At 45.9% G+C, this 72,089-nt stretch overlaps 3 protein-coding genes across 3 annotated transcripts; 1 reads left to right on the top strand and 2 right to left on the bottom strand.

The window, feature by feature from the left end:
- Positions 1-40,570: 40,570 nt before the first annotated feature.
- LOC123086835 (zinc finger protein 1-like) lies at positions 40,571-41,827 on the bottom strand. Its single transcript, XM_044508655.1, has one exon. It carries the CDS (start codon positions 41,816-41,818, stop codon positions 40,928-40,930), a length of 891 nt encoding a protein of 296 aa, XP_044364590.1. The 5' UTR covers positions 41,819-41,827; the 3' UTR covers positions 40,571-40,927.
- A 6,008-nt stretch (positions 41,828-47,835) lies between these two features.
- LOC123086834 (serpin-ZXA) lies at positions 47,836-49,762 on the top strand. The gene is made up of 2 exons (XM_044508654.1): positions 47,836-48,541; positions 48,772-49,762. The coding sequence occupies exons 1-2, from the start codon at positions 48,125-48,127 to the stop codon at positions 49,561-49,563; spliced, it is 1,209 nt and encodes a 402-aa protein (XP_044364589.1). The 5' UTR covers positions 47,836-48,124; the 3' UTR covers positions 49,564-49,762.
- A 6,429-nt stretch (positions 49,763-56,191) lies between these two features.
- Positions 56,192-57,624, bottom strand: LOC123082259 (peroxidase 2). The gene is made up of 2 exons (XM_044504629.1): positions 57,231-57,624; positions 56,192-57,044 (listed from the first exon to the last, which is right to left on the bottom strand). The coding sequence occupies exons 1-2, from the start codon at positions 57,555-57,557 to the stop codon at positions 56,301-56,303; spliced, it is 1,071 nt and encodes a 356-aa protein (XP_044360564.1). The 5' UTR covers positions 57,558-57,624; the 3' UTR covers positions 56,192-56,300.
- Positions 57,625-72,089: the final 14,465 nt, after the last annotated feature.

Below are 72,089 nucleotides of genomic sequence, written 5' to 3'. Positions count from 1 at the left end.
ACTCACATCTGTCATGGATATCACTCACCCAATCCACGTCTACTAGCATAGCATGGCATAATGGCAAACGTAGAAGTAACTCCCAAAGGTTTGATAATAAACAGGTAATAGGTACTACCTCAACTACTTCCCATCCCACAATTTAATTAGATCCTAATCATGCAATGTGTGAGGATTGATCTAATGCAATAAAACTGGGTAGTAGGAAAGGTATGATCAAAGTGTTACTTGCCTTGCTGATGATCCACGAAACCTAGAGATTCGAAGTAACAGGCAGTGCACTCCGGGTATTCTATCGCAGACAAACAAACAAGCATACAATAAGTACTCATCTAATACACGGGTAAAACTCAAATAAGAGAAACTAACCAGAAGGTTCAACTTAAGAACTCCGGTTGGCAAAAAAAATCAAATCGAACAAAGCAATGAAAGTCAAACGGCGAAAGAAAACAACTTCGTTCTACTAATCTGGGTCTAAGGCAATTTTTACAGTAACAAAAACTTGTTTAAGTTGGTTAAACGGATAGAGGGTTTCGAGATGAAAGTCCATGCGCTTGAATTGCCTAATTCCGATAAACGAGTGAAAACTTATACTAAAACGAAAATCGGATCCGGAATCGCGATCAGAAAAATCGCGGATTTAATCCGAGAAAAAGAAAAACGACGAACATTCGCTAGATCGAACGAACGGACGAACGCTCGCTAAATAATAAATCGGAAAACCGATCTATTAAAAAACCGACGGAAAAATCGAATGGTTTTTCAAAAAAATAAATAAATAAATGGCGCGGACTTCAAGGCAACCTCGGGCGGTGGCTCGGCGAGGCGGCGGGCGGCGGCTCCGGCGACGGCGCGACGGGCGGCGGTGGCGTGCGGCGGCGGCGGCGGCGTGAGCGGGCGGCGGCGGCACGGCTCGGGCGAGGCTGGGGCTGGGGCTAGGGTTCGGCCCGGGGTGGGCTGGCTTATAAAGGCTAGTCGGGCCGGAGTCCTAGTCGGGCACGGCCCGTAGGTCGGTTCGTTTTTTTTTAATAATTACGCGCAGAAGAAAAATAAAAAGAAATACTAAACGGACTCCAAAAATCCTGAAATAAATTTTCCCGGGCTTCTAAAATCAAGCCACACAAGGTGAACATTTATTTCGGGCCTAAATGCAATTTTGGAAAACGGACATTTTTCCTAAATTCAAATAAAATACCAAAAAAACTCCGAAATAAAATCTTATTTTATTTTATTATTGAATCCTCAATACTTAATTATTTTGGGAAAGTCATTTTATTCCCTCTCTCATATTTTTGTAATAGAAATAATTGATGATAAAATAATTAAAATCAAATGATCCTATTCTCAAAATTTGAGAAAACTCAAATATGAAAATAATGAATTCCCCAACTCTCTCCGTGGGTCCTTGAGTTGCGTAGAAATTCTAGGATCAAAACCAAAAGCAAATATAATATAATATGCAATGATGATCTAATGTATAGCATTCCAAATTAAAATTTTGGGATGTTACACTCCCCGGGCTGTTGAGTTATATGACTCAAATCATCCGCGTCTGGAGGTCGGACATAAGTCCCTTGAAAATTTGCCCGAAAAGCGTCTTCGAGCTCTTCCCAGCTTCCAATGGAGCTTTCGGGGAGGCTTTTAAGCTAGTGCCGAGCTAGCCCTTTGAGTTTGAGGGGTAAATACTTAATGGCGTGGAGATCATCTCCTCGAACCATATGGATATGGAGGATATAGTCCTTAATCCAGACCCCTGGGTCTATTGTTCCGTCGTATGCCTCTATGTTTACGGGTTTGAATCCCTCTGGAAATGCATGGTCCAGCACCTCGTCGGTGAAACATAGGGGGTGTGCGGCACCCCTGTATCTAGGTGTACCGCGTTGTTCGAATGTTTGTTGTGTTGCATCGTATGCTGGAGCGTGCTTGCGTGGTCCATAGATGGATCTGGTTGCGCCGTCCTTTTGATGCGAGCCCTCGCGTGGATCGCGTATTGGCTTACGTGCGACATTGTTTGCCTCTCTATGTTGGCCGTGAGGTCGTCTATCCGGCCAGTTGGCCGTTTTAATTTTTGGTTGCGGGGGATCTAAGGCCTCCTCATCGAATTAAGGTAGCAACTTCCGCTTCGGGTAGCTCTTGGTGGGGTGATTACCGCCCTACTTCACTGCCGTGTTCAGCACTTTACTCCATCTAATTCTTAGTGTGTCTTGCGCAGCCTTGAGCCTTTGCTTCTGCTTTTTTAGACTCCTCGTGGTTGCAACGAGCCTTTGATGGGCATTCTGTTGCTCCGGGTGTCTGTCCGGTGTGATGTCATCTGGACTATTATCTTTGATAGAGTCGGGTTGTTCGGTTTGATTCTCCGTGTTGCCGTGGTCCGGCGATGGTTCACCCTGCTCTAACGTTGGGTCTATATGATCGTTGTTTCTGCTGAGGCAGGATTTGGAGCGGCGCTTACGTCGCCGCTTTGACTGCTTCTCGAGGGGACAACCCTTCATTGCGTCCTTCCGTTCCTCGTCGTCATCTTCTTTTGGTGTGTCCACCATGTATACGTCATGTGATGAAGTGGACGTCCAGTGCCCTGTGGGTAGTGGTTCCAGTTCGTCTCCTGCATCGTCGTCCATACCGTGGATGTCTTCGGAGTCAAAGTCGAGCATGTCGGTTAAGTCATCGACAGTGGCTACTAAGTGGGTGGTGGGTGGGCAGCGAATTTCTTCGTCATCCGCATCCCAATCCTGCCGGACATATTTCGGCCAGGACTCTCTTGATAAGGAGAGTGACTTTAATGAATTGAGTATGTCGCCGAAGGGCGAGTGCTGAAAGATATCCGCGGAGGTAAACTCCATGATCGGCGCCCAACCGGATTCGATAGGAACGGGCGCAGGCGGTTCGGAGTCCGTGGCCGGAGAAGTATCCGGCAGTTTAACAACACGACTCTCGTGAAGGGTAAGATCGATTTTCGGCTCGATCGCCGTTGGGGATGCGGCCTCTATGGTGATGTCTATCCACCCGTCCATGGGAGGCGCAACTGGCTCCGAATTAAGGGTCGGAGCGGCTGCCGGTGTGATTTCTTGAACACTGTCCGATGGCAGAGCTAAATCGTACTCATCATGACCGCGTGACGCACAAGGCAGGGGCTCGAATCCGTCGAAGATCAAGTCTCTGCGGATATCGGCCGTGTAGTTTAAGCTTCCAAACCTGACCTGGTGGCTAGGGGCGTAACTTTCAATCTGCGCCAGATGGCCAAGCGAGTTGGCCCGCAGTGTGAAGCCGCCGAATACAAAGATCTATCAGGGGAGAAAAGTCTCACCCTGGACTGCATCGCTATCGAAGATAGTAGGAGCCATCAAGCCTAACGATGACGACACAAAGGAACTCTCAATGAAAGCACCAATGTCGGTGTCAAAACCGGCGGATCTCAGGTAGGGGGTCCCGAACTGTCTGTCTAAGGCGGATGGTAATAGGAGGCAGGGAACACGATGTTTTACCCAGGTTCGGGCCCTCTTGATGGAGGTAAAACCCTACGTCATGCTTGATTAATATTGATGATATGGGTAATACAAGAGTAGATCTACCACGAGATCAGAGAGGCTAAACCCTAGAAGCTAGCCTATGGTATGATTGTATGTTGTCCTACGGACTAAAACCCTCCGGTTTATATAGACACCGGAGGGGGCTAGGGTTACACAAGGTCGGTTACAAAGGAGGAGATGTACATATCTGTATTTCCTAGCTTGCCTTCCACGCCAAGTAGAGTCCCATCTGGACACGAGACGAAGTCTTCAATCTTGTATCTTCATAGTCTAATAGTCCGGCCAAAGGATATAGTCCGGCTATCCGGAGACCCCCTAATCTAGGACTCCCTCACCAACCATGGGTTGAATTTTGGCGCGTCTGGCTCTATGGCGTAAACGTCCCTGAGTGCACGCTTGCGCTCCTGGTTGGGGATATGGGTGACATAGATCATGTTCACTGTTTTTACCTCGGGGGGAATTTCTTTTGCCCCCCTGTGTTTGATGGACGAGGCTCGTCATCATCCTCGCTAGGCGGCTCTTTCCCCTTATGTTCGATGTTTATCTTACCGGCTTGTATGAAGACCCAACAATTTCTTTTGGTATGATTGGCAGGATTGTCCGAGGCGCCATGGATCTGGTAAGGCCGATCTAGTATTCAGTCCAGACTAGATGGACCATCTTTGTTTCCTTTGAATGGCTTCTTCCGCTGATCGGGTTTAGAGCCGCTGGATCCGGCGTTGACCGTCGTATCTTCAGTATTGTCATTATTGCTTCGACGCTTATATTTGTTGCGCCGTGGCTTGCCGTTGTCGTCTCTGACTTCAGAGGTGCCAGGGTCGCTAGTGTCGTTGCTTCTACGAGCTAGCCAGCTATCTTCTCCCGCGCAAAAGCGGGTCATGAGTGTGGTGAGGGCTACCATAGACTTCGGCTTTTCTTGGCCGAGGTGTCGGGCGAGCCACTCGTCATGGACGCTGTGTTTAAAGGCCGCGACGAGTGGCTCGCCTGACACCTCGCCCGACGCTGTGATTAAATGCCACTTGTCGATTGGCCGAGGTATCTTTGTCGCCGAGGCTCACATCGTCTTTGGAGAGTGGTAGATAATTACTGTCTTCCGAGTCCCCGTTCCCGACCGGATCGTCGAGGTTGACTTGCCCCTCTCCCACATCATCTTGTTCGGATGTGGGCTCGGCGGGGGATTCGAGCTCTTCGGCACCCTCTGGAGTGTTATTGTCTCTGGTGCCGGTATTACTGTCTTTGCCAAGACGCAATTTTGAGCGGTGTCGCTGGCGTTGACGCTTCGGTGGTGCCTCATCAGGTTTTTCCTCTACCGGATCTTTCCTGTCTGCATCGTCATCCTCTTCGGGTGTGTCCACCATGTATACGTCGTATGTGGAGGTGGTCATCCAACGTCCGATAATCGGTGGGTCTTGGCCTTGTTCGTCTCCGGCATCGTTGTCCATGCCGTCAATATCTTCGGAGGCGTAGTCCAGCATGTCGGTTAAATCTTCGACAATGGCTATAAAGTGGGTGGGGGGGACGTAAAATTCCCCGCTCTCAGCCTCTAGTCCGAGTTGGGCATAGTTTAGAAGTGATTCCTCTGTAATGGTGAGGGATCGCATTAAGTCCGGAGCCTCGTTTAATAGCGATGTTTGTACAGGGAAACGAGAGTCCGCGGGGCTGGATGGGGCAAAGGCCTCCTGGCCATGCTTGCTTGGCGCGGACTTTGAGAGCTTAGATTCAGAATCCGGGGGCGAGTCTGGCCTTTCAATGATAGAGGGAATCCAGTCTAATCCCGAATTCGCCGTGGACACAATCGCCTCCAGATCCTTAGTAGTGTGGTTCACGGCAGAGAGTCCAGTGGGCTCCCAACTCCCGTCTTCGGACCTAGTGGTTTGCTCTAGATATAAGGCTAGCGCTATCATCGAGGCCGCGAACCCTTCGAAGATCAAGTCTCCTCAGATATCAGCGACATAGTTTAGGTTCCCAAAACTGATCTGATGACCAAGGGCGTAGCTGTCGATCTGTTTGAGGTGGCCAATCGGGTTGGCACGCAAAACAAAGCCACCGAATACAAAAATCTGTCCAAGGAGGTAAGCTTCCCCGGAGACGGCATCATTGTAGATGATCGAACGAGCCATTGATCCTTCTCTTGACGGCACAATGGAACTCTCAATGAAAGCACCAATGTCGGTGTCAAAACCGGCCGATCTTGGGTAGGGGGCCCTGAACTGTCCGTCTGAGGATCAAAGGTAACAGGAGGCAGGGGACACGATGTTTACCAAGGTTCGGGCCCTCTTGATGGAGGTAATACCCTACATCTTGCTTGATTGACTTTGATGAGTATAGGGGTTACAAGAGTTGATCTACCTCGAGATCGTAATGGCTAAACCCTAGATGTCTACCCTATATGATTTGTCTTAGCCTCTACGGACTAAACCCTCCGGTTTATATAGACATCGGAGGGGCCTAGGGTTGTACAGAGTCGGTTTATAGAGAAAGGAAACTATACATCCGAATGCCAAGCTTGCCATCCACGCAAAGGAGATCCCCACCCGGACACGGGGGGAGGTCTTCTATATTGTATCTTCACAGCCCACTAGCCCGACCCATGTCACATAGCCTAGACGCCCAGGGACCCCCTAATCAAGGACTACCACAGTAGCCCCTGAACCAGGCTTCAATGACGATGTGTCTGTTGTGCAGATTGTCTTTGGCATTTCAAGGCGGGTTCGTCCTCCGAATACTCCAAATCAGTTGAACAAAAGAACTATATCCGGCTCTGTATAACAGTTACAACCCTGAACCACAAGGGCGAAAATATTTAAACAAAATAAGCCATGTCCACTGATAGCTTTTTCGGCGAGACGTTATGTCTGGCCTTATTATTATTTTTAACCGTCTTGTAGCCTCCCACTTCGCGTTCCGAGGTGCGGACATTAACACGTCTTGTCAAAGCAGAGACCGTATCCCCTTACCGTGGGATTCTCATCAATGTGGGTTTGAGTATTCCAACCGTGCCGTTCACACGACCCCTTGGGAATAGGAGAGTTTTAAGGCTTACAAGGGGGTGCTTGATATTCACTGCCTTTATAAGGGGATAAGAACCCACCTTTTTACCCCACACCTTCTTCTTCCTCAGCCCTTCCGTCCTTGAGCTCCAGCCCCAAGCTTCAATCTTTTCCGCCACCACCAAACACTCTAACCATGTCCGGATCCGGCTCTCAAGGCAAGTGGGTGGCTTCCTCCGTGATGGAAAAGGACATAAAGGAGCTCCGAGAGGCGAGGTACTTGACAGTGGAAATCAAACACAGGCTTCCTGCCAAAGAACAAGTCATCCCTACTCCAGAGCCCGGTGAGAGGGTTGTGTTCATCCCTCACTTCCTCCGCGGACTAGGGTTTCCCCTCCACCCTTTTGTCCGTGGTCTCATGTTCTATTACGGGCTATATTTTCATGATCTAGACCCAAACTCCTTCCTTCACATCTCGGCTTTTATCGTCATGTGTGAGGCATTCCTCCGCATCCCCCACACTTCGGCCTGTGGCTCAAGGCTTTCAACGTGAAGCCGAAGGTGGTCGACGAACAGCACGCCGTGGGTTCTTTTCCTATATCCCAAATGGCAACTCTGCGGCCCTGTTTGCAACGGAGGAAAAACAAAGGAAACCCAGAGGAAACTTGTTCCTAAGGAAATGCTTCATGTTGAGTTGTTGAGAACGAAGGAATCTATCTAATCCAATCCTCTGGAAAGGTTCTTCTCCTTGTATTTTCACAGGAAATTGAACATCCATCGCTGGCTCTTTTTTCACGCAGGACCGAGGCACCTTGGGACCCATGTGGGGTTCGATCTGTATATGGCATGGACAAAAGTTGATCTGTTAACATTTTAAAATCAGTAAAGGGGCCCATATGAATTGGTTTCCTGTGGGTTCTTTTCCTGTATCCTAAATGGCAACTCTGCATGTCTGTTGAACATTTTTTCCTATGTGATGTATGGCGGTTCCTTTCCAATTCCTTTGTTTTAGTCTAATCCTACGTTTTTATTTCCTCTACCCTGAACAAGGCCTTACATAGTGGATGAATGACCATACATTTCAGCTCTAGCATGACAGTGTGTATCATAAATTGGGAAAACCATATTCATCGCTTGTTGCGATGAATAGTATGTACAATGCCCACACTCCCTCAACATGAGCCAAACCATTTCAGTACGTTTAGTGCTAGCTAGGTTTCACTGGTTTTTCGTATCATTCTTTACAAGTGTGAAAATGCCTAAGCGGAATATCACATATGCATTATCATTCATAAAAGCATTCCATAGACTATGTAATCCTTCATTTTTCTCAGTAGTGGCTCAGTTGAATGTACTGTATTAGCTTGGCCACTCCTGTTGCATAGGTTTTGTATCATCTTTTCTCTCAAGATTGAAACTTTATCTATATGAACTTCATCTTTTCTCTCAAGATTGAACCTTGCATATATTGTTGTTGTATCAGCATTCATCTAGGCCTCTTGTGGTTTGGCTATATGAGCTGGTCTGTGCTTGAAATTGAAATCTCAGGAGCTATCCTAGCACAAGTGATTTATGATAAATCTTAGACTCAACTAATTGCTAGCATTTATGCCTATGACAATAGTTACATCTTGCTAATTGCTACTAGCATTTATTATGGAAACTATATGTGAAGCTATTTTAGCGTCTAGAATATGGACCAAGTGTCAAGATGGATGACATGACTATACATTACGAAGAACCTCCACACCTCCTAGTTATGCACACGTTCAGCTCGATGAGGTCCCTCGAACTCTTGATCCAGAAAAGTGTTGAGGGAGAGTTTTGTCATCACGATGGCATGGTGATGGTGATGGTGAAGTGATCCACTCAAGGCTTCACCTAAGCACTACGACAATATGACCAGAGGTGTAAACTGTGGAGGGGGGCACCGCACACGGCTAGGAATCAATATTGTGTGTTCTAGCGGTGCCCCCCCGCCCACATATATATAGGTGGAGAGGGAGAGGGGCTACAAGGGGTGCCCCAAGTAGGAGTAATCCTACTTGGGCGCCTCCTCCAAGTCGTTCTCCCCCTCTTCCATATCCATCGGAGGGGGAAGGAAAGAGAGGGGGAGGGGAAGGAAAGGAGGAGGCCGAATCCTCCCCTTTCCTTCTCCTTTCCCTTCATTTCCTTCTCCTCCTATTCGGCCTATAGGGAGCGCACCAGCCCCTTTTGGGGCTGGTTTCTCCCTCTCTTGGCCCATTAGGCCCATATAGCTTGTCGGGGTTTGTCCAGAACCCCTTCAGGTGACCCGATACGTATCCGGTACCCCCGGAACACTTCCAGTGTACAAATACTATCGTCCTATATATGAATCTTTACCTCTCGACCATTTAGAGACTCCTCGTCATGTCCGTGATCTCATCCGTGACTCCGAACAACATTCGGTCACCAAATCACATAACTCATATAATACAAAATCATCATCGAACGTTAAGCGTGTGGACCCTACGGGTTCGAGAACTATGTAGACATGACCGAGACAACTCTCTAGTCAATAACCAATAGCGACACCTAGATGCTCATATTGGGTCCCACATATTCTATGTAGATCTTTGTCGGTCGTACCGTAATGACAATATACGTTATTCCCTTTGTCATCGGTATGTTACTTGCCCAAGATTCGATCGTTGGTATCTTCATACCTAGTTCAATCTCGTTACCGGCAAGTCTCTTTACTCGTTCCGTAATGCATCATCCCGCAAATAACTCATTAGTCACATTGCTTGCAAGGCTTATAGTGATGTGCATTACCGAGAGGGCCCAGAGATACCTCTCCGACACTCAGAGTGACAAATCCTAATCTCGATCTATGCCAACCCAACAAACACCTTCAGAGATACCTGTAGAGCATCTTTATAATCACCCAGTTACGTTGTGATGTTTGATAGCACACAAGGTTTTCCTCCGGTACTCGGGAGTTGCATAATGTCATAGTCGAAGGAATATGTATTTGACATGAAGAAAGCAATAGCAATAAGACTTAATGATCATTATGCTAAGCTAAAGGATGGGTCTTGTCCATCACATCATTCTCCTAATGATGTGATCACGTTCATCAAATGACAACACATGTCTATGGCTAGGAAACTTAACCATCTTTGATTAACGAGCTAGTCTAGTAGAGGCTTAATAGGGACACTGTGTTTTGTCTATGTATCCACACATGTATCAAGTTTCCGCTTAATACAATTCTAGCATGAATAATAAACATTTATCATGATGTAAGGAAATATAAATAAGAACTTTATAATTGCCTCTAGGGCATATTTCCTTCAATGAATACATCCATCAATGCTTCCAGAGCAAAAATGAACTAGTCTTACTAAAACTGGACTTTGAGAAAGCATTTGACATGTTGAATCATGAAGACTATGAGATATAAATACGTATACGGTGTGGGACTTGGAGTCATCCAGATCAGTGTCAAAGCTAGCATCGACGTAACCATTTGCGAAGAGCTCTTTGTCACCTCCATAAACGAGAAACATATCCTTAGTCTTTTTCAGGTACTTCAAGATGTTCTTGACCCCTGTCCAGTGATCCACTCCTGAATTACTTTGGTACCTCCTTGCTAGACTTATAGCAAGGCACACATCAGGTCTAGTACATAGCATAGCATACATGATACATCCTATGGCTGAGGCATAGGGAATGACTTTCATTTTCTCTCTATCTTCTGAAGTGGTTGGGCATTGAGTCTGACTCAACCTCACACCTTGTAACATAGGCAAGAACCCTTTATTTGACTGATCCATTTTGAACTTCTTCAAAACTTTATCAAGGTATGTGCTTTGTGAAAGTCCAATTAAGCGCCTTGATCTATCTCTATAGATCTTGATGCACAATATATAAGCAGCTTCATCGAGGTCTTTCTTTGAAAAAGTCTTGTTCAAGTATCCTTTTATGCTATCCAGAAATTCTATATCATTTCCAATCAACAATATGTCATCCACATATAATATTAGAAATACTACAGAGCTCCCACTCACTTTCTTGTAAATAAAGGCTTCTCCAAAAGTCTGTATAAAACCATATGCTTTGATCACACTATCAAAGCGTATACTCTACCTCCGAGATGCTTGCACCAGTCCATAAATGGATCGCTGGAGCTTGCACACATTGTTAGCACCTTTAGGATCGACAAAACTTTTTGGTTGCATCATATACAACTCTTCTTTGAGAAATCCATTAAGGAATGCAGTTTTGATGTCCACTTGCCAGATTTTTAATCATAAAATACGGCACTTTCTAACATGATTCGGACACACTTAAGCATCGCTACGGGTGAGAAAGTCTCATCATAGTCAACTCCTTGAACTTGTCGAAAACCTTTCGCAACAAGTCGATCTTTGTAGACAGTAGCATTACCATCAACGTCAGTCTTCTTCTTGAAGATCCATTTCTTCTCCATGGCTTGCTGATCATCGGGCAAGTCAACCAAAGTCCACACTTTGTTCTCATACATGGATCTTATCTCAGGTTTCATGGCCTCAAGCCATTTATCGGAATCTGGGCTCATCATCGCTTCCTCATAGTTCGTAGGTTTGTGATGATCTAGTAACATGACTTTTAGAACAGGATTACCGGACCACTCAGGTGCGTAACACGCTCTGGTTGACCTACGAGGTTCAGTAGTAACTTGATCTGAAGTTTCATGATCATTATCATTAGCTTCCTCTCTAGTTGGTGGGTATCATTGGAACTGATTTATGTGATCAGCTACTTTCCAATTCGGGAGAAGGTACAATTACCTCATCAAGTTCTACTTTACTCCCACTCACTTCTTTCGAGATAAACTCCTTCTCTAGAAAGTATACATTCTTAGCAACAAAGATCTTGCCTTCGGGTCTGTGATAGAAGGTGTACCCAACAGTTTCTTTTGGGTATCCTATGAAGACGCACTTCTCCAATTTGGGTTCGAGCTTATCAGCCTGAAGCTTTTTCACATAAGCATCGCAACCCCAAACTTTAAGAAACGACAGCTTAGGTTTCTTGCCAAACCACAGTTCATACGGTGTCGTCTCAACGGATTTAAATGGTGCCCTATTTAAAGTAATGCAGCTGTCTCTAATGCCTAACCCCAAAATGATAGCAGTAAATCGGTAAGAGACATCATAGATCGCACCATATCTAATAAAGTACGGTTACGACATTCGGACACACCATTACGCTATGGTGTTCCAGGTGGCGTGAGTTGTGAAACTATTCCACATTGTTTTAAATGAAGGCCAAACTCGTAACTCAAATATTCGCCTCAGCGATCAGATCGTAGAAACTTTATTTTCTTGTTACAATGATTCTCCACTTCACTCTGAAATTCTTTGAACTTTTCAAATGTTTTAGACATGTGTTTCATTAAGTAGATATACCCATATCTACTCAAATCATCTATGAGGGTTAGAAAATAACGATACCCGCCACGAGCTTCAACACTCATCGGACCGCATACATCGGTATGTATTATTTCCAATAAGTCAGTGGCTCGCTCCATTGTTCCGGAGAATGGAGGTTTAGTCGTCATTCCCATGAGGCATGGTTCACAAGCATCAAATGATTCATAATCAAGTGATTCCAAAAGTCCATCCGCATGGAGATCTTCATGCGCTTTACACCAATATGACCTAAACGGCAGTGCCACAAATATGTTGCACTATCATTATCACCTTTGCATCTTTTGGCATCAATATTATGAATATGTGTATCACCATGATCGTGATTCAATAAAAATAGACCACTCTTCAAGGGGGCATGACCATAAAAGATATTACTCATATAAATAGAACAACCATTATTCTCTGATTTAAATGAATAGCCGTCTCACATCAAACAAGATCTAGATAGTATGCTCATGCTCAACACTGGTACCAAATAACAATTATTCAGGTCTAAAACTAATCCTGAAGGTAGATGTAGAGGTAGCGTGCCGACGGCCATCACATCGGCCTTGGAACCATTCCCGACGCGCATCGTCACCTCGTCCTTAGCCAATCTTTGTTTAATCCGTAGCCCCTGTTTCGAGTTGCAAATATGAGCAACAGAACTAGTATCAAAAACACATGCACTACTACGAGCATTAGTAAGGCATACATCAATAACATGTATATCAAATATACCTTTGTTTACTTTGCCATCCTTCTTATCCGCCAAATACTTGGGGCAGTTCTGCTTCTAGTGGCCAGTCCCTTTGCAGTAGAAGCACTAAGTTTCAGGCTTGGGTCCGGACTTGGGCTTCTTCTCGGGAGTGACAACTTGCTTGCCATTCTTCTTGAAGTTCCCTTTCCTTCCCTTGCCCTTTTTTCTTGAAACTAGTGGTCTTGTTAACCATCAACACTTGACGCTCTTTCTTGATTTCTACCTCCGCAGCTTTGAGCATAGCGAAGAGCTCGGGAATTGTCTTATCCATCCCTTGCATATTATAGTTCATCACGAAGCCTTCTTAGCTTGGTGGCAGAGATTGAAGAACTCTGTCAATAACACTATCATCGAGAAGATTAACTCTTAGCTAAATCAAGTGGTTATGATACCCAGACATTCTGAGTATGTGTTCACTGACAGAACTATTCTCCTCCATCTTGCAGCTATAGAACTTGTTGGAGACTTCATATCTCTCAACTTGGGCATTTGCTTGAAATATTAACTTCAATTGCTGGAACATCTCATATGGTCCATGATGTTCAAAATGTTTTTGAAGTCCTGATTCAAAGTCGTAGAGCATGGCACAATGAACTATAGAGTAGTCATTAGACCGCGTCTGCCAGACGTTCAAAGCGTCTACATTAGCAGGAGGGGGCTTGTCACCTAGGGGTGCATCAAGGACATAATTCTTCTGTGCAGCAATGAGGATAATCCTGAAGTTACGGACCCAGTCCGTGTAGTTGCTACCATCATCTGTCAACTTAGCTTTCTCTAGGAACGCATTAAAATTCAAAGGAACGGTAGCACGGGCCATTGATCTACAACATAGATATGCAAAAACTATCAGGAATAAGTTCAGGATAAATTAAGTTCAATTAATCATATTACTAAAGAACTCCCACTTAGATATACATCCCTCGAGTCATCTAAATGATCATGTGATCCATATCAACTAAACCATGTCTGATCATCACATGAGATGGAGTAGTTTTCAATGATGAACATCTCTACTATATGATTCACGTTCGAACTTTCGGTCTCCAGTGTTCCGAGGCCATGTCTGTACATGCTAGGCTCGTAAAGTTTAACACGAGTATTCCGCATGTGTGAAATTATCTTGCACCCGTTGTATGTGAATGTAGAGCTTATCACACCCGATCATCACGTGGTGTCTCAGCATGATGAACTGTCGCAACGGTGCATACTCAGGGAGAACTGATGACCCACAAGTATAGGGTATCTATTGTAGTCCTTTCGATAAGTAAGAGTGTCGAACCCAACGAGGAGCAGAAGGAAATGATAAACGGTTTTTAGCAAGGTATTCTCTGCAAATACTGAAATAAGTGGTAACAGATAGTTTTGTGATAAGATAATTTGTAACGAGCAACAAGTAACAAAAGTAAATAAAGTGCAGCAAGGTGGCCCAATCCTTTTTGTAGCAAAGTACAAGCCTGGACGAACTCTTATATAAGGAAAAGCGCTCCCGAGGACACATGGGAATATCATCAAGCTAGTTTTCATCATGTTCATATGATTCGCATTCGGTACTTTGATAATTTGACATGTGGGTGGACCGGTGCTTGGGTGATGTTCTTACTTGAACAAGCATCCCACTTATGATTAACCTCTATTGCAAGCATCCGCAACTACAAGAAAAGTATTAAGGTAAACCTAACCATAGCATGAAACATATGGATCCAAATCAGCCCCTTACGAAGCAACGCATAAACTAGGGTTTAAGCTTCTGTCACTCTAGCAACCCATCATCTACTTATTACTTCCCAATGCCTTCCTCTAGGCCCAAATAATGGTGAAGTGTTATGTAGTCGACGTTCACATAACACCACTAGAGGCTAGACAACATACATCTCATCAAAATATCGAACGAATACCAAATTCACATGACTACTAATAGCAAGACTTCTCCCTTGTCCTCAGGAACAAACATAACTACTCACAAATCATATTCATGTTCATAATCAAAGGGGTAATAATATGCATAAAGGATCTGAACATATGATCTTCCACCAATTAAACCAACTAGCATCAACTACAAGGAGTAATTAACACTACTAGCAACCTACTAGCACCAATCCCGGACTTGGAGACAAGAATTGGATACAAGAGATGAACTAGGGTTTTGAGATGAGATGGTGCTGATGAAGATGTTGATGGAGATTGCCCTCTCCTGATGAGAGGGGCGTTGGTGATGATGATGGCGATGATTTCCCCTTCCGGGAGGGAAGTTTCCCCAGCAGAACGGCTCTGCCGAAGCTCTAGATTGGATCCGCCAAGGTTCCGCCTCATGGCGGCGGAGTTTCATCCCGAAAGGTTGCTTCCTGTTTTTTTCTCGACGAAAGATTTCATATAGGAGAAGATGGTCATCGGAGAGCCACCAGGGAGCCCACGAGGTAGGGGCGCGCCCTAGGGGGGCGCCCCCCACCCTCGTGAGCAGGGTGTGGGCCCCCTGGTCTTCATCTTTGGCGAGGATTTTTCATTATTTATTATAAGGTATTCCGTGGAGTTTCAGGACTTTTGGAGTTGTGAAGAATAGGTCTCTAATATTTGCTCCTTTTCTAGCCCAGAATTCCAGCTGCCGGCATTCTCCCTCCTTATGTAAACCTTGTAAAATAAGAGAGAATAGCCATAAGAATTGTGACATAATGTGAAATAATAGCCCATAATGCAATAAATATCGATATAAAAGCATGATGCAAAATGGACGTATCAACTCCCCCAAGCTTAGACCTCGCTTGTCCTCAAGCGAAAGCCGATAACAATAAATATGTCCCCATGTTTAGAGGTAGAGGCGTCGATAAAATAAAATACGGACATGAAGGCATCATGATTATTCTCATAATAGCAACATATATAGATATTGTCATATGATTACTTATGTTCAACTGATGATCTATTCACAATGCAAAAGTATGAATCAGAAACCTTATTGAGAACCAACAAACTATAACCTCGGTCATTGAAGCAATTGCAATTTATCATAACATCAGAAAGAGTCTATGTCAGAGCTAAAAAGCAAGTCCACATACTCAACTATCATCTAGTCCTTCATAATTGCTAACACTCATGCAATACTTTTGGTTACGGAGTTTTAATCAGACACAGAGAAAGATAGGGGCTTATAGTTTCGCCCCACAACCTTTTACCTCGAGGGTAATGTCAACAATAATAACTCATGCCCCCTACATCCAATTATATATATATATCAGGTTCTTTCCAACATGCTGGGCTTGCCAAAGGATAAAATGAAAAAGGAAGGGTGAATATCACCATGACACTTGCATAAGGTAGAGGATAATAATAAAAGATAGGCCCTTCACAGAGGGAAGCAGAGGTTGCCATGCGCTTTTATGGTTGGATGCACAAAATCTTAATGCGAGAGAACGTCACTTTATATTGCCCCTTGTGATATGAACCTTTATTATGCAGTCCGTCGCTTTTATTACTTCCACATCACAAGATCGTATAAAGCTTATTCCTCCCACACTAATCATACATATTTAGAGCAATTTTTATTGCTTTGCACCGATGACAACTTACTTGAAGGATCTTATTCAATCCTGGACTCTCATGGCAAAACTGGTTTAAGGGTATTTGGAAGCACAAGTAGTATCTCTACTTGGTGCTGAGAATTTGGCTAGCATAAGGGGGAAAGGCAAGCTCAACATGTTGGATGATCCATGACAACATACTTTATCTCAGATATAAGAAAACATAACCCATTACGTTGTCTTCCTTGTCCAACATCAACTCTTTAGCATGTCATATTTTCATGAGTGCTCCCAATCATAAAAGATGTCAATAATAGTATATTTATATGTGAAACCTCTCTTTCCTTATTACTTCCTATTAATTGCAACGATGACCAAAGCTATGTCTGCCAACTCCCAACAACTTTTAATCATCATACTCTTTCTATGTGAAGTCATTACTATCAATAAGATCAATATGAACTTTTGTTTCTTCTAATTCTTTTTCTCTTTTCTTTTATTCACTCAAGATCATGGCAAAATAATCAAACCCTTGACTCAACACTAATCTTTATTATATAGCTCATGGACTCGATTACATAGAGAGATCATAAGGCAAAACTTAAAACTAGATCATGCCATAAACTTTATTCTACTAGATCAAAATACTACTAATAGGATCGAACTAAGGAAAACGGTAAAGATAGGAGTTGTGATTGTGATACGATACCGGGGCACCTCCCCAAGCTTGGAAGTTGCCAAGGGGAGTGCCCATACCCATGTGATTATATCTCCTTGGTTGGTGAAGAAGGAGGTGATGGATAGTCGCACATCGAGCGTAAGAGGTCCTCTAGCTTGCGAATAATGCCCTTGAGTTCTAAGATATGCTCCTTCAACAAAATATTTTCACTTGTGAGATACTTGTTTTGAATACGAGTTAACTCAATCATCTGGAAAGCTTCGATCTCAGTTGGGGTAAGAAGGTTGTGATCAAGTTGAAGGATGTCTTCTGTTGCCGGAGCTTGGTTCTCCGTGGCCTTCTTGATCCCTTCATCCTTGTTGATCTCCATGGGTTCTTCCCTCTTCAGCTCTATCTTCATTAGCCAGGCATCTTTGTCACCGTTGTTGGAGGGGGACGACATGATGCCTGGCCTTGACAACCCTGACAGAGAACAGCCCAAAACAAGAATAGAGGATATTTGCGTGATACGGGAGTCAAAACCTTCGGAAGAATATATATTATCGACCAAAATACGTATCGTGCAAGAAAATGGAGTCCGGAAGGCACACGAGGTGCTCACGAGGTAGGGGGCACGCCCAGGGGGTAGGGCGTGCCCTCCACCCTCGTGGGGCCCCCGTGTCCTTCCCAGACTGCTACTTAATTTTCTATTTTTCTAAATATTCCAAAACGAAGAAATATTTCCTTTAAAATTGTTTTGGAGTCGGTTTACTTACCGTACCACATACCTGTTCCTTTTTGGAGTCTGAAACGTTCTGGAAAGTGTCCCTTATGTATTCCTCCGGTGTTATGGTTTTAATAATATTGGTTTCAATATTTATGGGATTACCTGAGATATAATGTTTAATTCTTTGACCGTTTACCACCTTCGGATTTGTGCCTTCGAAGTTGTTGATTTTTATGACACCAGAACGATAGACCTCCTCGATAACATAGAGGCCTTCCCATTTAGAGAGAAGTCTCCCTGCAAAAAATCTTAAACGAGAGTTGTATAGCAATACATAATCACCTACATTAAACTCACGCTTTTGTATCCTTTTGTCATGCCATCTTTTAACCTTTTCTTTAAACAACTTGGCATTTTCATAAGCTTGGGTTCTCCATTCATCAAGTGAGCTAATATCAAATAACCTCTTTTCACTGGCAAGTTTGAAATCATAATTGAGCTCTTTAATATCCCAATATGCCTTATGTTCTAGTTCGAGAGGTAAGTCACATGCTTTTCCATATACCATTTTATACGGAGACATACCCATAGGATTTTTATATGCAGTTCTATAGGCCCATAATGCATCATCAAGTTTCTTGGACCAATTCTTTCTAGACCTATTGACAGTCTTTTGCAAAATTAATTTGAGTTCTCTATTACTCAATTCTACTTGACCACTAGACTGTGGGTGATACGGAGATGCAGTTCTATGATTGACGTCATATTTAGCAAGCATTTTACGAAAAGCACCATGAATAAAATGTGAACCACCATCAGTCATTAAATATCTACAGACTCCAAACCTTGGAAAAATAACTTCTTTAAGCATTTTAATAGAAGTGTTATGATCAGCACTACTAGTTGGAATAGCTTCTACCCACTTAGTAATGTAATCAATAGCAACTAAAATATGTGTATATCCATTAGAGGCAGGAAAAGGTCCCCATATAATCAAAGCCCCAAACATCAAATGGTTCAATAACAAGTGAATAATTCATACGCATTTCTTGACGTCTACTAATATTACCAATTCTTTGACATTCATCACAAGATAGGACAAACTTACGGGAATCCTTGAAGAGAGCAAGCTAATAAAAACCGGATTGCAATACCTTATGTGCAGTTCTATCTCCCGTGTGGTGTCCTCCGTAAGTTTCGGAGTGGCACTTGCGTAGGATCTGTTCCTGTTCATGCTCAGGTACACAACGTCTAATAACACCATCTACTCCTTCTTTATAAAGATGTGGGTCATCCCAAAAGTAATGTCTCAAATCATAGAAGAACTTTTTCTTTTGTTGGTATGTGAAGCTAGGTGGTATAAATTTAGCAACTATGTAATTAGCATAATCAGCATACCAAGGGGTACTACGAGAAGTACTTATGACATTTAATTGTTCATCAGGAAAGCTATCATCAATAGGTAGTGGGTTATCAAGAACATTCTCTAACCTAGATAAGTTGTCTGCAACGGGGTTCTCAGCTCCTTTTCTATCAACAATATGCAAATCAAATTCTTCTAGCAAGAGAACCCATCTAATAAGTCTAGGTTTAGCATCTTTCTTCTCCATAAGATATTTAATAGCAGCATGATCAGTGTGGATAGTTACTTTAGAATCAACAATATAAGGTCTGAACTTATCACAAGCAAATACAACTGCTAAAAGTTCTTTTTCAGTAGTAGCATAATTTCTTTGAGCATTGTCTAGAGTCTTACTAGCATAATGGATAACATTTAATTTCTTATCAACTCTTTGCCCTAGAACAACACCTACAGCATAATCGCTAGCATCACACATAATTTCAAAGGGTAAATTCCAATCAGGTGGCTGAACAATAGGTGCAGAGACTAATGCTTTCTTAATTATTTCAAATGCTTCTACACAATCATCATCAAAGACAAATGGTATATCTTTTTGTAACAAATTAGTCAGAGGCCGAGAAATTTTTGAGAAGTCCTTAATGAACCTCCTATAAAATCCGGCATGACCAAGGAAACTTCTTATACCTTTGATGTCCTTGGGACATGGCATCTTTTCAATAGCATCAACCTTGGCTTTATCAACTTCAATACCTCTTTCAGAAACTTTATGCCCCAAGACAATACCCTCATTAACCATAAAGTGGCACTTTTCCCAATTCAAGACAAGATTAGTTTCTTCACATCTCTACAAAACTCGATCAAGATTGCTCAAGCAATCATCAAAAGAAGATCCATAGACGGAAAAGTCGTCCATTAAAACCTCACAAATCGTCTCGCAAAAGTCAGAGAATATAGCCATCATGCATCTTTAAAAGGTAGCGGGTGCATTACATAAACCAAAAGGCATACGTCTATAAGCAAAAGTACCAAAAGGGCATGTAGAAGTAGTCTTTGATTGATCTTTAGCCGACACAGGTATTTGAGAGAAACCAGAATAACCATCTAGAAAGAAGTAATGTGTATGTTTGCATAATCTTTCTAGCATTTGATCAATAAAAGGTAAGGGGTAATGATCTTTCTTAGTAGCCTTATTTAATTTGCGGAAATCAATTACCATCCTATAACCTGTAATAATTCTTTGTGGAATCAATTCATCTTTATCATTAGGAACAACAGTAATACCTCCCTTCTTAGGGACACAATGAACATGACTTACCCACTGACTATCAGCAATGGGATAAATTATACCTGCCTCCAGAAGCTTTAGTATTTGTTTTCTTACCACTTCTTTCATTTTAGGATTTAGACGTCGTTGAGGATGACGAACTGGTTTGGCATCTGCATCCAAATTTATTTTATGTTGACATAGAGTGGGACTAATGCCCTTAAGATCATCAAGAGTATATCCAATAGCAGCACGGTGCTTCTTCAGAGTTTTCAATAATCTTTCTTCTTCATGCTCTGAAAGGTTAGCACTAATAATAATAGGATATATCTTCTTTTCATCAAGATAAGCATATTTAAGATTATCAGGCAACGGTTTAAGCTCAAACACGGGATCACCCTTAGGTGGAGGGGGATCCCCTAGGATTTCAACAGGCAAATTGTGTTTCAGAATAGGTTCCTATTTAAAGAATACTTCATCTATTTCCCTTCTTTCATTCATAAACATATCATTCTCATGGTCTAGCAAATATTGTTCTAAAGGATCACTAGGAGGTACGGCAATAGAAGCAAGACCAATAATTTCATCCTTACTAGGCAATTCTTCTTCATGGTGTTGTTTACTAAATTTAGAAAAATTAAACTCATCAGTCATATCATCCAAGCCAATAGTAACAACATTCTTTTCGCAGTCTATCTTAGCATTAACAGTGTTCAAGAAGGGTCTACCAAATATAATGGGACAAAAGCTATCTTGTGGGGAACTAAGAACAAGAAAATCAGCAGGATATTTAGTTTTCCCGCACAAGACTTCAACATCTCTAACAATTCCCATTGCTGAAATAGTATCTCTATTAGCAAGTTTAATTGTGACATCAATATCTTCTAACTCAGTAGGTGCAATTTCATGCTTGATTTCTTTATACAAGTCATAAGGTATAACACTAGCACTAGCACCGATATCACATAAGCCATGATAACAATGTTCTCCTATTTTAACAGAAATAACAGGCACGCCTACCACAGGTCTATGTTTATCTTTAGCACAAGGTTTAGCAATTCTAGCAGTTTCACCGCAGAACTGAATAACACGCCCATCAATATTATCAGACAAGAGCTCTTTAACAATGGCAATATTAGGTTCTACTTTAACTTGCTCAAGAGGTGTATATGTTTTAATATTGCTTTTATGAACCACAGTTGAAGCTTTAGCATGATCCTTTATCCTAACAGGGAAAGGTGGTTTCTCAACATAACAAGTAGGAACAATAGGATCATTATAAGTGACAGTCTTTTCTTCAACTTTAATAGGTGCAGCTACTTTTACTTCTATGGGAGGATGATATTTACACCACTTCTCCTTAGGGAGATCAACATAAGTAGCAAAAGATTCACAGAAAGAAGCTACTATCTCAGAATCAAGTCCATATTTAGTGCTAAACTTACAGAAAATATCGGTATCCATAAAAGATTTAACACAATCAAACTTAGGTGTCATACCTGACTCCTTACCATTGTCGAGGTCCCAATCTTCGGAGTTGTGTTTAATTCTTTCCAATAAATCCCATTTGAATTCAATAGTCTTCATCATAAAAGAGCCAGCACAAGAAGTATCGAGCATGGTGCGATTATTTTCAGAAAGTCGAGCATAAAAATTTTGAAGAATTATTTCTCTTGGGAGCTCATGATTGGATCATGAATATAACATTGATTTAAGCCTCCCCCAAGCTTGAGTGATGCTTTCTCCTTTGCGAGGCCAAAAATTATATATATAATTGCGATCACGATGAACAAGATGCATAGGGTAATACTTTTGATGAAACTCCAATTTCAATCTTCTATAATTCCATGATCTCGTATCATCACATAGCCTATACCATATCAATGCATCTCCCTTCAAAGATAAAGGGAAGACCTTCTTATTAGCAACATCATCAGGTATACCTGCAAGCTTAACTAATCCACAAACTTCATCCACATATATTAGGTGTTCATCAGGATGCTTTGTTCCATCTCCTGTAAAAGGATTAGCTAGCAGTTTTTCTATCATACCCGAAGGATACTCATAGGGAATTTCATTTTCATATTCATTTTCAATAGGTTCAGTAGGTTGAGGAGCAACTCTTTGCTCTACTGGTCGGGGTGAAGATACCCCGAACAAGCCCCTCAGAGGATTACGTTCCATAGTAACAAGTGAAAGTAAATTTCAGCACACTATATAGATTTTTCCTTACCAAATTCCACCTACCAAAGGTGCTTCACTCCCCGGCAACGGCGCCAGAAAAAAGTCTTGATGACCCACAAGTATAGGGGATCTATCGTAGTCCTTTCGATAAGTAAGGGTCCCGAACCCAACGAGGAGCAGAAGGAAATGATAAACGGTTTTCAGCAAGGTATTCTCTACAAATACTGAAATAAGTGGTAACAGATAGTTTTGTGATAAGATAATTTGTAACGAGCAACAAGTAACAAAAGTAAATAAAGTGCAGCAAGGTGGCCCAATCCTTTTTGTAGCAAAGGACAAGCCTGGACGAACTCTTATATAAGGAAAAGCGCTCCCGAGGACACATGGGAATATCATCAAGCTAGTTTTCATCACGTTCATATGATTCGCATTCGGTACTTTGATAATTTGACATGTGGGTGGACTGGTGCTTGGGTGTTGTTCTTACTTGAACAAGCATCCCACTTATGATTAACCTCTATTGAAAGCATCCGCAACTACAACAAAAGTATTAAGGTAAACCTAACCATAGCATGAAACATATGATCCAAATCAGCCCCTTACGAAGCAACGCATAAACTAGGGTTTAAGCTTCTGTCACTCTAGCAACCCATAATCTACTTATTACTTCCCAATGCCTTCCTCTAGGCCCAAATAATGGTGAAGTGTTATGTAGTCGACGTTCACATAACACCACTAGAGGCTAGACAACATACATCTCATCAAAATATCGAACGAATACCAAATTCACATGACTACTAATAGCAAGACTTCTCCCTTGTCCTTAGGAACAAACATAACTACTCACAAAGCATATTCATGTTCATAATCAGAGGGGTAATAATATGCATAAAGTATCTGAACATATGATCTTCCACCAATTAAACCAACTAGCATCAACTACAAGGAGTAATTAACACTACTAGCAACCTACTAGCACCAATCTCAGGCTTGGAGACAAGAATTGGATACAAGAGATGAACTAGGGTTTTGAGATGAGATGGTGCTGATGAAGATGTTGATGGAGATTGCCCTCTCCCGATGAGAGGAGCGTTGGTGATGACGATGGCGATGATTTCCCCCTTCGAGAGGGAAGTTTCCCCGACAAAACGGCTCTACCGGAGCTCTAGATTGGATCCGCCAAGGTTCCGCCTCGTGGAGGTGGAGTTTCGTCCCGAAAGGTTGCTTCCTATTTTTTTTCTCAACGAAAGACTTCATATAGGAGAAGATGGTCATCGGAGAGCCACCAGGGAGCCCACGAGGTAGGGGAGCGCGCCCTAGGGGGGCGCGCCCCCCACCCTCGTGAGCAGGGTGTGGGCCCCCTGGTCTTCATCTTTGGCGAGGATTTTTCATTATTTATTATAAGGTATTCCATGGATTTTCAGTACTTTTGGAGTTGTGCAATATAGGTCTCTAATATTTGCTCCTTTTCCAGCCCAGAATTCCAGCTGCCGTCATTCTCCCTCCTTATGTAAACCATGTAAAATAAGAGAGAATAGCCATAAGTATTGTGACATAATGTGAAATAACAGACCATAATGCAATACATATCGATATAAAAGCATGATGCAAAATGGACGTATCAAGAACACTTATACCTTGAAATTTTAGTGCGGAATCATCTTATAATGCTACCACCGTACTAAGCAAAATAAGATGCATAAAAGATAAACATCACATGCAACCAAAATATGTGACATGATATGGCCATCATCATCTTGTGCCTTTGATCTCCATCTCCAAAGCATCGTCATGATCTCCATCGTCACCGGCTTGACACCTTGATCTCCATCATAGCATCATGGTCGTCTCGCCAACTATTGCTTCTACAACTATCGCTAATGCGTAGTGATAAAGTAAAGTAATTACATGGCGTTTGCATTTCATACAATAAAGCGACAACCATAAGGCTCCTGCCAGTTGCCGATAACTTCTACAAAACATGATCATCTCATACAATAACGTATATCACATCATGTCTTGACCATATCACATCACAACATGCCCTGCAAAAACAAGTTAGACGCCCTCTACTTTGTTGTTTCAAGTTTTACGTGGCTGCTACAGGCTTCTAGTAAGAACCGTTCTTACCTACGCATCAAAACCACAATGGTGATTTATCAAGTTTGTTGTTTTAACCTTCAACAAGGACTGACCGCAGTCAAATCCGATTCAACTAAAGTTGGAGAAACAGACACCCGCTACCCACCTTTATGCAAAACTAGTTGCATGTCTGTCAGTGGAACCGGTCTCATGAACGTGGTCATGTAAGGTTGGTCTGGGCCGCTTCATCCAACAATACTGCCGAATCAAAATAATACATTGGTGGTAAGCAGTATGACGATCACCGCCCACAACTCTTTGTGTTCTACTCATGCATATCATCTACGCATAGACCTGGCTCGGATGCCACTGTTGGGGAACGTAGCATGAAATTTCAAATTATTTCCTACGCTCACGCAAGATCTATCTAGGAGATGCATAGCAACGAGAGGGGGAGAGTGTTTCCACGTACCCTCACAGATCAAAAGTGGAAGCTTTGACAATGCAGTTGATGTAGTCGAACTTCTTCTCACTCCGATCGATCAAGCACCAAACATACAGCACCTCCGAGTTCTACACACGTTCAGCTCGATGACGTCCCTCGAACTCTTGATCCGACAAAGTGTCGAGGGAGAGTTTCGTCAGCACGACTGGATGGTGACGGTGATGGTGAAGTGATCCACGCAGGGCTTCCCCTAAGCATTATGACAAAATGATCAGAGGCGTAAACTGTGGAGGGGGTGCCGCACACGGCTAGGAATTAATGTTGTGTGTTCTAGCGATGCCCCCCACATATATATAGGTGGGAGAGGGAGAGGGGTTGCAAAGGGCGCCCCAAGTAGGAGTAATCCTACTTGGGCGCCTCCTCCAAGTCGGCCTCCTCCCTTCCATATCCATCGGAGGGGGAAGGAAAGAGAGAGGGGAGGGGAAGGAAAGGGGAGGCCGAATCCTCCCCTTTCCTTATCCTTTCCTTCTCCTCCTATTCGGCCTATAGGGGGCGCACCAGCCCCTTTTGGGGCTGGTATGTCCCTTTCTTGGCCCATTAGGCCTATATAGCTTGTCGGGGTTTGTCCAAAACCCCTTCCGGTGACCCGATACATATCAGGTACCCCCGGAACACTTTTGGTGTCCAAATACTATCATCCTATATATGAATGTTTACCTCTCTACCATTTTGAGACTCGTTGTCATGTCCGTTATCTCATCCGTGACTCTGAACAACATTTGGTCACCAAATCACATAACTCATATAATACAAAATCGTCATCGAACGTTAAGCGTGCGGACCTAACGGGTTCGAGAACTATGTAAACATGATCAAGACAACTCTCCGGTCGATAACCAATAGCGGAACCTAGATGCTCATATTGATTCCCACATATTCTAGGAAGATATTTATCGGTCGTATCGTAATGACAACATAAGTTATTCCCTTTGTCAATGGTATGTTACTTGCCCTATATTTGATCGTCGGTATCTTCATACCTAGTTCAATCTCGTTACCGGCAAGTCTTTTACTCATTCCATAATGCATCATCCGGCAACTAACTCATTAGTCGCATTGCTTGCAAGGCTTATCATGATGTGCATTACTGTGAGGGCCCAGAGATACCTCTCGGACACTCAGAGTGACAAATCCTAATCTTGATCTATGCCAACCCAAAAAACACCTTCGGAGATACCTGTAGAGCATATTTATAATCACCCAGTTACGTTGTGACGTTTGATAGCACACAAGGTTTTCCTCTGGTACTCGGGAGTTGCATAGTCTCATAGTCTAAGGAATATGTATTTGATATGAAGAAAGCAATAGCAATAAAACTTCATGATCATTATGCTAAGCTAACGGATGGGTCTTGTCCATCACATCATTCTCCTAATGATGTGATCCCGTTCATCAAATGACAACACATGTCTATGGCTAGGAAACTTAACCATCTTTGATTAAAGAGCTAGTCTAGTAGAGGCTTAATAGGGACACTTTGTTTTGTCTATGTATCCACACATGTATCAAGTTTCCGCTTAATACAATTCTAGCATGAATAATAAGCATTTATCATGATGTAAGGAAATATAAATAAGAACTTTATTATTGCCTCTAGGGCATATTTCCTTCAGTGAATACATCCATCAATGCTTCCAGAGCAAAAATGAACTAGTCTTATTGAAACTGGACTTTGAGAAAGCATTTGACATGGTTGAATCATGAGACCATCATCCAAATTATGCAAGCCAAAGGGTTTGTACCTAGATGGATCCACTGGATTAAAATGATATATGGGACTAGTTTTTCTTCTGTTCTGCTGAATGGTGTATCGGGAAAGCGGTTTTTGTGCAAGAAGGATGCCAGACAAGGTGATCCACTTTCACCACTGATATTTGTGATTGTTGTAGATGTATTACAAACCATGATGAATGAGGCTATGTAACATGATCCAATCACCACTGATACATCAATCATGTACTGATTACCCTATCATTCAGTATGTGGATGACACCATCTTGGTAGCTAAGGCTGATAGAAGATAACTTGAGTATATCAAGAACATGCTACTTCGCTATTCTACCTACACAGGGCTGCAAAATTGGCACACTTCCCCACAAATATTTGGGTTTACCACTCTACCACACCAAACCAAGAGTTGAAGATTATATGCCCATGCTGAAGGGAATAGAAAATATACTACTGGGATGCTCCACCCTCCTATCCACAGGAGACAAGCTCACCCTCGTCAAGTCAGTTTTCTCAAGTATGCCTATTTTCTTCATGTGCACTTTATGGATACCCAAGACAGTAGTCAAGCAAATCAACACTTATCTCATGAATTGTTTCTGGAAAAAGTTTGGCACACAAGAGAGAGGATTAGTATTGATTTCATGGGACAAAGTGTGTAAACCTAAAGCACAAGGTGGTTTGGGGGTCTTAGATGTTCATTTGCACAATCAATCCCTACTCATGAAGTTCCTCCACAAGTTCTTCAACAAGGAAAACACTCCACGGGTAAAAATCATATGGGAAGCATATTACCAAGACTCCCTACCTGGGGACAGGCTGGTAGGCTCCTTTTGGTGGAAAGGTATCATGAAAACTCTGCCCATTCAAGCAACATGCTATATGCAAACCAGGCAAGGGGGACACTACTCTTTTTTGGTATGACAAGTGGATGGGTGAATCTGTGCAGTTTAAAATGCCTGAACTTTTCTCTTTTGTCATCAACAAACGGATCACACTGAAACAAGTCCAAGAGCAATAGGAATTCAGTCAGCTTTTCCATAGACCCCTTTATCTTCAAGCCTTCAACCAGTTCAACTCTCTCCATACTCACGTACAAAACATCCCACAATCTGATGAGAAGGATAAATGGAGTTACTCTTGGACTAGCCCCAATACTCATCTATGAAAATGTACAAGAACATATGTGGGCAAGCTGACACACACAACATTTTTAAGAAGCTTTGGAAAACTTCCTGCAGACTCAGACACAAGATCTTCTTCTGGTTATTACTGCATGATAGAGTTAGCACAAGGATCCTACTACAATGCAGAAGTATGTTTCTGCCTGATTATAATTGTGCTATGTGTGCGGATGCAACAGATTAAACTCTCATTCACCTTTTTTGGAATTGACCTTTCTCACTAAGCTGCTGGACATGTTTGATACCCACCAAGCAAAGAGGGATTTCTGTATTTGATGAAATAGTTCTGACCACGATCAAGTTACCCAAAGAGGTTGCAATGGAGATCATAATTATGGGATGCTGGAGTACTTGGTTGGTTAGAAATGATAAAATTTTCAGATCTGCTCCACCACATGTTAACTCTTGGAAATTCTATCTCAAAGAAGGATTACATACAATCAGACTCGGAGCAAAGAATCACAAAGCAGCACAAATTGATAGTTGGATAGAACTGAACTTATAAATAGTTTTCATGTTTCCTAGAGAGGGCATTGGTTGAATCCACTTTCTATACTAGTTTGTAAATATTTTTTATTAATATAATGAAATATCATAGAACAATTGTTCTACGGTCTAGGTTTCAAAAAAATCTTATACTCCTAACTCCCTCTTGTCAAAAATAGGTGTCGTGGTTTTAGTTGGATCAGAGAGAGTAGGAAATTTTCCTATGATGTCATTTGGACTGTAGGATTGGCTTTTAAAATTCATACATGGATCCTTCCTTTCTTCTACAGTTTTGAGGATTCTAAACATTTGCTGAAACATCATGTTTTAATTTCACGTGAGAAGTCGAATGCAACATGTCTCTTTACCTCTCTTCCTCTCTTAAACAAATGATTTCTCAGGGCATCCAAATGGCTATGTACTACAGTTCATGCGTTTACAGGAATCTACTCCCTCCATTTTTATTTAGTTCGTGTATCAGTTGTAAACCATAGGATTTGGGAAACTGTTCGACACCCTAAACGGGGTGTGGCTATCTCATTATATAGAAGTACCAAGGGGTACAATGCAATATGTATACAGAGGCTATTTATATACAGTCTAATACCCTCCCTCAATCTTAACTATGGCCCGAAGTACAAAGCAAGTTAAGATTGCGCCTACAGCCTACAAACTGTGGTTGTGGAAGGGGCTTCATGAAGATGTCAGCAAGTTGATCTTTTGATGAGCTGAACTTGATACAAAGTAGCTTCTGTGCAATGCGTTCCCGAGCAAAATGATAGTCAGCCTCAATGTGTTTCGTCCGAGCATGGAACACCGGATTAGATAAAAGATATGTAGCACCGATGTTGTCACACCAAAGGACTGGAGGATGACCTGGAGAGACTCTCAACTCTCTCAATAGAGACTGTACCCATATGATCTCATCAGTCGCATCAGCAGCCGACTTGTACTCAGCTTCAGTACTACTGCGAGACAATGTAGCTTGCTTGCGAGCATTCCAAGCAATCAAGTTAGAACCCAGGAACACTGCATAACCCCCCATGGATCGCCTATCATTGGGACTACCAGCCCAATCTGCATCTAAAAAAGTCGAGATCTCACAAGACGGCGCGGGCTAAAGAAGCAAACCATAGGAGGCAGTAAGACAGATATAACATAGAATATGTTTCACAGCTGACCAATGAGATGTCCTGGGTGCATGAAGGTACTGACACACACGGTTGACTGCATAAGAGATATCTGGCTAGTAATAGTAAGGTATTGCAGGCCACCAACCAGACTGCGATACTCAGTAGCATCATCAGGTGAAAGAGGGTCTCCATCAAAAGCAGACAACCGATTAGTGGCAGACATCAAAGTGATAGCATGTTTGCATTTTAGCATTCCAGCACGATGCAACAAGTCCAAAGAGTACTTCTGAGTAAGAGTCAACCCAGCAGAAGACCATGAAACCTCCAGACCAAGGAAAAAATGCAGAGCACCTAAATCCTTGACAGCAAAATCACCACTCAATGCACTCACAAGACGATCAACAGCAGCATCGGAGGAACTGATGAGGATGATATCATCAATATAAACCGGTAGATACATCGTAACCTCATGACATTGAAGAAGAAACAGGGACGTGTCAACCGTGGAGGGAGTAAACCCAAGAGCCCGGAGAATAGAGCCGAGACATGCATGCCACACACGAGGAGCCTGTTTGAGTCCATACAGTGCCTTAACCAGATGACAGAGATGATGAGGGCGTGCAGGATCAACAAAACCAAGTGGCTGGCGCATATAAAGCTCCTCCTCCAAGATTCCATGTAGGAAAGTGTTCTGCACATCGAGCTGACGAAGGAACCATCCTCGAGTAACAGCAAGAGACAGCAGCAAACGGGTGGTAGTAGGCTTGATAACTGGATTGGACATGTCTTCATAATCAAGACCATACCTCTGTTTGAAGCCCTTGGCAACTAGCTGCGCCTTGTAGCGTTCTATAGAACCGTCAGCATGTCTCTTGACTTTAAAACCCCACTTGGAATCATTGAAGTTGACACCAGACACTGGAGGAACAAGTTGCCAACTACCAAGTATAATTTTGTAGTAAAGCCTAAAACTCCTGTTCCATTGCAGCACGCCAGTGAGGAATGCCCAGTGCAGCCTGAAAATGATGAGGCTCTGCAGTGGGATCGGTAGCAGTATGAGCCATGCAAGCAGCGAGCCATGCGACAATCCCATCTTTGCGTTCCTTCGGACGAAAAATGTCGGATTGACTGCGTGTTCGAGGACGAAGGGTAACTGCAGCAGGCTGTACTGGTAACGCTCGGCATAGGCGACGGCGGCGAGGCCAAGTCACCCGACGAGCGTGTGCCAGAATTCCCTGGCGTCGGGGAGGCATGCGGCGTCGAGCGGGGTGAGGCCAGCCCACTGGAGGTCGAGGCGAGGCCTGTCAGTGCAGGCGACTGGACCTCTGGGTCGGGCAAAGCACTAGTCGGCCCAGGCAAAGGGACCACCAGGTCGGGGGAGGCCGTCGTCGGGCCGGGCGAGGCGGCAGCTGGCCCAGGTGAGGCGACCACCAGGTCGAGCGAGGCCAGCGTCGGGCCAGGTGAGGCCGACGCCCGCAGGACAGCTGCGGGTGCAGCCTCCACGGGCGGAGGAGCAGCGGGTTGACGGGCGCCACCCATCATGCATGGCCCATGCACGGGATCGGCGTCCCGATCACGAGCTTCATCCGTCGCTTGTTCATCGAGGAGCTCGAGGCGAGCACCGCGTCCAATACTTGCAGCATGATTAGGAAGCAACGCAGGAGCATATGCAACATCCACAAATTGATCAGGCGAAGGTATGGATGAGTGAACAAGTGGCGTAGAGTTGGTCGGAAGTGCATGAAAGGGGAACACATTTTCATCAAACACAACGTCACGAGATGTGTAGATGTGATTTGTGGGAACATGTAGGCACTTGTACCCTTTGTGAAGTGAACTATACCCAAGAAAAACACACTCCTTAGACCGAAACTCTAGCTTACGCTTGTTGTACGGACGGAGGTGAGGCCAACATGCACACCCGAACACTTTGAGGAATGTGTAGTCTGGAATTTCATTGAGCAATAGTTCAAGCGGGGTCTGTATTTTCAGAAGTTGTGAGGGAAGCCTATTTATCAAAAAACAGGCTGTGGAAAAAGCATCACTCCAGAACCGAAATGGAACGGAGGCATGAGCTAGCAATGTAAGCTCAGTTTCTACAAGATGACGGTCCTTACGTTCAGCGGTTCCATTCTGCTGATGTGTATGAGGACAAGACACATGGTGCGAAATCCCAAGTTTGTTAAAAAACGAATTGAGGTTATCATATTCACCCCCCCCCCCAAGTCGGTTTGAACATGAATAATTTTCTGCTTAAGGAGACGCTTAACATGTGCTTGAAACTGGATGAAAACATCGAACACATCAGACTTTCTCTTAATAAGATATAGCCAAGTAAATCGACTATAAGCATCAATGAAGCTGACATAATAATTGTGGCCACTGACAGACGTTTGGGCATGACCCCATACATCATAAAACACAAGCTCAAGAGGATGTTTCACAACACGACGGAAGTTGATGACTCTTGCCCTGCTGACAGGCATCACAGATAGTTTCAGCAGTTTTATTGGACACAACTGGTAGTTCATGGCGATGCAACACATGAAGAACTATATGAGCGGCAGGGTGACCAAGGCGCGCATGCCACTGGGTAGGAGACACACGAACACCGCTGAACGCCTGAGGAGAAAACTACATAGGAGATGTGGGCGGCGTGTCAATTGTATACAGGCCATGGCGAATACGACCACTAAGCAGAACGGCCCTCGTGTCCCGATCCTTGATAAAGAAACAAAAAGGATGAAAGTCAGCAAGGACATTATTATCACAAGTAAGTTGAGGAATAGACAACAAACTACATGTAGCAGAGGGAACTCGAAGAACATTGGAAAGATGTAGTTTCCGAAAGTTGTGTGCAAGAAGTGAGGCCTAACCAACATGGGAGATGCGCATACCTGCTCCATTGGTGGTGTGTACCTGATCATGACCACGGTATGGTTCCTGAGTGGAGAGCTTGCCCATCTCGCCGGTGAGGTGGTTTGTAGCTCCCGTGTCCATATACCACGTAGGATCAATGGAGTAGGACGGAGTGCGCCCGTGCTCATGACTCGTCACAGCAACGGTAGCCTGCTTATCATTCCCTTTGCCATTGTTGCCCAGACCAAGAAAGTTTTGCTTGAAGCATCAATGGCAGCGAGATGCAATGTGACGCTCAATGCCACATAGCTGACAGGCCTGCTGAGCGCCGCGGCAGGGGCAGCAAGCGAGCGGGCAGCTCCCGCCAGTGATGGTCGGCGCATTGCCCCGCGAGGCCTACTGAGGTGAGGGCGCCGGTTTGCCACCTGGTGGTGACGACTTCTGAGATTTGCCGCGAGCCACGGCGTTGGCGGAGACGAAGCTCGGGGAGACACGACGTGCCTTGATGCGCTGTTCATGGCCGATAAGGCGTGCATAGAGCTCGCGAGGCGGGAGCGGATCATCACGACCATGGACATTCTCAATGATATTGTCATAGTCATCATCAAGCCCGTTAAGCACAAAGCTGGTGAAGTTCTCATCCTGAAGCGGCTGACCAACGGAGGCCAACGTGTCGGCGAGGCCGGTCATCTTGTTGAAGTAGTCCGTGATGCTGAGGTCGCCAAGCTTGGTCTCACCCAGCTCGGTGCGTATAGAATGAGCACACGCCTGAGACTGGGAGGCAAAGCTAGTGTGAAGCGCCGCCCACGCCTCCCGGGACGTAGCGGCGAAGATGACCAGCGATGAAACACTTGGAGTGAGCGAAGACTGGATAGCGGAGAGGATGGCCTGATCCTGAGCCATCCATGTGTGGTACGCCGGATGATGAGGAGGCGGGCACGGGATGGATCCGTCAACATAGCCCTCCAAGTAGCGGCTCCGTAGAAGAGGCAACACCTGAGCACGCCACGACAAGTAGTTGTCCGGCGCAAGCTTCACGGGCAGCAGATGCGAGAAGTAAAACGGCGACAGCACCGTCGCCTGATCAGCATGAGCGTGCGTCGGTGCATAAAGGCTCATCGACGGAGCCATCTCAGGATGAGCAGCAGGCACCGAATATGGTGGGTAGAGGCCAGGGGAACCAGCGATTAGGGTGTCGTAGTACGCCGCGAACAGGGCCCCATACAGCGAGACGGCCGCGGCCCGATGGGGCGGCTGCGATGGCGCCGGGTAGGGTTGAGGTGGCGGCGCCGTGTAGGAGTGCGGTGGCAACGCCGAGTAGGGTCACGGCAACGCACCGTAGGTTTGCGGCAGCGGCGCACCGTAGGTTGGTGGCGGCGGTGCACTGTAGGGTTGCTGAGGAGGCGGCGCGCCGTAGGTCAGCACTGGCCAGGACGACAGCAGCGGCGGTCCACCATGGGCCGACGCAGGGACGCCGTACGAAGGAGGGCCGGCGCCGTAGGTCGACACAGGAGGAGCACCATAGGGCGCCGCGATCTCCGTCGAGGCAGCGGGATCGCCGTGGACACCCGATCCAATCGGGGACCATGGCGGCGGCAAGGCACCATAGGCCACCGCAAGGGGCCGCGTGGCGAGGAACGGCGACGTAGGAGCAAGGCCGGCACAACGGCGGCGGCAGAGGCAGTGGAAAACATCGTAACCTAAGCTGATACCATGTAAAACATAGGATTTGGGAAAGTCAAGCTTTACAAACTTTGACAAAGTTTATAAATAAAAATATTAACCTATACAATAAAAAATCAACACCATTAGATTTATTATTGAATGTACTTTCACATCATATAGATTTGTTATGATATAAATGTTTATATTGTTTGCTATAAACTTGATCAAACTTTACGAAGTTTGACTTTAGTCAACTCTAACATGCAGAGTGAATAAAAACGAAGAGAGTAAACTATTTGACACATTCAATTCTTGCAATTTACTATCCCGCGTTTAAAACATGACTGAATCCGTAGTCACCACACCTGCGCTGCACATCGAGCCAATCAATGATGCATCTTGCAAAAAAACAGCCTCGAACCTAGGAAATTCTTTGTCAACGCGCCTTCCCCTGACATACCGGCCCCACGCACCATCAGCGACGGACCAGGTCAGGGCCGGCCTTGCCGACAGCCCAGCCAACGCAAGAGTGGCTGGGCCAGAGTGGGTCCAATAGGCCCAGCCAGGCTACTACTTATCGTCAACCGCATCACCAAGGAGAGGTATCCAGAGGATCAAGGCGAACCCGGTGGCTACCTACTTTTCCTGCTTTTGAACCCTAGTTCTTCCTTCGCCATTCGTGTACTGGATCAAGCTTGTATCCCAGATAATCGCCACTGCTTAATAGATCCACAAGTAGTCCCTATCATCTGGTATCAGAGACCACTCACCTCCCTTCCGCCTCCATACTGGCCCAATTCATCGAAACACGCCGCATCCGTCAGGCCCGATCCGACCTAGCAGCCATGGATCCATCGATCCAAGCCTTCCTCGACCGGCTGGACGCTACACTGGTAGCCCACTCTGCATCCATCACTACGATCCAAGCCCAGACGGCCAAGATCGACGATCTGGTCGCCTGGCGGCCGGATCTGGAGAAACGCGTCGCGGAGCTCGGCGCGGCTGTCACGGCTCCAGCAGGAGCGCCCCTCGTTGTCCTCAGCTCCTACGGTGGCGCTCCCCACGGAGAAACATCAATCTCCTCACCCGGCGACTCTCGGCGCTCCCATCGGGCCCGAGCCAGGCGCGGGTAGAGCGATCCACGGGTCCCATGACCACGGCGTCTTCGACATCATGCGGGGGTTGTCGGCGGCGTCGTTCCGCACGCCGCCGCCACTCCCGGCCAACGGTCAATCTGATCCCACCCTTCCAACGGCACCGCTTTCCCCATTTGCACACGCAAGCCAGCTCCTGTCAGGGTTGGGGCAAGCTCATCCTTCCATCACGTTTCCACAATTCGCTGGGGAGAACCCGAACTTGTGGAAAACGTTATGTGAGCAATACTTTCAGATGTTCGGGATACACCGCACGTTTTGGGTGCCTATGGCAGCCCTCAACTTCTCCGGATCTGCATCGATTTGGCTCCAATCGATTCAGAAAAAACTTTCTGATTATGATTGGGATTCGTTTGCCACACTACTTTGCATGCGTTTCAGCCGTGATAGGCATCAAATGTTGATTAGGCAATTTTACACTGTACGGCAGGATTCTACAGTAGCAGATTACATAGAGAAATTTGAATTGATTATCAATCATCTGAGTTCATATTCTGACACCATTCATCCGTTTTACTTTTTGACACGCTTCGTCGAGGGCCTCCGACCAGACATCCGAGCGGTGGTGCTGGTTCAGCGTCCACCTGATTTGGACACGGCCTGTGCGCTGGCTCTCCTCCAAGAAGAGGTGGCGGATGGTAGTCGTGCTGAACCACTCCGTCAGCATCTGCCACGACCTCCCGAGGCACAGATCCGCGTCAATGGACCATTGCCACTCCCGCCACCCCCAGCGCGTCCCAACGTGACGGCAGCAGGGGCGACCGATTGTCGAGGCACCGAAGCAACAAGAGCGGACTCAACCAAGCTCAAGACGCTGCGAGATTACAGGCGTGCTCGTGGCCTCTGTTTCAAATGTGGCGAGCGGTGGGGGCACGATCATGTGTGCCCCACCTCTGTTCAACTACACGTTGTTGAAGAATTACTTGAACTCTTCGGCATAGATAGTGTGACAGAGGTGACAGAACAGCCTGAAGAAACAGTTATGGCTATTTCACGTTCAGTGGTATCTGTAGGAGTTTCAGCTAAAGCATTCCAGCTACAGGCATGGATTCAGGGGTGCGAAGCGCTGATGTTGGTGGACTCAGGGAGCTCGACATCTTTTGTCAACACTGATTTGGCCAAGTTTCTGGAAGGAGTTGCACCTTTGAGCAAAACTTACAGAGTAAGGGTCGCTGATGGAGGTGAACTGAAATGTTCAGCCATTGTCCCACAATGCAATTGGTATACACAAGGACATGAGTTCACCACAGATTTAAAGGTACTATCCCTGGGCATGCATGACGCAATCTTGGGGATGGACTGGCTAGAGAAGCACAATCCCATGACAGTTGACTGGAAAGCCAAATCCATTGCAATGCCGTCAGCACAAGGGGTGATCTCACTCCAGGGTCACGAGGCGGAATCAACTGAATGTTTGCTCATCAATAGTCTGCAATTACAAGGATTGTGGAATAACAATGCAGTGGCTTACATGGTGCAATTACACACAGTGGAACTGGACGGTGAGCAAAGCACAGACACTCCAGAAGCTCTCCAACAGATCCTTGCTGAATTTCCTGATCTCTTTGAGGAACCAACGGAATTGCCCCCACGGCGCGAGTGTGATCACCACATTCCTCTTATTCCAGGCGTGCAGCCGTTCAACATACGTCCGTATCGTCACAAGCCGAAACACAAGGACGAAATCGAGTGTCAAGTGGCAGAGTTGTTGCGTACCGGAGTGATATAGAAAAGCAACAGTCCTTTCGCTTCTCCTGTCATTCTGGTCAAAAAGAAGGACGGAACCTGGAGGCTCTGCGTCGACTATCGTCACCTGAATGCCATTACGTGCATCACAAAAATTCCCATACCAGTCATTGAAGAGTTGTTAGACGAGCTGCATGGTGCCTGTTGGTTCTCCAAACTAGATCTGCGGGCAGGCTACCACCAAATCAGGCTCGCTGAAGGGGAGGGGTACAAGACAGCATTCCACACACACTCGGGCCATTATGAATTCCGTGTGGTTTCTTTCGGGCTGGCAGGTGGACCGGGAACATTCAACGATTCACCAATACTTTGCACCCACTTCTCCGCCATTGTGTGCTGCTCTTCTTCGACAACATTTTGGTCTTCAGCCGTACACTGCATGACCACATCAAACACCTGCGGCAGGTCCTTGAACTACTCCTCAGAGATCAGTGGAAAGTTAAATTCAGCAAGTGTGCCTTCGGCCAACGCAAAGTGACATATCTGGGACATGTAGTCAGTGCGGAGGGCGTAGCCACGGATCCAACCAAGATTAAAGCAGTCTCGGAATGGAAGACACCAACTAATGTCAAGGAGGTGCGCAGCTTTCTGGGACTAGCTGGCTACTACAGGCGCTTTGTGCGCAACTTTGGTGTCATTGCGCGCCCACTGTTCAATCTCCTCAAAAAGGGGGTACCGTTTGTGTGGACTCAGCACACAGAAACGGCATTTCAACTCCTCAAGACTCAGCTCACCACAGCTCCGGTCCTCGCTTTGCCAGACTTTACCAAGCCATTCTGTGTGGAAACGGACGCCAGCGACCGAGGGATAGGAGCAGTGTTACAACAAGGAGGGCATCCGATAGCTTTCATGAGCAAAGCATTGGCCCCGCGCTATCAAGGACTATCCACGTACGAGAAAGAATACTTGGCAGTAATAGTAGTTGTGGACCAATGGCGCCCGTACCTGCAACATGGAGAATTCACCATCCTGACCGATCAGAAAAGCTTGATTCACTTAGAGGAACAACGGCTCTCAACACCATGGCAGCAAAAAGCTTTCACAAAGTTGTTTGGCCTCCAATACTCCATCAGATACAAAAAAGGGGCAGATAACAACGCAGCAGATGCTCTGTCAAGAGCTGAACCAACAGAGATGTTAGCTGTTGTCAGCTCCTGCCAACCAGCATGGCTGGATGATGTTGTGACCAGCTACAACTCTAATCCCCAAGCGCAGAAGCTCTTGGAGCAGCTCGCCATCCGGGCCGACCCGAAGGACCGTTTCTCTCTTACTCAAGGGATTCTTTGTTTCCGTGGCCGAATTTGGCTTGGTGGCTCAACAGCACTGCAACAGCGCATCATCGGCGCCTTCCATAACAGCCCTATGGGAGGTCACTCCGGGATCCCAACCACTTACCGCCGTATCAGACGCCTATTTGCATGGCCAAAGATGAAGACACACATCCACCAATACATTCGTTGTTGCCCAATTTGCCAACAAGCGAAACCAGATCGTGCGGTTCACTAGGACTTCTTCAGCCACTTCCCATTCCCACGGCTCCTTGGGAGATGATATCCATGGATTTCATCGATGGGCTCCCGCAATCAGCTCAGTTCAACTGTCTCCTGGTGATTGTGGACAAGCGCACCAAGTTCGCGCATTTCCTCCCATTGGCACACCCCTACACTGCCACCAAAGTGGCCCTCCTCTTCATGAACCAGATTTACAAGCTACATGGATTGCCGGGTGCAATTGTCTCGGATCGTGATCCGGTCTTCACCAGCCATTTTTGGCAAGAGCTTTTCAAGCACGCTGGTTCCGAGCTTCGCCTCAATACAGCCAATCACCCACAAATGGACGGGTAAACGGAGCGCGTCAATCAGTGTCTGGAAACATATCTTCGGTGTTTCACACAAGCTTGCCCAAAGCGCTGGAGCTACTCGATACCTATGGCACAATTCTGGTACAACTCATCTCACCACTCAGCTATTGGGATGTCCCCATTCAAAGCCTTGTTTGGTTATGAACCACGCCAGTGGGGCGTCACGGCCTCGGAGAACTGTTTAGTGCAATCGTTGCAGTCTTGGTTAGAAGAAAGAATTGTCATTCAGAACATCCTCCAGCAGCATTTGAATAGGGCACGCCAATGCATGAAGACGCAGGCTGACAAGAAGCGCTCGTGGAGGCAATTCGAGGTGGGGGACGAAGTTTACCTCAAGCTGCAACCGTACATCCAAGCTTCAGTCGCACCACGGGCGAATCACAAACTCTCCTTCAAGTTCTTTGGGCCTTTCTCCATCATCGCCAAGGTAAATGACGTTGCTTACAAGCTGCAGCTACCTCCTGAAGCCATGGTGCATCCGGTCTTCCACGTCTCTTTGCTGCATCGAGCTCTTCGCCCAGGCATGGAGGCGTCGACACATCTGCCGGCGGAACAGGACACGAAGGCTGTACCCGTGGCGATCATTCAAACACGTTGGCGCAAGACGGCGGGCGCAATGATCGAGCAAGTCCAGGTGCAGTGGTCACCTGAATCCTCGCTGGGCACCACCTGGGAGGACAAGGTCGCACTCTTCGACAAGTTTCCTCAGGCGGAGGCTTGGGGTCAAGCCTCAACACAAGAAGGGGGGGATGTCGGCGCCCCTTCTCCTGACATACCGGCCCCACGGACCATCAGCGACGGACCAGGTCAGGGCCGGCCTCGCCAACAGCCCAAGGCCAACGCAAGAGTGGTTGGGCCAGAGTGGGTCCAATAGGCCCAGCCAGGCTACTACTTATCCTCAACCGCATCACCAGGGAGAGGTATCCAGAGGATCAAGGCGAACCCGGCGGCTACCTACTTTTCCTGCTTTTGAACCCTAGTTCTTCCTTCGCCATTCGTGTACTGGATCAAGCTTGTATCCCAGATAATCGCCACTGCTTAGTAGATCCACAAGTAGTCCCTATCAGTCTTCCTCACGTTTGAAAATACAAGGCCGGGGCAGCTTGAGCCTGATTGTCAATCTTCGAACATGGCAAAGCTGCAACCGGGCATACGGGAGGGGCCTGGACTCCGCATGTGATCCACCTTACTTAAGCTCATCCCGGCCATGATGTGCCACGACTTTCACCGAATAATCGATCGCCGCCTCTAGAAAATGTCCCATGCTGCACCGTTGTGGTGGCACCTTCAGCTGTCTACTTCTTCGTATCATTTTCGGTGGAAACAGCTCCGGTCTCCGCATCTTCCATCGACATTCCCCTTGCACCTGCCGCCCGGTGCGTGCCTGGTCGCTGAACTGCCACTTTGCCCCGGCCGGTCCGCTCACGCTGCGTTCATATCCTTCACCATGCCGACGGCCGGCCAATGATCGATTCTAGAGAGAGACAGCCAACTAGTGCTACTTCCTGATCGAGATGTTTTGGTGGCCAAGATTGAATTCGGAAGTTCGGACAAAGCTACCAGTAGCGTCTAGCGGCGCACACACGACGAGAGTGGCCGACACGGCAAGCAACTGCACATTTCATTGCTGGTCAGTCGGTCTTTACCCAACTGCTAGTACTACTAGCTAGTCTGGTGTAGTACATGGAAGAATTAGTTGTACTCTCTGTATACCATATCAATCTCGTTGAATTGTGTTATTACGTACGCCAAACAAATTAATCAATGAAAGAAGCGATCTACTGAGATGCATTACGTACTATATGGAAAATATAGAGAGATATGTACTACACCAATCGATGGCCAGCTCGATCGACCTCTACACTCCACTGGCTGGCTGGCAAGCAGGAGGTACTACGTGTGTACTCCCTCCGTCCGGAAATACTTGTTCTAGAAATGGATGTATCTAGACTTATTTTAGTTATAGATACATTCATTTTCTTTATTTTCAGGACAAGTATTTCCGGACGGAGGGAGTACGTATCACCAGCCAGCCGAGCATAAGCAATCCAAAAGAATACACACCGACGGGATTCACTCATCAACTGGCCGTTGATGATTGAAAAATTCTTTGATGATTTGGTTATGCCGGGATCATCAGCCTCGGCTTCTTGAACGCCAGCGGGATGAGCACCTCCTCCTCGTAGTCGTCGGCCGGCGCCGGCATGCACCGCTCGCGCTCGGTGACGATGTCCGGCAGCGCCGGCAGGTTCAGGTCGAACCCTCGGCTCGCGACCGCGGAGGCGCCGACGGGGCCCTCGTAGTGGCACCGCTTGTGCCCGCCCAGCGCCTGCCCGGTCGGGAAAGTCTTCTTGCAGACGGAGCACTCGTGCACCCTGCCACCTCCGCCCGCGCCGCTGGACGTGGTTGACGAGGACGCGGCGGGCGAGGCCGCCGCCGTGGCAGCGGGCTCGTCCGCGCCGGCGGGGGCCGGCTTCGGGCGGTGGCTCGCCTTGTGCCCGCCGAGGGCCTGGTAGGACGGGAACCCCTTGCCGCACACGGAGCAGCGGTGCTCCTGCGCCGGCGAGGACGACGGGAGCAGGTGCCGGTCGCGGTGGCCGCGCGCCAGCATGAGGAGGCTGAGCGCGAGGTGCTCCTCCTCGCTGGGCGCGCGCTGCCGCTGGCGCCTCGGGCGCCTCCGCTTGCCCCACCCCTCGTCGCACCGCAGCTGCCCCTCCTCTTCCTCCTCGCTCACCATCGCCGCCGCGTCGCGAACCGCGTCCACCGCCATGCACGCACGTACGCCGATCCAACACACGCAAGAACGTGCCTTGCTGATTCTCTCTGGCACGAAGGAAGAGTGGTGGGCAGTAGTTAAGTTAGCTACTGGAAGTGTGTGATGGAGCAGTGGTGAGTGGGTGGAGAGGGCGGGGCAACCGGTGGTGGTTTTATACAAGGGAGGGAGAGAGGTGAGCGAGTAGTGGTAGGGAAGTCGTTGGTGGTGATGCAGTGGTTTGTTGGTGTGTGTATGCATCAGTGTGTGTGTGTGTGTGTGTATTAGAGAGAGACCGAGTGAGGAAGTGGTGGTTGGTTCTTTGGGACTAAGCAATGGGAGGGAGGAAGAGTTAGTTGGAAGAGCATTTGGTCAACTAGAAAGCAGGGACGAGGAGGCTTCCAAGTGGTGCGAAAAGAATAGGGGGAGATGAGGGAGATGACTTTGATTATGACGATGATTCGGCTGTTTTGGGGTCTAGAACTTGATAAGATTCACGGTCAGACGTCAGTGAAGAAGAGTAAGTGAGAGAGGACTTGTTCTCTGCCCAGTCGTGGAAAGGACAACTTGATAAGATTTCACGGTCAGTGAAGAGGAAGAGACTGTTTACAGTGGGGAGTAACATAAAGTAGTAACTTGCCGATGTTATTAATCTATGCTATTATTTTCATAGTGGGTAGTAACATATGAGTGGTATCATGAAAGAGTTTATTTATTAGGCTATAGACTCATTATGCCTTGAAATGTGTGATGTTACAGTAACTAGCTAAGTTACCACAAACTCCTCTCTCCTCATTAATTAGCTGCCACATAAGCAATCTTTTATTGAAATGTGTGATGTTACTAGTGAAATTACTCCCATTCTGACTAGTCATAAAGATGGAATTCTTGGGAAAATGGAACTTGGATCAATTATAAACTAGTTACGGTAGTAATGGAAGCGGGGTGGTGTGCCAAATGGATGGTTGATCACGCTGTGATGTCACGGGGTGAGAGAGGGAAGCATCTGGTGCGTTGGCCTCCGCTTTAAACAAATATCGCGCTGCGCGTTCGATCACGATCACTCTGAAATGGACTGCTTAATTACGCTTCTCTGAGATGAGAATCCTCCGCAGACCAATCTCAGCAGCGCTAGATAGATCCAATAACCTTTTTTCAGTTCACCTGTAGTTCTAGCTACGCTGTCAAGCTACCTCACCGCCGTGAGTGATCGACGGCCACTTGGGGAGTGACAAGCTAAAGGTAGCGAGTGGAGTACGTCGCCGTGTGCTGGTTCGTGGTCGACGGCCTTGTGTTGTGCGTGCGTGAGCGGAGCTGCCGCGTGGTAGGGAGAGCTCGGGCCGGATATCACTTGGGAGGCGGTGGGCACTCACATGGCGACCGTGTCCGGCTCGACGCTTCTCCATCTGGGGGCTGCAGAGGAAAGGCTTTCTGGAAAGAGCAGATGAGCAGAGCAGCTCACACTTCTCCTGAACGCCGCAGCGAGCTGGTACTGGCTGGCGACACGTGTACTGTCACCTCAACGTTTCGCCAGAAATTGATTAAAAAAAGAAGAAGAAAAACACGGCAATGAGCTGTGGCTGTTCAAACCGGGTCTCCCAATATGAATTCGACTCGTATAGTCTGTCGTCAGGCTAGTCGTATATCCATCGCGGAAATCGTTAGGTCAGTAGGTGATACTACGCCACAAATATCCGTGCGACCGATCGAGTTGGTGTGCAGTACGCGTGATCGATCGGTAGAGCTGTAGAATAAGGTACGCATATACACCACAAATATGTACGTACATCGACTGTGGAATTAATGGCGAACATACAAATCGAACCAGACAGGCACATATGCTAACAAGAACAAAGGTGTCCGCCTCTTTTCCGTTACGGAAAGTTAGGCGTACGCGTACTCTTAAAGAAGGCTGTATATGCTCTTTCCATGTGAAGCAAAATTCGATTAAACTGTGGCCAAACAAACACGGCAGAGACATGCATGCGTGCCGGCCTGTGCTGTGCGTGCAGAATTTGCTCGATGCAGAACGTTGCTTGCTAATGCTTGCTTTGTAACGGGAGGTTGCCTCCGGGCACATGGATGATGGATTCGTGCATAGCTGGAATCAGCGGACTGACCGGGGTTAGCGCACATGCGTGTACTATGTTTTTATACGCGAGATCCATAAGCGAGGGATGGGTAGATGCTTTGTGATTTGTGAATGTCACGTGTCATTCATCAGGGCGGGTCTCACCTGCTAACCGTGAGACCTGGTTTTATATTTTTTTTCCGTGCGACGGTGGCGGTGGGCATATGCACCGGCCCGCGAGCTTTTTTGCATACATGCTACAGTTGGCACCAACGTGTACGTGAATGGCGGGAAATTCAATATGCCAATATAGCAAGAAGATACGACGAGGAATAAATGTTTCTAAGACTGAACAGTGCAATCTAGAGTTTTCTTTTAGAAACTACTTATAATAATGTAATCTCGCAGCGAGTATTTATCGCATTAAGCGATCGCTGCGGGATGTCTCGCTAAAGGTCAGGAATCGATCCCTGGTCTAAGGGGAGTTCACGCGCGTTGCTATCCACTCCGTCCAAGCCGCAACCTTGGTAAGTGGAAGGTGCGGGCCCTACTTGAGGCCATTTGAGCCGGATTTTTTCATTGTTTTCTTTTATTCCTTTTATTTTTTATTCTCCATTTTTCATCCCTTTTTGCATTTTGTTTTCGGGTTTATTTTTCCATTTTTTGGTTTTTTTGGTTTTCTTTGTTCTTTCGGATTTTTTTATTCTCCAATTTTTTGATTTTCTTTTTTCCTTCTCCTTTTTTCAAATAGTATTCAAAAACATTGAAATAATTTTTCAACATTTTTTTATACATGTTTAACATTTTTTTTCAAATACTTGTTCAACATTTTGGTAATACTTGTTCAAATTTTTTTAAATACTTGCTCAAGATTTTTTCAAATACTTCTTCAACATTTTTGAAATACCTGTCAAAAAAATTGAAATGTTTCCTAAGAGTACTTTTCGTTATATATATATATATATATATATATATATATATATATATATATATATATATATATATATATATATATATAGGGTCGCGCTATTCGTCACCCTGGGTGAGGAATAGTTATTCTTCACCCCCCCTCTATTTTACCATCAATGCATCATAATTTTACGTTTCGTAAGTTTTGTCTTATTTCCGACGCAAAAAGAGACCGTAAGAAAATATATAATCGCTGTAAAAAATATTTTATGTTATGTAAAATTACAAACATAAAAACATAGTCTAAAATACACATAAACTGCAAATTTTCTTGTCTTATGACCTATATTTTTATTTTCTTATGTCAAATTTTACGTAGTGAATCAATAGGAATGTAACTATTTGAATTCCAAACGTAATTTAATTATGAAATGATCGTAAGATTACCTCGGGTGAAGAATAACTTATTCTGCCCCTGGGTGATAAATAGTAACACTATATATATATATATATATATATATATATATATATATATATATATATATATATATATATATATATATATATAATAGTCTAAAGTATAAATAAAAGAAAAAACAGAAAGCAAAAAATGAAAAGAAAAAGTGAGAAAAGAACAAAATAGAAACAGGTTGGAGTTTCTTGCGCCCGTGTAATCTAGTGTTCATTCATATATAGAGTGGGTCTGATGGGCCAAGTTGGGCCTTGAATAGCATAATGGCTTTAGATTCCTTATTATTGCATAGTATAGGTGTACCTTTTAAACATCTGGACAAAAAAAGTGGACCTTTTGACGAACTTGGCATCTCTCATTAAAAAAATCCCCTAAATCGTGTAAATTTTGGTGATGCTAGCTTCCACTGTGCACCATGTACATGATGTACTTGTAATAAAGTAGCCCATGCTCTTGCAGCTTTGGGTTGTAATGGGCTATAGGCATGAACCCAGTCGCTTGTGGCCTGCGTGTGCACCTGATGATGTGTTGATGATTCTGGCCAATGGTTTGGCTATGCCTACTGCGTAATGGAATGCATGATTCCATCTAAAAAAACATTCTTTAAAGATGCGTTTGGTTTTAGAAACCAACTGGAATGTAACGGGTCGGACCCGTCCCTGACCCACGTTCTAGTGTTTGGTTTGTAACTGGAACTAAACCCACTCGTTCCCATCCACCGAATATTCCGCTCAGATCCAGAACCAAGCGATCTCTCCAAATCGAGCGGACCACGCGGAACCGTCGCTCGTGCCTCCTCTCTCGCACGAAGCCCTCTCTCTCGCGTGCTTGAGGCACTCTCGATCTGCTCTCTCCCTCGATCCGTGCCGTCGGCCGGTCCCTCCTTGGATCTGCGCCGCCGGACGCTCCTCTCCTGGATCCGCATCGCTGGCCGGTCCCTCCTTGGATCTGCGCCGCCGGACGCTCCTCTCCTGGATCCGCGTCGCCGGCCACTCCTCTCCCTCGTCTCCTCCTGAATCGGCTGGCGGGCGGCGAGCAGCGGGTGCACGGGGCAGGCGGGCGACGAGCGCGAGTGTGCAGTTCTTAGGCGGCAGCAGTGGGGCGACGGGTGCGCGGCCGACGCAGGGAAGAAGGGTTACATCGGAGGCGGCGGGTGCGGGGCCAAGGCCAGGAAGACGGCCGACAGCGGGGACGGCAGGTGCGGGGCTCACGCCGGGAAGAAAAGCGGTGGCGTCCAGCGCTCAAACGACAATTGGAGAGCATGTGCATGGCGGCTGATGTGGATTGCACCGGCGAGTGTGTGGCCAAGGCCGGGAAGAGGGGCGCTTCCATCTAGTGCTCAGGCAGCAGCCATATATGCGAGCGACGGTGGCCGCCTTCCAGTGCTCAGGCGGCAACCTTTTGCAATTGTTCCTGCCTATATTTGTTGACATTCGTGACAAATTTTGATGTCAATGTGTACATGCTTGTTCTTTCCTTTTACATTTTGTCAGTAATGTCAGTAAATATACGAATATGATTGCGTATATATAGACTACTATGTCGTATATCTGGAATGTTGTGAAGCAAATTACAAATAAAATGTTATTTTGGAATTTAAATGAAATGCTACTAAACATACTGTCAATTTTGAACAACTTTCATTCCATTCCATTCCATCAACCAAACACTGAGACGGAACCATTCCATTCCACTCTATTATTATACCAAATACAGAGATGGAACCATTCCATTCCAATGGAACAGAACCATGACATTCCATGACACTTCGTTTCCGAACCAAACACACCCTAAGGAACCAACAGAAACAAATTAGAGGAGACGTGAAATTCATGATCAGTGTCTACTCTGCCTCACAAAAGCTCATATTGACCAAGAGACACGCACAAGCAATTAGGGTTTGCTCGCCTCCCGTTGGCGGCGCCGCTGACCTGCCACGCTTCTGTGGCCTTTGGGCCATGGAGACGGAGTGGATCTCAGCTCCTGTCGACGGGAGGGCTCCATTTTCTGGTTTTAGGGTTAAGGTTTGGTGGGACGGTGTTCAGGTGGTGGTGGCGGCGTCTTGTCCAATAAAGTCTCCCCGACTTCAGCACCATCTCGACTGCGACGTCGAGAAGCTCGTGGGAGTGGTGTGGTTCTTGAAGACTTCTTCTGGCTGTGGGTATCTCTGGATCGTCAATGAGCTTTATCGACGGTTCTTCCTCCTTCATCTTCGGGACGGATGTGGTCTTCTTGACCCGTTCGGCGACTTTCCGTCCTCATCCAACTACGTCAGGTCGACACGGTCTGGAGGTTGAAGACGAAGGGCATCTCAAAGATTTCATGGTAATTTTCATTTTTGTTGAGGTGCTTTGTACTGTTTGGTGTTTCTTTTAATGCCAGGGTCCTTTTCGCAAAGAAAAAAAAGAGTCTACTCTGCCTCTGGGTGATTTTGCTGATCGATAAGTTGCTCTGGTCCTGTCTAGCCTTGACTTGGCAGGTATGCAGCAGCACAAATACATAGGACGAAGTCTCGGATTTCACCAGCAAGGGGTACAACGATAATAAGTGTCGAGGGTGTGTCTGGCAAGAGGTTCTTGATACCCATAGAATTTGTGGGTGGAGAGCGACGACGAGGCTTTATCCCCTCGGTCAGGGCTCTGAAATGCACTTGACAATTGTTCAGCGACAGAATTGCGTATGTATAGCCCCGATCCTTTGTGAAATTTGATAGAAGAATACGCTGGCTGTGTCATCCTAGCTTGGTTAAGGCCGTTTCTCTCCTCTGAAGGGGATCGCACAAGTGCCCCCCTTCTTGTAGCTTCTGCGTTCTGACCACGTAGAAATCGCGTGACGTTCATCTCTAGCTCCTCCACAGTCTTCCTACATTTTAAAAGGCTATCCTCACTCACGCCGAGCGCACGGCAGCTTCTCGCTGGAGGCCGGAGGCAGCGTGTGCCCCCACCCCAACCTGACCACGCACACGCGGCTTCTCGCCGTTCGTTCCATTGCCGTTCAGACATCAATCAAACACCAGTACGCCTTCGCCCCTAAATTCACCGACCGCTCTCACTCGCAGCAGCAGTCTAACCAACCAAAGAAAACCATCGTCACAGCGCCCCCTCTGGCCCCTGCAATGGCAGCCGCCGACATCCGCCTCTCCGTCGCCCACCAGACGCGCTTTGCACTCCGCCTCGCCTCCGCCATCTCCTCGCCCTCCAACGCCGACGGTGCCGCCGGCAACGCAGCCTTCTCCCCGCTCTCTCTCCACGTCGCGCTCAGCCTCGTCGCCGCCGGCGCGGGCGGTGCCACCCGCGATCAGCTGGCCGCTACACTCGGTGCCGAAGGGCCCGGCGAGGCGGAGAGCCTCCACGCGCTCGCCCAGCAGGTGGTGCAGCTGGTGCTCGCCGACGCATCGGTCGAGGGCGGTCCGCGCGTCGCGTTCGCTAACGGCGTCTTCGTCGACACGTCGACGCCGCTCAGGTCGTCCTTCAAGGAGGTCGCCGTTGGGAAGTACAAGGCCGAGACCCACTCCGTCGACTTCCAAACTAAGGTGATGATGTGCATGTGTCCGATGCTGTTAATTAGTCGTTCTGTTCGGCATCAGTTGTACAGTACTACCGTTTTTTTATGTGATTCTATTTTACAGCAGAGATGCTTTATGAAAATGTTGCTAATCCTGTTTTTATTTTGGTGAAACTACAACTAAATTATGTACAACATTTATGATTTTGAGAAGTGCACAAACTATTTAACGACGCGTTTGGTCTTGTCTTGGTCCAGGCTGCTGAAGTTGCGTGTCAAGTGAACACATGGGTAGAGAAACTCACATCAGGTCTCATCAAAGAGATCCTACCGGATGGATCTGTCGACAGCACCACTAGACTTGTTCTTGGCAATGCCCTTTATTTCAAAGGAGCATGGACAGAGGAGTTTGATGCATCCAAGACCAAAGACGGCGAGTTCCACCTTCTTGACGGGAGCTCAGTACAAGCATCATTCATGTCTAGCACAAACGAGCAGTATCTTTCGTCTCACGACAACTTGAAAGTACTCAAGCTTCCTTACCGGCAAGGCGGGGACATGAGGCAATTTTCCATGTACATACTTCTCCCAGAAGCAAATGACGGTCTTTGGAACTTGGCCGGAAAGGTGAGCTCGGAACCAGAGTTCCTAGAGAAGCATACCCCAACTGAGAAGGTCCTAGTCAGAAATTTCAAGCTTCCCAAGTTCAAGATTTCGTTTGGATTCGAAGCTTCCAGTTTGCTCAAAGGTTTGGGACTGCATCTCCCATTTAGCTGTGAAGCCGATCTTTCGGAGATGGTGGATTCAGCAGCGGAGCAGAATTTGTACATCTCCTCAGTTTTCCACAAGTCCTTTGTTGAAGTGAATGAAGAAGGAACAGAGGCTGCAGCCGCAACGGCTGCAGTGGTTATGCTAATGTCACTGCCATTAGACCCGCCAATGGAGATGGATTTTGTCGCAGATCACCCATTCCTGTTCGTGATCCGAGAAGATTTGACTGGTGTGGTGTTGTTTGTTGGCCATGTGGTCAATCCTTTACTTGCAGCATAGTGCATCTGCTTTTGAACCAGCGAAAGGGCTTATGTCGCATGCGAGTAAAGAGTTTTACCATGAAATCTTCCTATCATTGAAGTAAACCTATGCAGTGTCTGGTTTCGAAGTATGACTTCATTTAGGTATTTCGGTTTTGGATTTGTGGCTTGGTTGATGTACATAATGTGTTTTGAAAAAAAATGTATGTTTCTGTCTTCTTAAGTTGTCCCCAGTTAATACTTTTTTTCTTTTGGAAAGGAGGATAACCCCTGACTTCTGCATCAAGCGATACATGAAGCCATTTTATCATATTATTCAACGTAACTCGACAAAACAAGTACATCGATCAATCTGAAGCCACCTTCCACGCAACCATAGTCGCTACTCGCTACTCGTACAAACTTGATGATGTGCCCCGACTTCGCATCAACACACATCATCTAATCTGATGGCCTCACTAAGCCGCCCACCGGCCAGCCGTGAGCACCAACCGATCTAGCAAACCACCACGCGCTGCATGCACAAGCTATAGAATCGGCCGCCGCCATCTTCCGCTCTTCCACCTTTAGGAACGATCGACAAATTCACCTTGTCATGTCATACTGCCGTCGACGCCAAACATTACCACCACCTGCGCGTGTCCGTCGCCAAGATTCTGCTGCACCACGCCGCTGAGACCTGCCATCGTCGCTACTGTAGATGCAACACCGCTCCTTCTTTTGTCCCCTCTGGTCAGCACCTGCTCCATGACGATGCCCCCAAAAGGTAGGGCGACCCCGAAAGCCCCGTCATTGTTTGGTCCGAGAGTCCTAGATCTAGGGTTTTCCCTAGAGCAGTCAGAACAATGTGGCTACGAATACAACCGACAATGCCTTTGACAAGGATACGACGTCCAAGATGTCGTCATCGTCTTCCATGACTGAGGTCAACATGGTTTTCACCGGCATTCGTGTCACTCTGAACCAGCAACTGCCCGGATCCATCAGAACGCCGATAGGGAACCACCATCCCTTGACAACCCCTCGCCGCGCCGCCGGCCGTTCACATGTAGAAGCGACGACCGATCTCGGTTGGATCCAGATCCATGGTCGCCGCCGCGCCCGCCGTCGCCGGAGAACCCACGGGTTCCCACCGGCCATGGGGGCAAGATACGCCGCCCTGGCCACTGTGTGTGTGCTCCCCAATGGCCCCGCCCTAGCCGCTCCACGGGGATCGTCGCCGCGTCCATCACCTCAGCCCTTCGACGCAGGGCCTGCCGCCACCGCGGCCTACGACGGCGTCAACAACGGCAAGGAGGGCTGCGATGTGGACTTGTTGCTGGCGGCGCTAGGGATCTCCCCCCAGCGGCGCCCTGGGAAGGCGTCACGAGGGGGTCATGAGGGGTATGTTTCCCTCGTCTTGAGATCGTGCCAAACCCGTCTATAGGTTATATTTGATCCCTCAACTTTTTCTATATATACTCGGTAATTTCCCGTGCGTTGCAACGGGAGAACAATAGTCATGTGTGCATATGTGATATATTTAGGTCATGCTTTAAAAAATAAATCAACCAAGAGCTCTTTACCCTCCTATTGCTACAGTGTAAAACATGTGCAATACAAGTATTACTTGAAATAGACATACATAGATTGTATATATTTAAATGCACATGCATTGCTACGGAGAACAAAATAATATGATTACCAAAAATGCAACTTCCTCATTTCCTAATAAATCTGGAGCACCTTGTTCCACCATGAACTATCTTTTCACTTAAGAACCAACAAAACCTAGTTTAGTGTTACAATCAAATGGCATCAAAGTACTAATAAAATAGTCCTTCATATCTACTTTCTTATTCATTTTTGGTGGACAGATTATGATAAAAAACAGCATTATTCAACTCCTTCGCATCTCTGAGGCAAAAGATGAAACCACGGTAATTACTCAATTCAAGGGCGAAGAAGATACATAATTTAGTTCATCGCATATCTGCATGAAAAGAATTGTCATGGTTAAACCGTACAAAACATTGCATCGCTGCATCTGCAGTTGTGCCCACTATGATCTTTTCTCTAACAAAAAAATATTGAATAGCAACTTTTCAGGAAAGTCTACGTGGGGGCAACATGCACTCTCCAAGGTCACTGCTGAACACAGTGTATTCCCTTAACTTCCTTCCATCTTCACATAACTCGTCAACTTCATGTTTTTCTCTCCATAGCTTACAAAAAGAATTAGCTTACCTTTCCTCTTTGCTGAAATTTTGAGAACGAAAAAAGAACATTTAGAATGGTTATTTTAAAACTACCAAAAACAATAGATGTGTGGTGTGTGACGTGATTTGTGACTAAGAGGCATTCAAAATCATTGTTGCATGCTCAAGGCGGCCATGAAATGTTCAGCAATCAACCTATGAAAAGAACAAGAACTTGATAAATTACAATAGTACTAATACATTGTGCATATAATAGATATGGGCGTGCCCTGATTACATAAGTGCAACACATTTCTCCCCTTGCAATCACTACAACAGATGACACAAATTAGGACTGGGCTATGGGTACTATACAAGATCATTGTTTTATGGAGCAAGTGCAAAAGATGCGCAATACTACAAATGACAAGGCACAACATGTTTAGTTTTTCGACCAAGATAATAGGGACCCATAGTTCATGGCAGGAACCATACCCGTGAGGAACGAACAGACTAGTGGAGATCGCGGGCACCATCATAGTGTCATTTTTTCATGTGGCTAGCCATGAGAAATAGGTATTTGAAAGGAAATTTGTAATTTCCAAACGTTTAAGATCTTGTGATTAGATCCGAACGCTTCGGCCGTTGCCCGATCCGCATCCCGAGCGCTGCGTTCGCTCGTTTTTTTTTTCTCTGCTCGCTCACGCTCGTGCTATCGATCCCGATTTTCCCGTCCCAATTTTCTTCGCACGATCTTGTCGGGTAGTTTCCTCTTTTTTTTTTGCACGACCCGATGCGGCTTGATCGCTAGTTTTTCTCCCTATTTTTTTGGAACAAATCGATCCCCTAACCTGATTCGTACATCACATCCCATAACCTCATCCTAATAGCCAACACCTCTCTATTAATTTCCTACACTTTGAAAATGGCATCATACTATTTAACCATCGAAAATCTCATTTGGTGCATCATTTTATTTTTTAAACGAAATCGAACGCACGCTGCGCCGTTTGTTTTTGAATCATGTTGTCAAACGCCCCCGCACATTTTTCGCCGGCATGCGTGTCACCTGTCAGTTTGCTATTCCAATATGTGTAATAATCATGGTAATTTATAGACGCTGACATGATAACTTACGTATCCTTACCATGGTAACTTTGACGTGGGGGGGGGGGGGGGGAGTAGTTGAAACATACCGCGGTAACTTCTGTATAAATTTGCTGGTAACTTACGCACCGCATATCTGATAACTCACGTACAAGCATCATGGGAATTCTGGGAGATCATCAACGTTTCTTTGCTGTTAAAATATAAGATCCAATAAATTACACGCCAACACCGTGGTAACCTTTTTTAACATGAAAAAAATTGATACTCCCTCCAGTCGTTTTTACTTTGCACATTGGATTTGCCGAAAGTCAAACTTAGCTAAGTTTGACCAAATTTATATTAAAATTTATTAGCATCTATAATATCTAATAAATATAATATGAAAATATATTCCGAGATGAATCTAATGATATTGGTGTTGTTATGTAAATGTGAATAATTTTTTATATAAACTTGGTCAAAGTTGGATGAGATTGACTTCAGATAAACCTAATATGCAGAGTAAAAAGGATCAGAGGGAGTATAATATACCCCTAATTTATTCTGTGTGAATAGCAAGGTTTCGATCGCACAACCCCGTACGCCAGCTCAGCCCACGTCCAGATCGGGATTGAAAACGTAATTGTCTAAAGTGTGACTCGAATCCACTACCCTACAATGTAGCAACAATGTACTAACCAACTCACCCTGCCTTGATTGTTGTCCAATAAGTAGAAATATGATAGTTAAACTTTATTTCACTTTCATATGAGCCAAAAAAGCATTTTTTTTCTTCTTGTGTTTTTTTGGATTTCTCAAGTTGTCTTGTAGTCTCTCATATACCAACAGTTTGTATACCTTATCCATGTATCCTCATTGTAAATATCATGACAACTTTACATGAGGGATTTTTTGGGTTGAAACATACCCCGATAACTTCTGTGCAAATGGCATGGTAATTGATGTACCATGACCCGATAACTTACTTGTAAATGTCATTGTAACTTCGACCGTGGGTGAAAAAATTATTGAAACATCTCCCCGGTAATTTATGTGTAAACAACACGATAATTTCTGCATGGCAACCCTGATAACTTAGGCACAAACACCATGGTAACTTTGACCTGAAGGGAAAAAGTTGTCAAAAATATACCCCAATAACTTCTGTATAAACATCATGGTAATAACGCATCATATACATGATAACTTGGACTCCAAGGAAAAATTGTTGAAAAATATAACCTCGATAACGTTTGCGTGAATATCATGGTAATAGAAGCACTGTATACCTGATAGTTAGGTGAACCGGGGGAGGGGGGGATTTGTTAAAAACATATTCCCGATACTTTGTGTGCAAATAACATGATATTATACACACAGTAAAGTTGATAACTCACTACAAACACTACTGTAACTTTTGACCCTGGGGTAAAAGTTTGTTGAAAACATACCTTGATAACTTGTGCGTAAATAACATGGTAATATACATACAACAGAGCTGATAGCTTACTTAATCTAGACGTGGTAACTTTTTAACCAGGGAAAAATGTTCTTAAAAAACACCTTCCAATAACTCATGTGTAAACAACATGATAATGCACGCACATGAGAGTTGATAACTCCTATAAAAATATCACGGTAATTGTTTAATCGAGGGAATGAAAATCGTTGAAAAACGTACCCCGATTACTTTTGTGTAATATGGTAATATACACAACAAAGCTGATAACTCACTGCAAACATCATAATCACTTTTTGATCCTGGGATAAAAGTTTGTCGAAAACATACCCCAAAAATTTGTGTGTAAATGACACGGTAACTTATGTATGATAAACGTGATAACTTACCTAGCCCAGATGTGGTAATTTTTGGTCTGAAAAAATCATAAGAACATATCAACATGATATCTAGTTTTGAACATCTCGTCGAGACGATTTTTTTTGTAAAGACGGTTTTTCAATCGGAGCGACGGTTTGAGCTATAAAACATTTTGAAGTTTGAAAAAAAAAAATCTAGGATGATATCAGCTTTTCGTCCTTTAATGCATATATGCATGTAATTAAAGGGAGGAATGCATGTAAAAAAATTAGTCATTCTAATGCATGCATGTATATAATTAGAGTAAAGTAAGATTCGATTCTTGCCTATTGCTAAAATCCGAACGTTCGATAGTTATAAAAGTCCTTTAAGAAAAAATAAATCTGAAAAAAGAAAAGGAAAAAAGCCGAAACCAAAAACTGAAAATTAAGAAAAGAAAAAAAAATACCAAGCAGCATCCACCGACCGAAAGGAAGCGAATGCATGTACGTGGGTCAGCCCACCTCCTCACTCCGCCAAGGAGAAGCCTGCAGTGAAGCCATTGCTATTGAAACAAAATGGGCATTCCGCAATAAGCAGTATGAGGATGGACAAGTGGTTCACAACAAGGCTCGCCTAATGGCACATCGCTATAGGACCGGTGTCTAAGTACTGTCAGCTACCCCTAAAAAGAAAAGAAAAAACTATCAGCTTCATCATAAATAGAGGTTTGGTTATTAGAAACAAACGTTTGGAAGATTGGAGATGGTAACTGCACGTAATTCTTCAGAAAGGAGGAGCCTGCATGTAACTGAAGAGAATTTGCCTCATGGCCGATGGATTCCTCCAACAAGTGCAGCCGCTGCGGTGTTCAGAGACAAACGCCGACGGAGGTCTATCCAGGGGACGTACGTCGAGGTGCTGCCGCTGCGGTGTGCAGACTGTAGAGATAGGCTTGGAAATTTCCAGGGAGCACCATCGTCCGTCGGTCGTCTTTGAGGGACTGGAAGCACATGCCTGTGATGAGAGGCTATCTCGTTAGCTCTCGACTTGAATGTGCCGACAATCCACGCGGCTTTCTAACTGTTGTGAGGCGGCGACATACTGTATATCAATACTGACGCTCCATGCAGGTACGCAGCCATGCTTCCCGAGATTAAACGTCGCGGGGCCACTTTTTCAGGGATCGATTTCGAGCATGAAAACAGGCGGCATAGTTCTGAGGCTCATCAGTTAGCTAAGGCTTCTTCGACCCTGGCTGTAGGTCGTCATTTGTGGCTACATTATGTACCTGAAATTACTTGTACCCAACAAACCATTGGGGAATGAATAAAGCCTATTTCTCTCAGAAAAAAATGGAGAGTTTTTCCTTTGACGAACAAATGGATCGATTTTTGTGGCATTGTAGAAAATAAACTGCAACATTTACTGGTTCAATCATTTGTTAAGACCAAACGATACAATGATATCTTTATTAAGAGTTTAACACACACACACACACACACACACACACACACACACACACACACACACACACACACACACACACACACACACACACACACACACACAGAGTTTTAGTATGAGAAAACCAAAACAATGACACTCGCTAGACGAAGTTACATCTCCTCCATCGATCCGGCGATCCTCCCATGGAGCCAGCCAACCACCACGCATTACTACTAGCCAACGCTAGTTGTTGACTCTCGAGCATACCCTCCTGATCTCTGTGCCCTGGTCGGCTTTGGTCTTGACCCCGATTTTCCCCATATTCTCCATGGCTCTCTCGAACTTCCTCTCCCACGCCCCTGCCCTGTTTGCGTTTTCTCTCACCTGCCTCATCGTTTCCGTCGAGTTGAGCACGGCGTCCGAGGTGAACAACACTTTCCTGTCGATCACGTTTCGGTAGTACTGCTTGTCCAGGACATCGGGGGTCACATCGTCTTGGTTCACGCTGGCGTTGTCGTTGCCGTTGCACTGGGCCCTGAGCTTGGCGGCAAATGTCGGGTCCATCTCAGAGAAGCGGCTGGAGAAGAACATGCAGCGGGCGCGGCCGATGGTGTGCGCGCCGGAGAGCGTGACCATCTCATCGGAGGTGAGTCCCTTGGCCGCGAAACTCGCCTGGAGCTCCGTGACGTTAGAGAAGGGCCCGGGCAGCTGGTCGGTCTCGTTGGCAAACGACTCGCGCCCGTCGTAGCGACCGCCTGGCATCCGAATGTTGATCCTGCGGTTGCTGAGGAAGTAGGACGCGTCGCGGGCGGCGAAGGCGACGATGTCGGCGCATGAGACTCTGCCGGGGCAGGCGGCCTCGATTGCCCTCTTGGCCGTGTCGATCACCTCGAACCCTCGCAGGCTGTTCTTGTTTGGAGGACCTTCCCTCTCTGTGTCGTTGTTCTTGGAGTTGGTCATGGTGAGGAGGACGGAAGCATCGCACCCCTGACATCACATGAAGGGATTAATAATAAACTTGTTGATCTTCTTAAACGACAATGCAGTTAGTATATACTTCCTCCGTTCCAAAATAGATAATCCAACTTTATAGTAACTTAGTATAAAGTTGGGCCAACTATTTTGAAACGAAGGGAGTAAGTTAGTAGAATCGACGAGCCGTGTCTAGTGTACCCGAACGAAGCAGTCGTGGAAGAAGAGACGGATGAGCCCCGCGCCAATGCCAGGGTTCGCGGCGACGGCCTCGCTCACGGCACCCCTCACGATCCCTTCCGCTCTGGGGCAGTACGACGGCGACCTCCTGTTGTTGTAGTAGCCGTAGCCGAGTCCCAACCCAGAGGGAGACGCCCCCCGCTGCCGGCGGTTCAGCCTGGAGCCGCGAGGACAGAACCGCGGGGTCCTCAGCCAGCCGTTGAAGCAAATGCTGGCGCCCTCGCACGCCGCGGGCCCGGCGAGGAACGCGGCCAAGACGACGAACGCTGCGAGCTTACTAGTCGCCATCTTCTTTTCGCACTAGCTAGATAGAGGAGATAGATCGATGGCCGTACTCGTGTCGTGTGTTGTTTGCTCCGGCTGGGTTACGGGTGATTTATAGGCCGTCCCGGACAAGGACGACGAAGGCAACGTATGGGCGGGCAAGCCGCGTTTAGTGGGCGGCGCACGTTGCGATGGACCCCGATTTCCACCGGACAGCTCAAGCCGCTGACCGGCGACGTTCGCTGGATCAACTTGCGCTGTGCCTCAGTGATGGCGCGCGCGTCGGCGGTCTGATCGGCCTCGTGGTGCCGGTGTGCGTCGGGACAAAAAGCTGCATGGGAACAGTGGCTCCGCCTTGCTGTCCTCGCCGGACTCGTTCATTGAGTGGAAACGTCCACAAACGTCAACAACCACTCTATGCAGATTGCATTTACAGCTGCAGCAGCTGCTAACCGGTTGCATTAACTCGAGCAGGTTTCGTTCACGTTCACATGGATCACGGGCGAGCATGCGCTTGCAGAGCACTAGTGTATGTCTCCTTCCAACTTGAGTTAGCATGTTTCACTTATTTATTTTTGTCAAATTTCTTTTTTCCATCTTATATTTATTTTTGTTTTGTCTTTTCCCCCCTCGATCTAGGATGGTGTGCAAAGTTTGCTTTGCACATTGTGAGATGCCGAGTAGCACAAGCTTTGGCATGTATTTCAGGGACGTGGACAAAACCTTTCCGGCAAAGTTTTACTCGCACATTTATTTTTAGTTTTTTTTTCAATGGTCCTTTTTTGTGCTGTTCAACATTCTTTGACAAGTTCATATCTTTTTCTTTTCTTTTTTCCGATACTCCCATGCTCCGTTGTTACCAAGTTTCCGCAGCATTTCGCCGGTGGTCGCCTGAGGTTCAGAGCGCACGGTCGCCGATATGTTGTGGATGTCTACAGTGGGTACGACACCACATGTATCGGCGGCAATGACTTGAGGAAGTTCATGAAGGACTTCAATCTGGGTCATGGACAGTTTGTTGTTTTCATCATGTCTGGACGCATTGCCAAGACATATGTGTGCAATCTTGATAGTGGTTTTTCTGTTCAAGGTGGAGCTGAACCAGAAGAGGTTGAAGAAGAGCATGGGCCTGATGCTTTGGATGTCACTTATGATGCTGATCTTGATGAACGAGAGGAAGGGAGTGGTGCATTGGTGGATGCAGAGGGGATGAATACGTATAATGTGGATCAAGCTCATCCAGGCACCATCTACAGCAAGGATGCCAACTTGGTTGAAGAGGAGGCGGATAGGCTTGCTACGCTTATTGCCATTGATGAGGGCTACATCGGTTTGCGTTTTGTCCATCGCTTGACGTTCACAGATGTTGTAAAGAAGTTGATGTATGTTCTTTTTTTCCATATTTTTTTCTCTTGCACATTAGTAGAAATTACATGTTTTATTTTTGTTTTTCCCTATTTTTGATAGTTGTATCAAATAATGCATGGCTCCTTTTGTATTATTTTAGTAGTTGCTCCTTTTGTTTCCAAGGCACTCCTCCCTGTCTAAAAAATGGAACCAATCATCAGTATTTTTTATCACATTAATTGTAACGCCCACGATGCGGCTATATCTCCCACGTGTCGAGGTACGATTTAGAGGCATAACCGCATTGTGGTTTTGTCGCAAGAGGGGTAATCTTCACACAATCCCATGCACTGAATAAGAAATGGATAAAGAGTTGGCTTACAATCACTTCACACAAATAACAAGTTAAACATACATCATCTAGAGTACAATCAACGTCCGACTACAGAACCAAAATAAAAGAAGACAACCCAAAATGCTAGATCCCCGATCGTCCCAACTGGGCTCCACTACTGATCATCAGGAAATGAAACATAGTAATGGCTAGGTCCTCGTCAAACTCCCACTTGAGTTCGGTAGCATCACCTGCACTGGTATCATCGACACCTGTAACTGTTTGGAAGTATCCATGAGTCACGAGGACTCAACAATCTCACACCCACGAGATCAAGACTATGTAAGCTTATGGGTAGGATAAGGTAATGAGGTGAAGCTGCAGCAAGCGCTAAGCAAATATGGTGGCTAACATACGCAAAAAAGAGTAAGATGAGAAGCTACGCAATGGTCGCGAAGCTAGAAGTGATCAAGAAGTGATCTTGAAACTACTTACGTTCAAACATAACCCAAAACCGTGTTCACTTCCCGGACTCCGCCGAAAAGAGACCATCACGGCTACACTGTGGGGAACATAGTAATTTCAAAAAAATTCCTATGCACACACAGGATCATGGTGATGCATAGCAACGAGAGGGGAGAGTGTGTCCACGTTCCCTCGTAGACCGAATGCGGAAGCGTTAGCACAACACGGTTGATGTAGTCGTATGTCTTCACGATCCGACCGATCCAAGTACCGAACGCACGACACCTTCGAGTTCTGCACACGTTCAACTTGATAACATCCCGCGAGCTCTGATCCAGCAAAGCTTCACAGGAGAGTTTCGTCAGCACGACGGCGTGATGACGGTGATGATGTTGCTACCGATGCAGGGCTTCGCCTAAGCATCGCTACGATATAACCGAGGTGGAATATGGTGGAGGGGGCACGACACATGGCTAGAATAGATCAACTAATCAACTTGTGTGTCCTAGGGTGTCCCCCTGCCCCCGTATATAAAGGATCAAGGGGGAGGCGGCCGACCAGGAGGAGGGCGCGCCAGGAAGGGAGTCCTACTCCCACCGGGAGTAGGACTCCTCCTTTTCCTTGTCGGAGTAGGAGAGGGAAGGAAGGGAAAGAGGAGGAGAAGGAAAAAGGGGGGCGTCGCCCCCCTCGTTGTCCAATTCGGACTAGAGGGGGAGGGGGCGCGTGGCTGCCCTGGCCGCCCCTCCTCTTCTCCCACTAAGGCCCATGAGGCCCAATTAACTCCCCGGGGGGGTTTAGCTAACCCCTCGGTACTCCGGTTTTTATCCGAAATCACTCGGAACACTTTCGGTGTCCGAATAAAGTCGTCCAATATATCGATCTTTACGTCTCGACCATTTCGAGACTCCTTGTGATGTCCATGATCATATCCGAGACTACGAACTACCTTCGGTACATCAAAACACAAAAACTCATAATACTGATCGTCACCGAACTTTAAGCGTGCGGACCCTACGGGTTCGAGAACTATGTAGACATGACCGAGACACGTCTCCGGTCAATAACCAATAGCGGAACCTGGATGCTCATATTGGCTCTTACATATTCTATGAAGATCTTTATCGGTCAAACCGCATAACAACATACGTTGTTCCCTTTGTCATCTGTATGTTACTTGCCCGAGATTCGATCGTCGGTATCTCAATACCTAGTTCAATCTCGTTACTGGCAAGTCTCTTTACTCGTTCCGTAATACATCATCCCGCAACTAACTCATTAGTTACAATGCTTGCAAGGCTTAGAGTGATGTGCATTACGGAGTGGGCCCAGAGATACCTCTTCGACAATCAGAGTGACAAATCCTAATCTTGAAATACGCCAACTCAACAAGTACCTTCGGAGACACCTGTAGAGCACCTTTATAATCACCCAGTTACGTTGTGATGTTTGGTAGCACACAAAGTGTTCCTCCGGTAAACGGGAGTTGCATAATCTCATAGTCATAGGAACATGTATAAGTCATGAAGAAAGCAATAGCAACATACTAAACGATCAAGTACTAAGCTAACGGAATGGGTCAAGTCAATCACATCATTCTCCTAATGATGTGATCCCGTTAATCAAATGACAACTCATGTCTATGGCTAGGAAACATAACCATCTTTGATCAACGAGCTAGTCAAGTAGAGGCATACTAGTGACACTTTGTTTCTCTATGTATTGACACATGTATTATGTTTCCGGTTAATACAATTCTAGCATGAATAATAAACATTTATCATGATATAAGGAAATAAATAATAACTTTATTATTGCCTCTAGGGCATATTCCCTTCAGTCTTCCACTTGCACTAGAGTCAATAATCTAGATTACACAATAATGATTCTAACACCCATGGAGCCTTGGTGTTGATCATGTTTTGCTCGTGGAAGAGGCTTAGTCAATGGGTCTGCAACATTCAGATCCGTATGTATCTTGCAAATCTCTATGTCTCCCACCTGGACTTGAACTCAGATGGAGTTGAAGCGTCTGTTGATGTGCTTGGTTCTCTTGTGAAATCTGGATTCCTTTGCCAAGGCAATTGCACCAGTATTGTCACAAAAGATTTTCATTGGACCCGATGCACTAGGTATGACACCTAGATCGGATATGAACTCCTTCATCCAGACTCCTTCATTTGCTGCTTCCGAAGCAGCAATGTACTCCGCTTCACATGTAGATCCCGCCACGATGCTCTGTTTAGAACTGCTCCAACTGACAGCTCCACTGTTCAATATAAACACGTATCCGGTTTGCGATTTAGAATCGTCTGGATCAGTTTCAAGGCTTGCATCAACGTAACCATTTACGATGAGCTCTTTGTCACCTCCATAAATGAGAAACATATCCTTAGTCATTTTCAGGTACTTCAGGATGTTCTTGACCGCTGTCCAGTGATCCACTCCTGGATTACTTTGGTACCTCCCTGCTAAACTAATAGCAAGGCACACATTAGGTCTGGTACACATCATTCCATACATGATAGAGCCTATGGCTGAAGCATAGGGAACATCCTTCATTTTCTCTCTATCTTCTGCAGTGGTCGGGCATTGAGTCTTACTCAACTTCACACCTTGTAATACAGGCAAGAACCCTTTCTTTGCTTGATCCATTTTGAACTTCTTCAAAACTTTGTCAAGGTATGTGCTTTGTGAAAGTCCAATTAAGCGTCATGATCTATCTCTATAGATCTTGATGCCCAATATGTAAGCAGCTTCACCGAGGTCTTTCATTGAAAAACTCTTATTCAAGTATCCTTTTATGCTATCCAGAAATTCTATATCATTTCCAATCAACAATATGTCATCTACATATAATATTAGAAATGCTACAGAGCTCCCACTCACTTTCTTGTAAATACAGGCTTCTCCAAAAGTCTGTATAAAACCATATGCTTTGATCACACTATCAAAACGTTTATTCCAACTCCGAGAGGCTTGCACCAGTCCATAAATGGATCGCTGGAGCTTGCACACTTTGTTAGCACCTTTTGGATCGATAAAACCTTCAGGTTGCATCATATACAACTCTTCTTCCAGAAATCCATTCAGGAATGCAGTCTTTACATCCATTTGCCAAATTTCATAATCATAAAATGTGGCAATAGCTAACATGATTCGGACAGACTTAAGCATCGCTACGGGTGAGAAGGTCTCATCGTAGTCAACTCCTTGAACTTGTCGAAAACCTTTCACAACAAGTCGAGCTTTGTAGACAGTAACATTACCATCATCGTCTGTCTTCTTCTTGAAGATCCATTTATTCTCGATGGATTGCTGATCATTGGGCAAGTCAACCAAAGTCCACACTTTGTTCTCATACATGGATCCCATCTCAGATTTCATGGCCTCAAGCCATTTTGCGAAATCTTGGCTCATCATCGCTTCCTCATAGTTCGTAGGTTCATCATGGTCTAGCAACATGACCTCCAAAACAGGATTACTGTACTACTGTGGTGTGGATCTTACTCTGGTTGACCTACGAGGTTCGGTAATAACTTGATCTGAAGTTTCATGATCATCATCATTAGCTTCCTCACTAATTGGTGTAGGTGTCATAGGAACCGGTTTTTGTGATGAACTACTTTCCAATAAGGGAGCAGGTACAATTACCTCATCAAGTTCTACTTTCCTCCCACTCACTTCTTTCAAGAGAAACTCCTTCTCTAGAAAGGATCCATTCTTAGCAACGAATGTCTTGCCTTCGGATCTATGATAGAAGGTGTACCCAACAGTTTCCTTTGGGTAACCTATGAAGACACATTTCTTCGATTTGGGTTGGAGCTTATCAGATTGAAGCTTTTTCACATAAGCATCGGAGCCCCAAACTTTAAGAAATGACAACTTTTGTTTCTTGCCAAACCATAGTTCATAAGGCGTCGTCTCAATGGATTTTGATGGTGCCCTATTTAACGTGAATGCAGCCATCTCTAAAGCATAACCCCAAAATGATAGCGGTAAATCAGTAAGAGACATCATAGATCACACCATATCTAGTAAAGTACGATTACGACGTTCGGACACACCATTACGCTGTGGTGTTCCGGGTGGCGTGAGTTGCGAAACTATTCCGCATTGTTTCAAATGTAGACCAAACTCGTAACTCAAATATTCTCCTCCACGATCAGATCGTAGAAACTTTATTTTCTTGTTACGATGATTTTCCACTTCACTCTGAAATTCTTTGAACTTTTCAAATGTTTCAGACTTATGTTTCATTAAGTAGAAATACCCATATCTGCTCAAATCTTCTATGAAGGTGAGAAAATAATGATACCCGCCGCGAGCCTCAATATTCATCGGACCACATACATCAGTATGTATGATTTCCAACAAATCTGTTGCTCGCTCCATAGTTTCGGAGAACGGCATCTTAGTCATCTTGCCCATAAGGCATGGTTCGCAAGTACCAAGTGATTCATAATCAAGTGATTCCAAAAGTACATCAGTATGGAGTTTCTTCATGCGCTTTATACCAATATGACCCAAACGGCAGTGCCACAAATAAGTTGCACTATCATTATCAACTCTACATCTTTTGGCTTCAACATTATGAATATGTGTGTCACTACTATCGAGATTCAACAAAAATAGACCACTCTTCAAGGGTGCATGACCATAAAAGATATTACTCATATAAATAGAACAACCATTATTCTCAGATTTAAATGAATAACCGTCTCGCATCAAACAAGATCCAGATATAATGTTCATGCTTAACGCTGGCACCAAATAACAATTATTTAGGTCTAAAACTAATCCCGAAGGTAGATGTAGAGGGTAGCGTGCCGACGGCGATCACATCGACTTTGGAACCATTTCCCACGCGCATCCTCACCTCGTCCTTAGCCAGTCTTCGCTTAATCCGTAGTCCCTGTTTCGAGTTGCAAATATTAGCAACAAAACCAGTATCAAATACCCATGTGCTACTACGAGCTCTGGTAAGGTACACATCAATAACATGTATATCACATATACCTTTGTTCACCTTGCCATCCTTATTATCCGCCAAATACTTGGGGCAGTTCCGCTTCCAGTGACCAGTCTGTTTGCAGTAGAAGCACTCAGTCTCAGGCTTAGGTCCAGACTTGGGTTTCTTCTCCTGAGCAGCAACTTGTTTGTTGTTCTTCTTGAAGTTCCCCTTCTTCTTCCCTTTACCCTTTTTCTTGAAACTAGTGGTCTTGTTGACCATCAACACTTGATGCTCCTTCTTGATTTCTACCTCCGCTGCCTTTAGCAGTGCGAAGAGCTCGGGAATTGTCTTATTCATCCCTTGCATATTATAGTTCATCACGAAGCTCTTGTAGCTTGGTGGCAGTGATTGAAGAACTCTATCAATGACACTATCAACAGGAAGATTAACTCCCAGTTGAGGCAAGTGATTATGATACCTAGACATTTTGAGTATATGTTCACTGACAGAACTATTGTCCTCCATCTTGCAGCTATAGAACTTATTGGAGACTTCATATATCTCAATCCGGGCATTTGCTTGAAATATTAACTTCAACTCCTGGAACATCTCATATGCTCCATGGCGTTCAAAACATCGTTGAAGTCACGGTTATAAGCCGTAAAGCATGGCACACTGAACTATCGAGTAGTCATCAGCTTTACTCTGCCAGATGTTCTTAACGTCATCAACAACATCTACAACAGGCCTGGCACCCATCGGTGCTTCCAGGACGTTATTCTTCTGTGCAGCAATGAGGATAATCCTCAAGTTACGGACCCAGTTTGTGTAATTGCTACCAACATCTTTCAACTTTGCTTTCTCAAGAAACGCATTAAAATTCAACGGAACAACAACACGGGCCATCTATCTACAATAACATAAACAAGCAAAATACTATCAGGTACTAAGTTCAAGATAAATTTAAATTCAATTAATCATATTACTTAAGAACTCCCACTTAGATAGACATCCCTCTAATCATCTAAGTGATAACATGATCCATATCAACTAAACCATAACCGATCATCACATGAAATGGAGTAGTTTTCAATGGTGAACATCACGATGTTGATCATATCTACTATATGATTCATGCTCGACCTTTCGGTCTCAGTGTTCCGAGGCCATATCTGCATATGCTAGGCTCGTCAAGTTTAACCCGAGTATTCTGCGTGTGTAAAACTGTCTTACACTCGTTGTAGATGAACGTTGAGCTTATCACACCCGATCATCACGTGGTGTCTCGGCACGACGAACTTTGGCAACGGTGCATACTCAGGAAGAACACTTTTACCTTGAAATTTAGTGAGAGATCATCTTATAATGCTATCGTCAAACAAAGCAGAATAAGATGCATAAGGATAAACATCACATGCAATCAATATAAGTGATATGATATGGCCATCATCATCTTGTGCTTGTGATGTCCATCTCCAAAGCATCGTCATGATCACCATCATCACTGGCGCGACACCTTGATCTCCATCGTAGCATCGTTGTCATCTCGCCAACTATTGCTTCTACGACTATCGCTACCGCTTAGTGATAAAGTAAAGCAATTACAGGGCGATTGCATTGCATACAATAAAGAGACAACCATATGGCTCCTGCCAGTTGCCGATAACTCCATTACAAAACATGATCATCTCATACAATAAATATAGCATCATGTCTTGATCATATCATATCACATCACAATATGCCCTGCAAAAACAAGTTAGACGTACTCTACTTTGTTGTTGCAAGTTTTACTTGGCTGCTACGGGCTGAGCAAGAACCGTTTTTACCTACGCATCAAAACCACAACGATAGTTTGTCAAGTTAGTGTTGTTTTAACCTTCTCAAGGATCGGGCGTAGCCACACTCGGTTGAACTAAAGTTGGAGAAACTGACACCCGCCAGCCACCTGTGTGCAAAGCACGTCAGTAGAACCAGTCTCGCGTAAGCGTACGCGTAATGTTGGTCCGGGCCGCTTCATCCAACAATACCGATGAACCAAAGTATGACATGCTGGTAAGCAGTATGACTTGTATCGTCCACAATTCACTTGTGTTCTACTCATGCATACAACATCTACGCATAAAACCTGGCTCGGATGCCATTGTTGGGGAACATAGTAATTTCAAAAAAATTCATACTCACACACAGGATCATGGTGATGCATAGCAACAAGAGGGGAGAGTGTGTCCACGTACCCTCTGTTGGAGAACGTAGTAATTTCAAAAAAATTCCTACGCACACGCAAGATCATGGTGATGCATAGCAACGAGAGGGGAGAGTGTTGTATACGTACCCTCGTAGACCGGAAGTGGAAGCGTTAGCACAACGCGGTTGATGTAGTCGTACGTCTTCATGGCCCGACCGATCAAGCACCAAAACTACGACACCTCCGAGTTCTAGCACACGTTCAACTCGATGACGATCCCCGGACTCCAATCCAGCAAAGTGTCGGGGAAGAGTTTCGTCAGCACGACGGTGTGGTGACGATCTTGATGTTCTACCGTCGCAGGGCTTCGCCTAAGCACCGCTACAATATTATCAAGGATTCTGGTGGAGGGGGCACCGCACACGGCTAAGGGAACGATCACGAAGATCAACTTGTGTGTCTAGAGGTGCCCCCCTGCCCCTGTATATAAAGGAGCAAGGGGAAGAGGCCGGCCGGCCATTGGGGCACGCCAAGGAGGGGGGAGTCCTCCTCCTAGTAGGAGTAGGACTCCCCTTTCCTAGTCCAACTAGGAAGAGAGAAGGGGGAAGGAAAGAGAGGGAGAGGGAGAGGGAAAGAGGGGCCGCGCCCCCCTCCCCTAGTCCAATTCGGACTCCCCATGGGAGGGGGCGCGCCACCTCCTAGGCTGCTGCCCTCTCTCTCCCCTCAGGCCCACTAAGGCCCAATACTTCCCCGGGGGGTTCCGGTAACCCTTCCGGCACTCCGGTTTTCTCCGAAATCACCCGAAACACTTCCGGTGTCCGAATATAGCCATCCAATATATCGATCTTTATGTCTCGACCATTTCGAGACTCCTCGTCATGTCCGTGATCATATCCGAGACTCCGAACAACCTTCGGTACATCAAAATATAGAAACTCATAATGAAACTGTCATCGTAACGTTAAGCGTGCGGACCCTACGGGTTCAAGAATAATGTAGACATGACCGAGACACGTCTCCAGTCAATAACCAATAGCGGAACCTGGATGCTCATATTGGCTCCTACATATTCTACGAAGATCTTTTATCGGTCATACTGCATAACAACATACGTTGTTCCCTTTGTCATCGGTATGTTACTTGCCCGATATTTGATCATCGGTATCTCAATACCTAGTTCAATCTCGTTACCGGCAAGTCTCTTTACTCGTTCCGTAATACATCATCCCGGAGCTAACTTATTAGTTGCAATGCTTGCAAGGCTTATGTGATGTGCATTACCGAGAGGGCCCAGAGATACCTCTCCGACAATCGGAGTGACAAATCCTAATCTCGAAATACACCAACCCAACAAGTACCCTTTTTCTTCTCCTGAGCAGCAACTTGTTTGCTGTTCTTCTTGAAGTTCCCTTTCTTCTTTCCTTTGCCCTTTTTCTTGAAACTGGTGGTCTTATTGACCATCAACACTTGATGCTCCTTCTTGATTTCTACCTCCGCGGCTTTTAGCATTGCGAAGAGCTCAGGAATAGTCTTATTCATCCCTTGCATATTATAGTTCAGCATGAAGCTTTTGTAGCTTGGTGGCAGTGATTGAAGAACTCTGTCAATGACACTATCAACAGGAAGATTAACCCCCAGTTGAGTCAAGTGATTATGATACCCAGACATTTGGAGTATATGTTCACTGACAAAACTATTGTCCTCCATCTTGCAGCTATAGAACTTATTGGAGACTTCATATCTCTCAATCCGGGCATTTGCTTGAAATATTAACTTCAACTCCTGGAACATCTCATATGCTCCATGACGTTCAAAACGTTGTTGAAGACCCGGTTCTAAGTCGTAAAGCATGGCACACTGAACTATCGAGTAGTCATCAGCTTTGCTCTGCCAGACGTTCATAACATCTGGTGTTGCTCCTGCAGCAGGCTTGGCACTTAGCGGTGCTTCCAGGATGTAATTCTTCTGTGCAGCAATGAGGATAATCCTCAAGTTACGGACCCAGTCCGTGTAATTGCTACCATCATCTTTCAACTTTGCTTTCTCAAGGAACGCATTAAAATTCAACGGAACAACAACACGAGCCATCTATCTACAATCAAACATAGACAAGCAAGATACTATCAGGTACTAACTTCATGATAAATTTAAGTTCAATTAATCATATTACTTAAGAACTCCCACTTAGAAAGATATCCCTCTAATCCTCTAAGGGATCACGTGATCCAAATCAACTAAACCATGTCCAATCATCACGTGAGATGGAGTAGTATCAATGGTGAACATCAATATGTTGATCATATCTACTATATGATTCACGCTCGACCTTTTGGTCTCCGTGTTCCGAGGCCATATCTGTTATATGCTAGGCTCGTCAAGTTAAACCTGAGTATTCCGTGTGTGCAACTGTTTTGCACCCGTTGTATTTGAACATAGAGCCTATCACACCCGATCATCATGTGGTGTCTCAGCACGAAGAACTTTCGCAACGGTGCATTGTCGGTGTCAAAACCGGCGGATCTCGGGTAGGGGGTCCCGAACTGTGCATCTAGGCCGGATGGTAACAGGAGGCAAGGGACACGAAGTTTTACCCAGGTTCGGGCCCTCTCGATGGAGGTAAAACCCTACATCCTGCTTGATTAATATTGATGATATGGGTAGTACAAGAGTAGATCTACCACGAGATCGAGGAGGCTAAACCCTAGAAGCTAGCCTATGGTATGATTATTGTTGTCTATGTTGTCCTACGGACTAAAACCCTCCGGTTTATATAGACACCAGATAGGGTTAGGGTTACATAGAGTCGGTTACAATGGTAGGAGATCTACATATCCGTATCGCCAAGCTTGCCTTCCACGCCAAGGAAAGTCCCTCCCGGACACGGGACGAAGTCTTCAATCTTGTATCTTCATAGTCCAGGAGTCCGGCTGAAGGTATAGTCCGGCTATCCGAACACCCCCTAATCCAGGATTCCCTCAGTAGCCCCTGAACCAGGCTTCAATGACGATGAGTCCGGCGCGCAGATTGTCTTCGGCATTGCAAGGCGGGTTCCTCCTCCAAGTACTTCATAGAAGATTTTGAACACAAAGATAGTGTCCGGCTCTGCAAAATAAGTTTCCACATATTGCCATAGAGAGAGTAATATTTACACCAATCTAATCTGCTGACGTACTCCGTAGCGTGACACACCACGGCCAAGCCTTTATGTGAGTCGTTTCATTATCCCACCTTAGCGCGTTATGCGAGGCAGTTTCCTTGGCACATCTTGTTAAAGCAGAGATCGTGTCCCCTTATTCCGGGATTCTCATCAATACGGGCGTGGGTAACCCAACCGTGCCATTGATTACGGCGCTTGGAGATAAGCGAGTTTTACCAGGCTGGTGGGGACATGTAGTTGCGTCCACCCATATAAGGGGATAAAGATCCACCTTTTCACCTACGCCTTCTTCCTCCTTCGCCTATCCATTCTTGCGCACTCGAGCTCCAGCGCCCAAGTCCGCACTCCCCACCTCAACCTTCTCCAGCCATGTCCGGAGCGGGAGGCAAGTGGATGGTCTCCTCCATCACGGAGGGACACATCAAAAAGCTGAGGAAGGCCGGATACCTGTCTAACCACATCGCGTATCGGCTCATCCCCACCCCTAGGCCCCATGAGAGGGTGGTGTTCCTCCCCCATTTCCTCCGTGGACTGGGCTTCCCTTTCCACCCATTCGTCCGGGGGCTCATGTTCTACTATGGCCTGGATTTCCACGATCTGGCCCCGAAGTTCGTCCTCAACATCTCGGCGTTTATCGTCGTGTGCGAGGCCTTCCTCCGCATCCGCACCCATTTCGGCCTATGGCTCAAGACTTTTAACGTCAAGCCGAAGGTGGTGCGCGGCAACCAGGCGGAGTGCGGAGGCGCCATGGTGGGCAAGATGGCCAACGTCCTATGGCTCGAGGGCTCCTTTGTGGAGACCCTGAAGGGGTGGCAATCGGGGTGGTTTTACATCACCGAGCCGCGCGACGCCGAATGGGTCGCACCCCCGAGTTTCGATCCGGACCCCCTACGCGGCTCACCTCCTGGAAGGAGATGGGCCTGTCTTGGGGTAAAAAAGGAGAGCTGACCGAACTCCAAACATGCATCCAAACCCTGGCAGACAAGAAGCTCAAACTTGTCAACGTAGTCCAGGTTATGCTCATTCGCCTGATCCTCCCGTGTCAAAAACGGGCTTTCAACCTGTGGGAGTTCGACCCGGCGCGGCACCAAACTCTGAGCAGGCTCTTCGACACGACATACGAAGATGCCTGGAAGGTGCTTTTTAAAGGCACCGAGGCTCCTGCATCCGCTACCGAGGATCGCGGATTCAGTGCGCAGCGTCACAATCTCACGGTAAGCTGTTTTTTCCTTTTACAGGGTATCAGTTTTTCATAGTTTGACTCCATGCGGGATCTAAGCTCCCTTACCTTTGACGGGATTGGCAGGTGACGTCCGGACAGATCAACTGTCCGGCTCCTTTGCCCGAAGGCCCAGCGGACGCTCGCTTGGCGAAGCTGCTGGTTCCGGCACCCTATGTGGTGCCGGAGAAGAAGGCCGCGAAAAAGGCCGTGGGGACTCGAAAGAGTGCCCGACGCCAGGAGGTGTCGGATCCATCATCCGATGGTTCCGAGGCGCATTCCTCCCATGAAGACGAGGAGGAAGAAGAGGAGAGCTCTCCCCCTCCAGCGGGAGGAGAGAAGAAAAGGAAGGCCGCCCTCTCTGGGGAGGCCGGAGGGTCCAAGAAGGGGAAAACCCTTCCTCCGGACTACTCCACCGACGCCGACGGCAGAGAGGAGTGGCAGCCTAGGGCCAAGCCCCTGGCAAAATCGTAAGTATCCGGATACCAGAGTAATTCATAGTATTCGTTTATTGCACAACTTTCCCTTACGTCGAATATGTTTATGCAGCCCACCCAAAGACCGTCTCGACGCGTCATCGAGCGGCTCACTGGACTCATCGGATGTGAACTCGCTTCCAACGGCCTCCTCCCCCCGCCCTACGGACGACACCGAAGTGTTGTCCCAACAGGTTCCAAGCCGGGAGGAGGTGGTCCTGGAGGCGCCGCAAGGCGACCTCCCGGACTGCAGGAGTAAAGGGGATGAAACCCCCCAGGGATCCAAGTTCGGCTCCAGGCCGGACACCGCTCCGAAACCTTCAAAGGTTCCAGAGTCCGGCGGGGGACCTCCTTCCAAGAGGAGCAAGTCCACCGTGTTGGCGGCCCCCGTCCAACCGGAGGCGCCGGACAATATGTTG

Source organism: Triticum aestivum, chromosome 4A, assembly GCF_018294505.1.
Source record: "Triticum aestivum cultivar Chinese Spring chromosome 4A, IWGSC CS RefSeq v2.1, whole genome shotgun sequence".
In the NCBI taxonomy this organism is placed as follows: domain Eukaryota; kingdom Viridiplantae; phylum Streptophyta; class Magnoliopsida; order Poales; family Poaceae; genus Triticum; species Triticum aestivum.
Note: the sequence above shows the minus strand (reverse complement) of the source record. Positions and strands in the feature narration are given on the sequence as shown.

Bases quoted from the DNA above. Each gene is read 5' to 3' on its own strand.
- LOC123086835 (XM_044508655.1), bottom strand. From the start codon at position 41,818: ATGCATACACACACCAACAAACCACTGCATCACCACCAACGACTTCCC.
- LOC123086834 (XM_044508654.1), top strand. From the start codon at position 48,125: ATGGCAGCCGCCGACATCCGCCTCTCCGTCGCCCACCAGACGCGCTTT. The intron at 48,542-48,771 runs GTGATGATGTGC...GTCTTGGTCCAG, and splicing joins CCGTCGACTTCCAAACTAAG to GCTGCTGAAGTTGCGTGTCA.
- LOC123082259 (XM_044504629.1), bottom strand. From the start codon at position 57,557: ATGGCGACTAGTAAGCTCGCAGCGTTCGTCGTCTTGGCCGCGTTCCTC. The intron at 57,045-57,230 runs GTACACTAGACA...ATGTGATGTCAG, and splicing joins TCCACGACTGCTTCGTTCGG to GGGTGCGATGCTTCCGTCCT.